Source organism: Glycine soja, chromosome 18, assembly GCF_004193775.1.
Source record: "Glycine soja cultivar W05 chromosome 18, ASM419377v2, whole genome shotgun sequence".
Lineage (NCBI taxonomy): Eukaryota > Viridiplantae > Streptophyta > Magnoliopsida > Fabales > Fabaceae > Glycine > Glycine soja.
In genome coordinates, this window is record NC_041019.1 from 41076649 (window position 1) to 41148737 (window position 72089).

Sequence of the window (72089 nt, forward strand, 5' to 3'; positions counted from 1 at the left end):
CCCCATCAATAGAGGGTTGTACTCCAGGCCACACAACTTGCTGGATGAAGGCCTCTGGGGTCGTAAGTGGTGGGTTCATCTTCATGTGAATGGAAAGTCAATAAAGATACTGAACGATGATCTGTTGGTCCTGATAGATGGACTGGAGCATCTATCTGTGTAGATCCAGCTAAGCTGAAGTGGATGGGTGTTGGTGACATGCAACCTATGGTGGTGGTTGTGTGAGTAGCGGGGCGTCTGGTGCGCCAGCTCTAGTGCGAGTATGACGGGGCCCGAGGAATGTGATGGATGGATCTGCGGGGTTCCAGCAATTCTTCTTTATGTAGGCTAAGTTAATCACATGACTTAGTGACTCAAAAGTCATGGTGTCAGAAACGACCCCCTGAGCGTCACATAGTGTTGTGATCAACGCTGGGAACCCTAATCTGGAGGTGCTGCACTGGGCGATCTGTGTGATTTGACCTGAGATGAAACTGCCCAAGTCCATGTCCATCTTTATTACGAGACCCTAAATCAGTCTTGTCCTGTGAACATTCATTTCAGAAGTGTGAGAAGTAAGAACAAGACTAAAGTAAGAAAGTACGCTCCATGTTTGTGCGAGCGTAGTCAGATCCTTCCTCAACAGCTTCCATGGGGCACCATCAGCGTTCAGAACAAAACCTCCACCAGGTGTGCCTAGGTCTGTCACAATAGCCTGATGGTTCGAATATGTATGTAGATACTAGGAATATGCTAGATATTCCTCTCCATCAACAAGGTTAACTGCAGTGTCAAGGAAGTCATCGATTTCTGTGTTGAAACGGATGACCTGTCCTCGCACCCTGCAATATTTTGGAGCTCCATCCTCTGGGTCATAAATGATTGAGTAGAATTCCTTGACCAAAGCAACGTCAATTTGCTTCTCCGGGAGTTTCGTGATTACCCGATGCCACTGCCTCCTCTGGAGCTCCCCATAAAATTCATCAAACAAACCCAGGGCTAGCTCCACGTTCCTCTCTGGTAGAATGTTCCAAAGGTGAACATTGTCTTGGTACCGATGCCAAGCAGTTTCAAAAGTAAAGCGAGAGGAATTCTGGTGCAGCGCAAGTGAAAGCAGAAAAGAGAATAAAGTAATGACAGATGGAATTTAAAAGGGAAGAGGGGAAGTTGGGGTGTTGGGCAATTTTTAAAAACTGCCCAGCAGTTATGACATGCACGCTTAACGAGCAGTGGCTGCTAAGTGCACTAAGGGAGACGTCCCTTGGAATTCCCCCCAAAATTTCAAATTTCAAATTTAAATTTCCCTAGGCACTCAACGGGGGAGTCTAACTGAGCGTGTGTGTCGGTAGTGTGGCGCTAGGAGCGTAGCTACGCTTAGCGCGAGACTCTTGTCAGCCAAAGCATCTTTTGCTTCCTACACCCCTAAAATCAATATATACAGCTATTGGGCTTTTTCTTTTACAAAAATGCTAGAAATTTTGAAAAAAATGTTGGGTTGCCTCCTAGTCAGCGCTTAGTTTATCGTCTTTAGCTAGACATTGTGTTTCCTTAGGGGTCATTCAAATAGACAATGCTTGTCAGCCTTTCTAATTGTCCGCCATTTTAAATTTTCAGATGTTGTACATTGACGATCCATATCTTTTCAAGGTTTCCTGTTGTAGGGTCCATCATCTCCACTACTCCATGGGGTCTCACTTCTTTAATCATGAATGGCCCTAGCCACTTTAATTTTAGTTTTCTAGGAAATAACCTGAGCCTGGAGTTAAAGAGTAAAACCTGTTATCCTAGCTGGAAGTCCTATCTCTGTATTTTCTTGTCATGATATGCCTTCATCTTCTGCTTATAAATTCTGGAGGATTTGTAGGCGTTCATCCTCATTTTTTCTAACTCCAGCAATTGTAACTTCCTCTCTTCTCTATATGTAGCTTAATCAAAGTTGAGTATTTACGAGCCATATAGGCTTTGTTCTCCAATTCCACCGGTAGGTGGCATGCCTTTCCATATACCAACTGAAACGGGGACAGGCCAATGGGGGTCTTGAAAGCCCAGAGAGCATCATCTCAGTTCAAAGCCCAATCCTTTCTTGATGATGCAACAATCTTCTCAAGGATTCGCTTTAGCTCTCTATTTGAGACTTCTGCTTGACCATTTGTCTGTGGATGATAAGGTGTGGCCACCTTGTGTTTGACATTGTAATGCTCCAGAACCTTTTTTAGTTGTGTGTTGTAGAAGTGTGTTCCTCCGTCACTGATTAGGGCCCTATGTACCCCAAAATGGGAAAATATGTCTTTCTTTAAAAAAAATTATCACCACCTTGGCATCATTCTTTGGAGTGGCTATGGCTTCCACCCACTTGGACACATAATCTATGGCTACCAAGATATAGATATTCATGTATAAAGATGGAAGAGGTCCCACAAAATCAATGCCCCAGCAATAAAAAAATTATACCTCCATTATGTTTTGTAGAGGCATCTCGTTTCTTGTGGAAATCCCCCCTGTTCTCTGGCATTTGTCACAGTGACGCACAAAGTCAAGAACGTCTTTAAAGATTGAGGGCCAAAAGAAACCTGATTGTAGTACTTTTGTTGTCGTCCTGTCTCCATTGTGGTGACCGCCATAAGGAGAACTATGGCAGTGCCAAAGGATGCTCTATGCTTCCTCCATTGTAACACACCTCCTTAGCAAATTATCTGCTCCCAGCTTGAACAAATGTGGGTCATCCCATACATAGAAGTAGGTGTCGTGTAGAAACTTCTTTCGCTGAATTTAGTTGAGTTCTTCAGGAATGATCCCTGTGGCTTTGTAGTTGGTCATGTCAACAAACCAAGGTCTTGTGGTTAGTTGTAAGAGGAATTCATCTAGAAATTCTCCCCTTACTTCTGATTCTTCTTTAGTTACTTCTTCATTCTTCAACCGGGAAAGGTGATCAGCGACCACATTCTCGAATCCCTTCTTGTCTTTGATAACTATATCGAACTCTTGTATAAGCAGGACCCATCTAATTAACCTTGGTTTGGAATCTGCTTTGGTGAGATGGTGCTTGATGGCGGCATGATTGGTGAAAATCACTACTTTTGACCCCACCAAGTATGACCTAAATTTTTCCAAAGGCAAAGACAATAGCTAGCATCTCATTCTGCGTAGTGGCATAATTCATGTGTTCATCATTAAGAACCTTGCTAGCATAGTAAATGGCATGGAATGTATTGTGTCGCCTTTGTCCTAGGACTACGCCCACTGCATAGTCACTGACATCACACATCAATTCAAATTCTTTGCTCCAATTAGGTGCGATCATTACTGGTGCAGTTGTGAGCTTGTTTTTCAGGGTTTGGAATGCTGCTGAACATTCTTCATCAAATTTAAAAACAACATCTTTGTTTAGCAGATTACTAAGTGGCCTTGCAATCTTGGAGAAGTCTTTGATGGAATGAAGATATTTCCATCTTCCCTTCAGCAGTCTCTGACTCTAGGAAGTATTTCTTTAGGAACTTTTGTACGACTTCTTCACAAGTCTGCAAGCTATTACCTTTAAAGGAGTGTAGATACCTTTTTGCTTCCCCAGCTAAAGAAAAACAAAAGAGATTAAGGCGTATAGCAGTTTCAGGGACACCAACTATTTTTACCGTGTTACAAATTTCTATGTAGGTGGCTAGATAAGCATAAGGATTGTCATTTGATAGACCGTGGAAGAGGTTTCCTTGTATTAGTTGTATATGAGAGAATGAGGATAAGAAATGTTGGCTGCTTGAACCTCCGACCTTGCAATGCTTATGAAGAATTGTGGAGTTGTTGTACTAGGGTAGTCCTCTAGCGTCATTCTTCGTGCATGTTCCTCTTCCATTTGAATGTAGCTTTGTGGAGAGGGAGGAGGTGAGGTTTGATTGCTTTCTTATGCTTCTTGTTCCCTTCTTTTTCTTGCAGCGTTGTTACGCCTGTAAGTGGCTTCAATTTCCAAGTTGACAGGAGCTAAATCTCCAGCTGCAGTTCTACCTCGCATACACAAAAACAAGCACTATTGTGCAAATTATGGAAGAAAAGGATGGAGAAGAAAAATTGAAAAAATAAAGAATAAAAGAATTATTGATTACGAATTAAAAATGTATGACAACCTAATACGAATACAAAATCCCCGACAACGGCGCCAAAAACATGTTAATGGTTTGGCAAGTGCACCAACTGTCCAAGTATTAAAATTCAGAAGTTCGAGTGTCGAATTTCATAGGGATTTTTTTTTGTACTTTTATTGTGTAATTTTCAATTTGTAAGGGAAGAAATAAAGAGTGGTGTAAAATAAGTACAATAATACTAATAGATAACCTCTAATGGTAGAGAAAATAATAGAAAGCAAAATAATTAATTAGAGAATTCAGTAGAATGAGAACATTAGGACCTAGCATGCCTTGTTTTCCTAGGATGTATGGTTTTTGGATTTTTCTTTATCAATTAGGTGAATTTATCCTATCCACATCTATTTGATTACTTGTCCCTGATGCCTCAAGATGACAAGCCTATTTTACCTACCTATCTCCCAAATGCCTTTGAAAAGATTCAATAGATAAAATGCATGAAGCTTGGATTCTAGATATGTGCTTTAATGCATGGGCATAATGTTGTCATCCTATGTCTAGCAATGATTTCCTTGTGATATCTTTTCTTTTGGTTCTAATATAAGATATCCTCTGTCGAGCGCCTAACCCCAAAAACTGATGCATGCATATTTTCTTTATATTTTTTTTAAGAGTTACCCTCTGTCGAGCATCTAACTCCTAACATAATGTAAAGATGAGAAATGCATGAAATATAAATAAGAAAAGACAATAGGATATAAAACACCTATTGCATTGATAAATATGGAGTACATCATACATCTCTTAGGCTTTTAGGCCTGCCAGACCATAACTAGGGGTTTAGCTTCTCATGGCCATTGAGGGTCTTACACTGAAATGGGGGTATAAGAATTGGTGGAGGAGAAGGGATGGAAGAAGGGAATAGAAAAAATGATGAGAGAGAGAGAGAAGAGAATTCCATAAGGAAGAGTTCTTAGGCTTTAGGTAGGTGTGAGAGTGCTCTGAGACTCGGTGTGTCCTTTCTCCTTGGTTTGACTCTCTTTTTATAATTGTTGAAGTGAATTTGGGTTTTCGTACTCACGCTTTGCTCATTCACCGCAGGTGGTTCTTTTCTTGCTCATCGCATTTTTTGCACTGAGCGCGCCTTGGGTTGGGCCTGATGCTAAATCCTTAATTTTTCTTCATTATTTCTGTAGCTTTGTGCTTTTAATCCCTCCAGTTTTTATATTTGCAACTATAATTTTGGAAAAAAAAATATCAATTCTTAACAATTTAGCACAAATAACTGTTAAATAATTATTTTTGAAGACAATTTCACTTTATTTCTCATTATCAAAAACACATTTATTTAGCAGTGATCAGTATGACCCAAAATTGCTAACAATAAACCATTAATAATACCAAGAGATCAATAATGTAGTAGTCATCAACGACAAAATTAACAATTATATTGCTTCAGTTAAATCCTATAGAACATTTATACTTCAACCATATATATTTCTTTGGTTGCTACATGCACACACACACAAGATCTTTATACTAAAAAGAATATCAAGAGATCCAAATGCTTTGGGTTGAATTCGTCTTCTCTTCATCTTTCATATCTCATGGAACAAACATAAAATTTAAATATTTATAAGAGGCTCAAAACATATTTTAGTGTAAAAAAAATGTTAAACAAATAAATGTTAAATATTTATAAGGAATGTAAAAAAAGTTATACAAATAGATTCAAATATTCAAATCTTCCTCGAGACAAAAAAAAAAGTATTTTAATTTTATAAGAACAAAAAAATATACTAAAATTTTTAAAAGAACCAAGATAAATTTCAAAAATCTCTAATATTATGAGGGTGAAAAACATATTTTAATTTTTTTTATATAGTACAACTGTGTGAGATACTGAGAGATTGCAAGTGGTTGAGATATATATTTAAAATTATTTACTGAATAATAAAATTTTCTTAATAAATATGTTATTGCAATTAAAAATTAAAAAACTCAAGTACAAATTCAAGAAAATGAAAGATACAATCTAAACTATATGTAATTTTAGAAGAAAAAAAAAGTCAGGAGATGCAAACACAATTTGTTCAAATAAACAATTTCAAAACAAGTTAACAGGTAATAAACATAATTTAAATTAAACAAAAATATGTGAGAATTTTTTTATGAGAAAATTGGTGCAAAACTCAAATCAAAAAATTAATGGAGGATTTTAAAAAATGGTATTTTATGTCTGAGTTGAAATTTGAAGAGTAGATTTTACATAAATAAACTTTGTGTTAGTCATAAAAATCTCCATCTATTAACTATTAAAAACAACTTTTAATAATTTTATTCAATTAAAATAAATTAATATATAAATTCTAAGTAAGCAACCCGAGTCAGACTCACTTTATATATTTACATGAATACATATATCAGAATTACACAATATCTGTTATGTCAAATAGCATGCAGCATGTTTATACATTTTTTACTTATTTAAGAAAAGTGTAATATATATACAAAATAAAATCTATTAAAGTTGTCATTATTAGATTATAACCGTTAAAGATTGCCCGCTCTTTTATCTTGTAGTGGTCATTATTATTATTATTATTATTATTATTATAAAGGCCAGACTGCTGCGTATTATTTTAACTACTTTTTATCCTATAAATATCCCACTCACATCTTTGTTTTACCCACCCGCCATATTTCCTCTGTCTCGCGCGCACAACCTTGAGTTCAGCTTTCGTTCCATTGGGGGTTCATTCATCTCAGTTTTTTCATATTTCACATCAATTATAGTAGGCCACCAAACCAATGGCAAAAGCAGAACATCCTCGGAGAAAACTCGTTATAAAGATCTTCCCTCCAGGTTCTAAAGTTTCTTATTCTTGTGGTGCCAACACTCCAAAAGATTCAATAGTGTCCAAAGTGTGTGAGCTGAAGAATAAGAAGGGTTATTATGCGATGACAATGTGGGTTAACACCGAAAACCCATCAGAATCTTGTGTCACTGATTCAAGAATTTCAAGAACCGAAATGGCAACACGGGTTAACACTAAAAACCAGTCCAAAGTATGTGAGTCGAAGAAAAAGAAGGAGGATAGTGTGCGTGTGGAGTGCAAGAACAGAGAGAAGAAGAAGCAAAAGGTGGAGCACGTAATGATGATGGACCGTTGCAAGAAGATGCAATGCTGGGCGATGTTGAAGCGCTTGATGGTAGGAAGAGATGCGTGGGCTTTACAGAAGGATGTTCTTCATCCTAAGATTTTTTACGTTCTTGATAAGTCTGAAGCCATGAAAAAGCCAAAGGGTTTGGAGGATATTGAGTCAAAGTTGAAGAATTCGGATTACTCAGAAGCTTATGAGTTTGTGGATGATGTGAGGCTTGTGTTGTCTTATGCATTGCAATACCCTCCAAGGAGTGAGGTTCACAGAACTGCAACAAGGATCACCGAGGGTTTTGAGGTCAATTGGAAAACTATGAAGGAGAAGTGGATGCGTGAGGCCGAAGAGACGAACAAGATTTGCAAGAGGGAATTACATGTGTGTCCAAATGAAAGAAGTCAAGTGAGTAATCATCTCACAAAAAGGAGCAATATTTTTATGTGCTGATTCAAAATAGCTTCTCACCACAAGTCAAGAAAGCTATGCCAATAAGGGTCATTATGAGCAGCATGGACATTACCCCTCTTCAAGAGTTTCATTTAATTACCTGGTTTATTCATTTTTATGTATAAAGTATCTATTCAGTTTCACCTAAGAAGTTTCTACTGTTTCTATTTTGAGTTGTAAGATTACTCCTCAATAACAAGAATAACAAGAAAGTTCTGCTATATTATGTTTTATTTTTTTGTGTTCCGTATCTCCTTGATGTTCTTGACATGACTTTGAAAAACATTTTATTATTACGTAATAAAGCAGCACGGATTACAATTTATCAAGTAATTATCCCCAAATTGATTGATTATGGAAAGGACTTCATTAATACACTACTGTTGGTTCTCGATCAGTATCATCAAGTTGATTCGGAATCGGAAGTATTTTTTTGAAAGGTTAAATAAGTTTAGTCAGTAAATTTGACCTAAAAGCATCACTGACTATGGTTGGTTGAAAAACCCTGGACTATATGACCTACTTTACTACCTAAGTTGACTAAGATTGGCACCCAACTATGTAGCATCGACAAATCCAAGATTCATCTCATCTTGAAGCAGATTTTTCATGCTCACGACACTCAAGTTAAGATTGAATTTGGGAGCAGGCCAAGGTTCTTCATGCCAATAGCATTCAATATCTTTATGGGTTTCCCCTACATCACAAAGGTCAATTGCTCAAGTGCATTTGGATTTAATCCTACACTCATCCCTCTATTTATGAGAAGTAACATTAAACCTATGAGTAGATAGAGATATAAATATGTATGTTATTAATACATAACATGGTGTTGAGAAGAAAAGTGCACTGAATACTTACCAACCGTTCTTGCTCAGAAGACCTCCCTGCAAAGCAGCTCTTCTTAATTCTCTTTATAGCAACATCTGTTCCCCGCCATTTTCCATGATAAACAGTTCCATAAGTACCAGATCCTAACTCCGTAAGGTCTTCAAGATCAGCATTTCTTATTATCTGCATTACATAGAAAAGGAAGAAAAAACTGTTAAACTTAAATTGAATCGTTGACCACCATTGAAAGAGTATATTAAATTATTTCATTCATGGCAATTATCTAATCAACTAAGACTTGGGTATCAACAATTCTTAATAGCCACATTTATGTGATATTGAAAGTTGAAGAAAAAACCAGAACTGAAACATTTCAGTGATGATCAACCTGTAAACCATAAAGCTAGCTTCCATTTCTGCTATCATTGCATCAGAAAGGAATTCATTTTTGTCTGTTTGATCGTCAACAAAATCCTGTAAATAAAAACAAAATATTCAGGAAGCCATAAAGAAAATATCATAAAACATCTTATTTCAGTTTTTCGTACCTCAGGTTCAGACTCAGGGACGATGCTCTCAGCTTCTGTATGAGATAAGGATACAACAACACTTACAACAACCTCTGGGATATATGGACAAACAACACCATTCATGTCTTCTACTACAACAAACGGCTCCACTCGATTTGCATCATTACACTTTCTTGATTGTTCTGAAATTTTATCTTCAACTTTTGACATTCCAGAGGCAGAGTATTCGGGGATAATCTGACTCACCATTTGACCAGTGCTGATAATAAAGTCATCAAGATAAGATGGTGCAATTTTAAAAGACATAATATTGCTTGAACATTCCTGGTCATTCAATGGCATGTTTAGATTTGCGAATGCAGCAGGATACAAACTTGCAGAGCTTACAGTAGGGTTTTCTTGAAAACCTGCAACCCTCTGATTCTTACAAGGATGAATTTGTTCGGCTTTAAGAGAATCTGGGTGAATGGACAGCTCGAACATATGATCTCCTTGAGAAAATTTGTCACAAGAACCTACTTCACAATTTAAAATTGGAGCATTTAAATCAAAGTTTCTGGTCAATGAAAGATCAATCCCTTGTTCACGATTCAGACCTTCAGCCAAAGCACATTTTTTGTGATCACTAGTCCTTTGGCTCATGTCAGGATCAGATCGGGCCCTTCCCACTAGATTATTTAGAGAGAGGCCCATCATGCCTGATGAAACAGGAACTATACCCTCAGAAGGTAGCTCCCAATTCTTTTGCATATTAATCTTAGCATTGAAGTTATTAGCAGGGAAGGACTCCAAAAGATGCAATTCAGGCACATGTCCCATATCAATGACAGTTGATTTCACCTCATGAACCTTGCTATCCATAAAAATTGGATTCTTTTCTTCAATTAACTTAATCCTTTCTAATTTTATGGAATTTTCCTGAATATCCTCAGCAACATAGCTGGGTCCACTCAAGTCAGTTTGAGCATTAAGGTTCTTTTTTTCAGTTATAATGTTATCCATCATATGAACAGGATCATTCATTCCCAATGAATCATAGTATGGAGAAGATGCCAAATCTTGCCTTTTGTGTGGCTCAGATGACTCAACTTTTGGTGTCTTACTTTGCATTTGAGGATGATGGACAATGGACTCATGCTGATTCTCCATAAGGTTCACCCGTGAGACTTTATGGGGTAACATTGAAGATAATTGACACTTTTCAAGGTTAATGCAGAAAGATTGACAAAATCCATTTTGCGAGATGTAACCAGACCTTGCTCCACTCTCATTCAACTGTGGATCAGATAAGGCATGGGGCATCCCATGAGGGGAGTCTGTAATTCCATAAGATTCACCCTGTTGATAGATTAGATCATCCAAGCGTGAAAGAGGATTTTCAGAAAAGACTCTTATTTCCTTTTGCATGGACCTTCCACCAAAAATTTCATCAGTGTAACCATCACTTGGATTAACATATAAGGGAGTCACTAATTCATTGCCAGGATTGTAGTCCAAATGCCTATTGAGCTTTTTGGGCCGACCAACATCCCCATGCTGATAAGGATGGGTGTCGCTTGACAAAGTAGCAGCCACTTGTTAAGGGTATTTGCAATCCGCGGTTCTTATATTGGAGTACTCAGGATGTAGCTGAGCAGTAGAAAATGTTGCATTGCTCTCAATACTTCCCTGGCATGAGTTGTTACCCAGCAATTGTATATAACCTGTGCTAGAACCTGTTACCTGGATTGCAGTGGGAGGAATTGGCAAGGGCCTTTGGAAATTCAGGGAATCATTCAAAATTCCATCTTGATTTAAAGCATTAATACCATCCCTGATCTCCAACAGAGAAGAAGCATTTAGAATTTTTGAAAAAATTGGAGCCAAATTCAATTCTGACCCAAATGGACTAGCTTCATTTTTAAAACTTTTCCCACCAATGTTTGTCCTAGTAGGGTCTCACATGCCATTCACGGCATCAACATATTGGTAATAACGATCACTCTGCCGAACAGCACTTACCTCTGTCGATGATGCCTCTTCCAATTCAACGAAAGGAACTAAAAATATTCTGAGTTTTTGAGATCCTTCATGCCTTTCAAGCCCATGGTCTCCTCCTTCATATTTTAAAGATCTTCATAAGAGAAAACATATATTAAAACATTTCTATGTAGGTGGCGAAATGAGCATAAGGATCCTCATTTGGTAGACCGTGGAAGAGGATTCCTTATATTAGTTGTATGAGAGAATGAGGATAAGAAATGTTGGCAGCTTGAACCTCCAGCCTTGCAATGCTTGTCTAGAATTGTGAAGTTGCTGTACTAGAGTAATCCTCTAGTGTCATTCGTCGTGCATGTTCATCTTCCATTTGAATGTAGCTTTGTGGAGAGGGAAGGTGAGGTTTGACTTCTTCCTTGTGCTTCTTGTTCCCTTCTTTTTCTTGCAGCGTTGTTATATCTCATGGTCGCTTTAATTTCCAAGTTGATAGAAGCTAAAACTCCAGCTGCAGTTCTACCATGCTTACACAAAAACAAGGGCTGCCGTGCATATTATGGAAGAAAATAATGCATAAGAAAAATTGTAAAAAGTAAGAATAAAAGAATTATTGCTTACAAATTGAAAATGTATGGCAACCTAGTACAGAGACAAAATCCCTTGCAACGGCACCAAAAACTTCTTAACGGTTGGGCAAGTGCACCAAATGTCCAAGTAGTAAAACTCGGAAGTCCGAGTGTCGAATTCCATAGGGATTTTTTTTTTGTACTTTTATGGTATAATTTTCAATTCGTAAGGAAAGAAATAAAGAGTGGTGTAAAATAAGTAAAAGAATAGTAATAGATAACAACTACTGGTAGAGAAAATAATAGAAATCAAAATAATTAATTAGAAAATTCAATAGAATGAGAATGTTAGGTCCTAGTATGCCTTGTTTGCCTACGATGTATGATTTTTAGATTTTTCTTTATCAATTAGGTGAATTTATCCTACCTACATCTATTCGATTACTTGCCCCTGATGCCTCACGATGACAACCCTATTTTACCTACCTATCTCCCAAATGCCTTTGTAAAGATTCAATAGATAAAATGCATGAACCTTTGATTCTAGATGTGTGCTTTAATGCATGGGCATAATGTTGTCATCCTATGTCTAGCAATAATTTCCTTATGATATCTTTTCTTTTTGTTCTAATATAAGTTATCCTTTGTCGAGCGTCTAACCCCAAAAACTGATGCATGCATACTTTCTTTATATTTTTATTAAGATTTACCCTCTGTCGAGCATCTAACTCCTATCATAATGTAAAGATGAGTAATGCATGAAATATAAATAAGAAAATACCATAGGATAGAAAACACCTGTTGCATTGATAAATATGAAGTGCATCATACATCTCTTTAGCTTTTTAGGCCTGCCAAGCCCTAGCTAGAGGTTTATCCTCTCATGGCGATTGAGGGCCTTACACTGAAATGGGGTATAAGAATTGGTGGAGGAGAAGGGATGAAAGAAGGGAATAGAAAAAATGATGAGAAAGAGAAGAGAATTCCCCAAGGAAGAGTTCTCATGCATTAGGTAGGTTTAAGAGTCCTCAGAGACTCGGTGTGTTCTTTCTTATTGGCTTGAATCTCTTTTTATAGTTGCTGAAGTGGATTTAGGCCTTCGTACTCGCGCTTAGCGATTTGCTCACTCAGCGTAGGTGCGTGTTTTCGCACTCAGCGGGTGCTATGCGCTTAGTGCAAGTGCGTGTTTTCTCGTGCAGTGCATTGAGCACTCCTTGGGCTGGGCTGATGCTAAATTCTTAATTTTTCTTGGTAATTTCAATAGCTTTTTGCTTTTAATCCCTCTTGGTTTTATATCTGCAGCCATAATTTGGAAAAGAAAATCAATTCTTAACGATTAAGCACCAATAACTGCTAAATAATTATTTTTAAAGACAATTTCACTTTATTTCTCATTATCAAAAACACATTTAATTTGCAGTTATCAAAATCTCTCAATTAAAAACTTTGCTTGTTCTCAAGTAAAACAAAATAAGAGCAGGCTTTGAATGCTCCAACACTTTCAATAGCTGCAAATTCCCTCAACTGCAACTTTTTGCAATTGCCATGATCTTGCAATGGAAGCATAAACAAACGTTTTAGACAGAATTGGTTACTAGTACAAATCAATTAGGTCGGCCTGCCTCACTTTTCCTCACAAGGTTTTAGTGTTTCTCTCTGTGCACAAGTGTCTTGGGTGAGTGTTTAAAATTCTACGACCTGCAATTAATGTTCCCAATTTTGCATTTCACCCCAGTTAAAGTTATCCTGCTTACACTTGGTGGATCACTAAGGACTTTTATTGGCTTGTAATCGGGCCTGACTAATCAAAGAAAATATGGTTTTTTTGGATTTAAAAAATTAGGGTTATAAGAGAGCATTTTATCCTAGAAAACTTATACTTAGCCTAGGCTTTATTTGTTTTTCAACCTCAGCACTTATGGCACCTATTTTTCTGCCCCCAAATTTCTTTTTATTTTTTATTTTTTTTTGATAGAAAACTTTTGGGCCTAACAGATTTTTGAGGCTGCCTTATTAGGTGTTGTTTTTACCTTCCCAAGACCATCTTTATCCTAGCCCTCCACCAAATTAGGGGTCTATTGTGACTAAAACCCTTATGCTCTCTTAGAACCCCAAAACAAGGTCAGAGATATCAGAAATTAGGCTCAGGGGTTTTATTTAGAAAAGTAATTATTAATTTTTGGCTCAACAAGGGTGCAAGGGATAAATTTTCATCAAAGGTTGGCTTTTTGGCTAAGTGGCTAAAATAAAAAGAAACATGGCCTTAATCATTTCCACCTTATGTAATTAATCTAATAGTCTAAGAATGATGAAGAATTGGAAAATTAAAAACATACGTTCTCTCACAAATACGTTCATAAAGCTTACCAGAACAAGATAAAGTTGTTGGCTTACCGTATCATGATTTCTTTCACCCAAGCTAAACATTTCTCTCTTTGTTGTGATTCATACTCCACTGCTTGAACTGACGCTTGCCTCTAGGGAACCAACATTTTCACAAAATTGGCATGCAACATTTCAAGTGTTGAGTCCTTTCATAAAAACTTTTAATAGTGACCTTATAATTATCATGCAATTATTCAATAGAGTATAACATAACTGAATTTAAATAGCATTATTTACAGACCAAGTTAAAAAAACCATAAAGTTCAAATAAAACATCAAAAGCATAAATAAAACATAGAATTAAAATCGTGTTTCTCTTCAACCCAAGTCTGGCCATGGGCCCCAATCAGCAGTTGTCAGGTCCACAATGATGTAATCTTCAGCTCCGGCCATAGACTCTCAGACCTCAGATAGCTCACCCCCCCTCCCCCATCAATAGAGGGTTGGACTTCTGGCCACACAACTTGTTGGATGAAGGCCTCTGGGGTCGTAAGTGGTGGGTTCATCTTCATGTGAATGGAAAGTCAATGAAGATATTGGACGATGATCTGTTGGCCCTGATAGATGGACTGGAGCATCTCTCTATGTAGATCCAGCTAAGCTGAAGTGGATGGGTGTTGGTGACATGCGGCCTATGGTGGTGGTTGTGTGAGTAGCGAGGCGTCTGGTGTGCCAGCTCTAGTGCGAGTATGACGGGGCTCGAGGAATGTGATGGATGGATCTACGGGGTTCTAGCAATTCTTCATTATGTAGGCTAAGTTAATCACATGACTTAGTGACTCAAAAGTCATGGTGTCAGAAACGACCCCCTGAGCATCACATAGTGTTGTGATCAACGCTAAGAACCCTAATCTGGAGGTGCAGGACTGGGCGATCTGTGTGATTTGATCTGAGATGAAACTGCCCAAGTCCATGTCCATCTTTATTACAAGACCGTAAATCAGTCTTGTCCTGTCAACATTCATTTTAGAAGTGTGAGAAGTAAGAACAAGACTAAAGTAAGAAAGTACGCTCCATGTTTGTGCGAGCGTAGTCAGATCCTTCCTCAACAGCTTCCATGGGGCACCATCAGCGTTCAGAACAAAACCTCTACCAGGTGTGCCTAGGTCTGTCACAATAGCCTGATGGTCCGAGTATGTATGTAGATACTAGGAATATGCTAGATATTCCTCTCCATCAGCAAGGTTGACTGCAGTGTCAAGGAAGTCATTGATTTCTGTGTTGAACCGGATGACCTGTCCTCGCACCCTACAATATTTTGGAGCTCCGTCCTCTGGGTCATAAATGTTTGAGTAGAATTCCTTGACCAAAGCAACGTCAATTTGCTTCTCCGGGAGTTTGGTGAGTACCCGATGCCACTGCCTTCTCTGGAGCTCCCCATAAAATTCATCAAACATACCCAGGGCTAGCTCCACGTTCCTCTCTGGTATAATGTTCCGAAGGTGAACATTGTCTTGGTACCGATGCCAAGCAGTTTCAAAAGTAAAGCGAGAGGAATCCCAAGTCGAATCCCCTCCTTGTGCGGGCACTACTCGGCGTTTCCATGAGGCCATTTTAAAAAAATAGGTAAGACTAGATTTGGTAAAAATAGGGTTGCAAACAGAAGGCATAAATAAAATAAAAAGTTAAAATGATTGGCACTAAGTCGCCACTACGCGCTTAGCACCTGGTTTTCCAGTCAGCATGGTAGGCTCGCTTAGCACGTAGTGTGCCCGCTGAGCTCGTTCTTCAGTTCATAATGGTGCGCTTGGCGAGAGTTTGTTCGCTAAGTGCGCTCACCATGTTCATATATGGAGCATGAGCTCGCTTAGTGCTCCTCCACGTGCTTAGCGAGTTCTGAACAATTTATGAGTGCATCCTACTAGATTGTCATCCTTTGCTAAGCCTAGTGTGGGGCTTAACGAATTGATACCTGCAGCAAAAAGTAAAATCCAAGCATAATCATATACCTTTTCGTTAATGAACTTTGAGAGAATGAAGGTAGTGAGTGGGAATAGAGAGGAATTCTAGTGCAGTGCAAGTTGAAATTCTGATACTGGGGACAGATGTCGTACAGGATGTCACGACATTGCGCTTCAGAACATACAGATTGTATATGACCGTATGAACAGATTAAACAAGTAAATAACACAAGAGAATTGTTAACCCAGTTCGGTGCAACGTCACCTACATCTGGGGGCTACCAAGCCAGGGAGGAAATCCACTAAAATAGTGTTAGTTCGAAGATCTAACAGCCACTGTTTACAACCTTCTCACCTAACCACTACCCGTGCAACCTCTACCTAAGAGCCACTCTTAGATATGAGAACCCCTCTCACTCCCTCTCAATCACTCTCCCGTGTTTACAAATAAATCAAAGACACACCAGAGATTGCTCTCTGAACAATAGAGATCAACTCTACACACTCAGGTCCAACACTTGATGTTAGGGTGACATCAAGGTGGCTCACAAAACACTCAAGTCCCAAAACTCACAAAATAACTCTTCAATCCCGGACTTGGTAGAAAACTCGTGCAGCCTTCATGTTTATATAGCAGTGTGCGTATCTGGGCTGCAACAACTTGCGCTGGATGAGATCTATCATTTTCCTGAAAATCTGCACTTAAAGATCTAAAAGATAAAGCTTGATCTTTTAGTTTTTTTTATCTTTAATCTTTAATCCCTAAACGAACTATTCAAGTTTGTAATTCGAACTTTAATTATCTTTTAATTCGTTCCTAAAGATAGATCGCCAAATCTGTTGCTAACTGCACATTAATCTGTTAAAGATATAACAGATTTATGTGTCCAGTATTTTCGGGCAAGATGTCCTGGACATCGTATCCGACATCGTGGATCCTGCAGCTTCAATTCTTCATTTGACATTTTATCTTGCCTTGTGCATTGTGCAGCCATAACGTTGGACATCATGTGCAGCAACTCCAGCTTTCCTTCAATGTCTAAGTGCTTATGTTTTAACAAAATTTTAGCCAATCTTTTAAAGCTCAGTAAAGCTAAGCACTAACAATCTCCCCCTTTGGCAAATTTTGTCTAAAACATACTTAGACACTTCCTGAGCAGGTACGAGCAGTTATGCAAGTGGGATCAGCAACTTTCATTATCAGAGTAATCAAGCACAGCGGTATCTGTAGTGGCGACAGCAAAATTCTGCAAGTTGCAAGTCGTTTCCAGGATGTCAAGACATCTCACGTGACATCAGCTTTCTGCTCCCCCTGTCTCCATGCTCTTACTGCAGCATCTTCTATCAGCTACTAGTCTTTTCCAGGATGTCAAGACATCTCATGTGACATCAGCTTTCTGCTCCCCTTGTCTCCATGCTCTTACTGCAGCATCTTCTATCAGCTACTAGTAGTTACAGTAGCTTACATCAGTCATCATCAGCAGCAGCAGTCTCCCCCTCAAAATCATATACATACAACTCCCCCTCAACAAAATCATATACATACAACTCCCCCTCAACATCATGAATCATGCATAATACTACTATTTCATACATAGTATCTTACTATTCAAAATCATAAATCATGCATAATACTATTACTCCCCCTTTTTAGACAGAATTTGACAAAAGTAGAATGCATGCAAATATTACAGACCAATAGCAATCAATTGTTCAAAGGGACATGCCCCTATTGCTAGTAAAAAGCAAAAATAAAGGTCTGATGGTCATGGGGTGGCATCAGAATCATCATCATCTGATTCTGTATCCTCTGCTGCATCTTCTTCTTCCTCAGCGGCTTCTTCTTCTTCCTCAGCTGCTTCTTCTTCTTCCTCAGCTGCTTCACCATTATCAATGCCACTGTCTGAGAGTCTTTTGATCAGGCGTTCCAGCTCCAGTTTCTTCTCTGTGGTGGCTTTGATGGTTGCTTCCAGCACCTTGCATGTGTCCTTGAGTTCAGCAATCAAAGCATCCTTGGACACAGCACCTGAAGCAGCAGCTTTCCCTGATGTCGAGACAATGTCTGGGACATGTGTCCCCTCAAACAGTTTGTAATGCAGGGACAGAGCCGATTCTCTCTTCATCACAGAGTCAATGTTGTTTAAAATATTGGGATGTTGACTCAACATAATGCCACACAATACAGTTGGGAAGGCAATGGGTAATTTGACAGCAAAAGATTCTGAATGCTTAACAGTTTGGTCAAAAATATAGTTTCCAAAATTAAATTTGGACTTGGTTCCAACAGCATACAGAAATTTACCCAAACCTGTGGCAACAGTGGAAGTATGATTGGTGGGTACCCAGTTTGCAGCGCCAATCCTATGCAGGATTGCATACTTCACACTTAGCTTCCCTGCAGAAAGCTTCCCTTTCTTTGGCCAATGCTGGACTTGTTTGGCAGTGATTTCCTTGGCAATTTGATGCTCAGAAACAGCAATATCCACCACTCCTTCAGTTGGTCTGCCCAGGTATTTGTTGATTACAGCAGGGGAGAATCTAACACATTTTCCTCTGACAAACACTTTCTGATAATCATCACTCTTTCTGTTTGTTATGTCAGAGGGAATGTTGACAATGAATTCCCTGACTAGACTTTCATAGCAATCTCCCAACTTGGTGACAGTTTTCAGCAGTCCAGCAGCCTTGATGAGGTCCATGATCTCCTTGCAATCCAAGGCATCTCTTCCCAGTTCTCTTTCAACAGCAAGTCTGCGTTGATATACAAATTTCCACCTTTCAACATTGCCAATGGAGTGGAATGAAATGTTGTCCAATGGTGCATCAGGGACATTTCCAGGCACCTTTTTCCCTGATTTCTTGGCCCTCTTGATGTCGAGAACATCTAGTTCGACATCATCATCAGAATCAGATGAGGAAATTTCTTTCCTCTTCTTGGAAGGAATTGCAACTTTGCTCCATCTGGATGTGGTAGGAGTGATTGGTGTGCTCTTCTTCTGTGCCATAGTTTTGATTCGTCCAGACCTAGTAATGGGGGTTTTCCCCTTTCTGCTTTGTAATCTTTCTGCAATGCCAGGTGCCAACTTGTTGGCAATGGGTTCCTCATCAGATTCTACTTCTTCTAGGTCAATGAGGTCACCTGGAGCAGGTTCTGGTGCCCTTGGTGCAGGGGTCTCCTCTGTGGCTTGATCCTCTTCCTCTGTTGATTCCTCTTTACTGGATGAAGAGAGGACTTCAGCATTTGGGGTGGAAGATGTTGGAACATCTTTATCAGCATCAGGGACAGAAACATTTGGGGTGGAAGATGTTGGAACATCTTCATCAGCATCAGGGACAGAAGCATTTTTCAGAATGCTACTCACAATACTGCGGATCTTCTTATCCATCTCCGGGTCTACTTCCCTAGGACTAGGGTTTTCAGAAATCTTCACTCCCTGTTGTCTTTTGGGAACCAGTTTCTCAGGAACAGGGGCTTGACCAGGAATCATTTGTATGGGTTGGATATGGAATTCAGGTTGTTCCTGGTTTGATGGTGCTTTGGTGGATGATGGAGATGAAGGTACAGAGGGTGAACCAGGAGATGAAGTATCTTTTGGTGAGGTAGCCATGGAGAAGCAGAGCTTTTGAAATGGTTTCGTGAAAATCTGAGAGGTGTTGGGGAATGCTGATGAAAACGAGAATGCCACGAAAATGTAAATTTGAATGAGGAATGTAGAGGGACGTGTGAAGCAACGGTCGAATCTGTTTTGGCCCAGTAGTGAATGTGCTATTAACGTTTGAGCACATCTAGATAGAAGTAATTGCTATAAGTCTTCTAGCAGACAAATGCCCAGCTTGCCCCTCAGTTTTTCAAACTGATTTGCATCCAATGCCTTTGTGAAAATATCTGCTATTTGTTCCTCAGTGTCAACGTGCTTCAGTGTGATCACTTTATCATCAACAAGATCTCTAATATAGTGATGTCTAATGTCAATGTGCTTGGTTCTGCTGTGTTGAACAGGGTTTTTAGAAATATTAATAGCACTCAAGCTGTCACAGTACAATGTCATGACATCTTGTTCGACATTGTACTCCTTGAGCATCTGCTTCATCCAAACTAGTTGTGAACAGCTGCTTCCTGCTGCAATATACTCTGCTTCTGCAGTAGATAGGGACACACAGTTCTGCTTCTTGCTGAACCATGAAATAAGATTGTTGCCCAGATAGAAGCATCCACCAGAAGTGCTTTTTCTGTCATCTGCACTTCCAGCCCAATCAGCATCACAATACCCAACCAGCATTGGATCTGAACAATGACAGTACATAATCCCATAGTCACTGGTGCCATTTACATATTTCAGAATTCTCTTTACTTGATTCAAGTGACTTATCTTAGGGTTGGCTTGATATCTTGCACAAACACCTACTGCAAAGGTGATGTCAGGTCTGCTTGCTGTTAAATATAGTAAGCTCCCAATCATGCTTCTGTACAGACTTTGATCAACACTGGTGCCAGCTTCATCCTTTGACAGCTTCAAGTGAGTAGGTGCAGGTGTTCTTTTATGGCTGGCATTTTCCATCCCAAACTTGTTGACAATGTTCTTTGCATACTTGCTTTGTGAGAGGAATATGGAGTCTTCCATCTGCTTCACTTGGAGTCCCAGAAAATAAGTCAGCTCTCCAACAAGACTCATCTCAAATTCAGATTGCATCTGTTGGACAAAATGTCGAAGCATCTCATTCGACATCCCTCCAAACACAATGTCATCAACATATATCTGTGCTATCATCAAGTTTTCAGCATCTTGTTTGACAAAGAGAGTCTTGTCAATTCCTCCCTTCCTATACCCTTGCTGAGTAAGGAACTCTGTTAGCCTTTCATACCAAGCTCTTGGAGCTTGCTTCAATCCATAGAGAGCCTTCTTGAGCCTGTATACATGATCTGGATGAGTTGGATCTACAAATCCCTTTGGCTGCTCCACATAGACTTCTTCATTCAGGTATCCATTCAGAAACGCGCTCTTCACATCCATCTGGTACAGCTTGAATTTGAGGATGCAAGCTACACCAAGTAACAATCTGATGGACTCAAGTCTAGCAACAGGGGCGAAAGTTTCATCAAAGTCTACACCTTCAATCTAAGTGTAGCCTTGAGCAACAAGTCTGGCCTTGTTTCTGGTTATAACACCTTTTTCATTGGTTTTGTTCTTGAAGATCCACTTGGTGCCAATCACATTAGTTCCCTCGGGTCTAGGAACTAGCTCCCAAACTTCATTCCTTTTGAATTGCCCCAATTCTTCTTGCATAGCATTGATCCAGAACTCATCAGTCAGTGCCTCTTTCACATTCTTTGGCTCAGTTTTGGAGACAAAGCATGAATTGGAGACAATCTCAATCTCCCTTGATCTTGTAGTGACTCCTCTGTTTGGATCTCCTATAATCAGCTCCTTGGGGTGCATCTTCTGGATTCTAATGGAGGGTCTCTTGTCAGGTTGATTGATGTTTGGTTCGTCTGTAGCAGAATCAGAGTTTTCTGCATTTTCTGCATTTTCTGCACTTTTAGCTGTGTCTGCATTATCTCCCGATGTTCTGACATCTTCTTCGACATCCTTCTTTCTTGCTGGAGTTAGATCATCAACAACCACATTGATGGATTCCATCACAGTTCTGGTTCTGGAATTGAATACTCTATATGCTCTGCTGTTTGTGGAGTATCCCAAGAATATTCCTGCATCACTTTTTGGATCCATCTTTCTCCTTTGCTCTCTATCTGCCAAAATGTAACATGGACTTCCAAAGATGTGGAAGTGCTTGACAGTTGGCTTCCTCCCTTTCCAGATTTCATACAGTGTGGTTGGAGTCCCTCTTCTAAGTGTGACTCTGTTGTGGATATAGCATGCTGTGTTCATGGCTTCAGCCCAGAGATTATAGGGAAGTTCTTTGGCATGAAGCATGACCCTAGCAGCTTCTTGCAAAGTCCTGTTTTTCCTTTCAACTATGCCATTTTGTTGTGGTGTGATGGCTGCAGAGAACTCATGAGTGATGCCTTCAGATGTGCAGAATTCAGTAAACTTGCCATTTTCAAACTCTCTGCCATGGTCACTCCTAATTCTCTTGATGACACAGTCTTTTTCTCTTTGAAGTCTTAGACTCAACTCTTTGAATACTTCAAAGGTGTCTGATTTCTCTCTGATAAAGTTGACCCAGGTAAATCTGGAGAAATCATCCACAACAACATAGGCATACCTCTTTCCTCCAAGGCTTTCAACTTGCATAGGCCCCATCAAGTCCATGTGAAGTAGTTCCAGCACCCTGGAAGTGGTCTGATGTTGAAGCTTCTGGTGGGACATCTTGACTTGCTTTCCAATCTGACATTCACCACAGATTCTGCCTTCTTCTATTTTCAGATTGGGAATGCCTCTAACAGCACCTTTGTCAATGATTTTCTTCATGCCTCTTAAGTGCAGATGTCCAAATCTTTGATGCCATATTTTGACTTCATCTTCTTTGGAGAATAGACATGTGGAGGAGTAACTGGTTTCTTGAGGTGTCCATAGGTAACAGTTGTCCTTTGATCTGCTGCCCTTCATTAGGACTTCACTCTTCTCGTTTGTCACCAAGCATTCTGACTTTGTGAAGTTTACATTGAATCCTTCATCACACAACTGACTGATGCTGATCAAGTTCGCAGTCAGTCCCTTCACCAGCAGTACTTTGTTCAGACTAGGAAGTCCATCATGGACTAGCTTTCCCATTCCAGTGATCTTTCCTTTAGAGCCATCTCCAAATGTCACATAGCTAGTGGAGCAAGGTTCAATGTTCACCAGGAATTCTTTAACTCCTGTCATGTGTCTGGAACAGCCGCTATCTAGGTACCAATCTTCCTTAGCTGATGCTCTAAGTGAAGTATGAACAACAAGACTAACAGTCTTGTGTTTTGGAACCCACATCATCTTCCTTCTGCTGCTGCTACCTTGAGTTCCATGATGTGGATGGCCATGTAAATGATAGCAAAAGGGCTTTATGTGACCATACTTGCCACAGTAGTGACACCTCCACTTCATTCTTTTGCTCTTTTTCTGCTGCGTTCCATGATGTCGAGACCGATGTTGTGACATCGTGGCTCCAGTGCTGTTTTTGGCAGGAACAAATTCTGTCATGGTCGTTCTGCCAGCAGATTTATGATTAAATCCAAGTCCTCTCTGGTTTCCAACATTCTTCCCAAGCTGTAGCACCTCATCAAGCAAATCTGAGCCTTTATTCAGCATCTTTATTGATTTTGTCATGTTTTCCAGTGTAGAGTTCAGAAAACCAATTTCTCCTTTAAGTTCAGAGATTTCCTCTTCATGTGCCTCCTTCTCAGCCTCCAGATTTGCAATGACCTTCTTTAGTTGTGCTTCTTGCTGAAGAATCTTCTCACTTTTAATGCATAGTTCTCTATAGGATATAGCAAGCTCATCAAAAGTGATTTCACTATCTGTATCACTTGAATCTTCAGCAGATTCAAATCTCCCAGTGAGTGCATTCACATCTCTGTCAGAATCACTTTCTTGTTCACTCTCTGTATCATCAGACCGACATACAGAAAGTCCTTTCCTCTGCTTCTTGAGATGAGTGGGACATTCAGCTTTGATGTGTCCATAGCCTTCACACCCATGGCATTGAATTCCTTTGCTGTGACTGGGCTTTTCATCTGACCTTCTCTGGTATTCACTACCTTTCCTGATGTCGAAAGGGATGTTCCGGACATGTGGTTTCTGCCTCCTGTCCATTCTGTTCAGCACTTTGTTGAACTGTTTTCCAAGGAGCACAACTGCATTAGTCAGACCTTCATCAGTATCCAGGTCATACTCATCTTCTTCTCCTTCATCATTGGACACGAACGCCAGATTCTTGCTCTTCTGTTCAGTCCTATCCGAGAGTCCTAGCTCAAAGGTTTGAAGGGAACCAATGAGTTCATCTACTCTCATGTTGCAAATGTCTTGGGCCTCCTCTATTGCAGTGACTTTCATGTCAAATCTCTTAGGCAAAGATCTGAGGATCTTTCTCACCAGCTTTTCATCTGTCATCCTTTCTCCCAAGGCAGTGCAAGCATTGGCAATTTCAAGAATGTTCATGTGGAAGTCATGAATACACTCTTCCTCCTTCATCTTCAGATTTTCGAATTTTGTAGCCAATAGTTGCAATCTGGACATCTTCACTTTGGAGGTTCCTTCATGAGTGGTTTTCAGGATCTCCCATGCATCCTTGGCCACAGTGCATGTGTTGATCAGTCTGAAGATATTCTTGTCAACTCCATTGAATAGAGCATTCAAGGCTTTGGAGTTTCCAAGTGCCAATTCGTCCTCTTCTTTTGTCCAGTCTTCTTCTGGCTTCAATCCATCAGTGGGCTTCCCTTCTGTGTCCAGCATCTTGGGATGTTCCCAGCCTTGGATGACAGCTTTCCAGGTTCTGCTATCCAGTGATTTGAGGAAGGCCACCATCCTTGCTTTCCAGTATTCATAGTTGGTTCCATCCAGAATTGGTGGTCTGTTCACTGGTCCTCCTTCTTTCTCCATGTTCATCAGAATTTATCTCCCTAGATCTCACTCAGTGATTTCGAGTGCCTGCTCTGATACCAATTGAAATTCTGATACTGGGGACAGATGTCGTACAGGATGTCACGACATTGCGCTTCAGAACATACAAATTGTATATGACCGTATGAACAGATTAAACAAGTAAATAACACAAGAGAATTGTTAACCCAGTTCGGTGCAACGTCACCTACATCTGGGGGCTACCAAGCCAGGGAGGAAATCCACTAAAATAGTGTTAGTTCGAAGATCTAACAGCCACTGTTTACAACCTTCTCACCTAACCACTACCCGTGCAACCTCTACCTAAGAGCCACTCTTAGATATGAGAACCCCTCTCACTCCCTCTCAATCACTCTCCCGTGTTTACAAATAAATCAAAGACACACCAGAGATTGCTCTCTGAACAATAGAGATCAACTCTACACACTCAGGTCCAACACTTGATGTTAGGGTGACATCAAGGTGGCTCACAAAACACTCAAGTCCCAAAACTCACAAAATAACTCTTCAATCCCGGACTTGGTAGAAAACTCGTGCAGCCTTCATGTTTATATAGCAGTGTGCGTATCTGGGCTGCAACAACTTGCGCTGGATGAGATCTATCATTTTCCTGAAAATCTGCACTTAAAGATCTAAAAGATAAAGCTTGATCTTTTAGTTTTTTTTATCTTTAATCTTTAATCCCTGAACGAACTATTCAAGTTTGTAATTCGAACTTTAATTATCTTTTAATTCGTTCCTAAAGATAGATCGCCAAATCTGTTGCTAACTGCACATTAATCTGTTAAAGATATAACAGATTTATGTGTCCAGTATTTTCGGGCAAGATGTCCTGGACATCGTATCCGACATCGTGGATCCTGCAGCTTCAATTCTTCATTTGACATTTTATCTTGCCTTGTGCATTGTGCAGCCATAACGTTGGACATCATGTGCAGCAACTCCAGCTTTCCTTCAATGTCTAAGTGCTTATGTTTTAACAAAATTTTAGCCAATCTTTTAAAGCTCAGTAAAGCTAAGCACTAACACAAGTGAAAGCAGAAAAGAGAATAAAGTAATGAAGGATGGAATTTTAAAAGGGAAGAGGGGAAGTTGGGGTGATGGGCAATTTTTTAAAACTGCCTAGCAGTTATGACATGCACGCTTAACGAGCAGTGGCTGCTAAGCACACTAAGGGCGACGTCCCTTGGAATTCCCCCCAAAATTTCAAATTTCAAATTTAAATTTACCTAGGCACTCAACGGGGGAGTCTAACTGAGCGTGTGTGTCGGTAGTGTGGCGCTAGGAGCGTAGCTATGCTTAGCACGAGACTCTTGTCAGCCAAAACATCTTTTGCTTCCTACACCCCTGAAATCAATATATACAGCTATTGGGCTTTTTCTTTTACAAAAATGCTAGAAATTTTGAAAAAAATGTTGGGTTGCCTCCCAGTCAGCGCTTAGTTTATCGTCTTTACCTAGACATTGTGTTTCCTTAGGGGTCATTCAAATAGACAATGCTTGTCAGCCTTTCTAATTGTTCGCCATTGTAAATTTTCAGATGTTGTACATTGACGATCCATATCTTTTCAAGGTTGCCTGTTGTAGGGTCCATCATCTCCACTTCTCCATGGGGTCTCACTTCTTTATTCATGAATGGCCCTAGCCACTTTAATTTTAGTTTTCAAGGAAATAACCTGAGCCTGGAGTTAAAGAGTAAAACCTGTTATCGTAGCTGGAAGTCTTATCTCTGTATTTTCTTGTCATGATATGCCTTCATCTTCTGCTTATAAATTCTAGAGGATTTGTAGGCGTTCATCCTCATTTTTTCTAACTCCAGCAATTGTAACTTCCTCTCTTCTCCATATGTAGCTTAATCAAAGTTAAGTATTTACGAGCCCTATAGGCTTTGTTCTCCAATTCCACCGGTAGGTGGCATGCCTTTCCATATACCAACTGAAACGGGGACAGGCCAATGGGGGTCTTGAAAGCCCAGAGAGCATCATCTCAGTTCAAAGCCCAATCCTTTCTTGATGATGCAACAGTCCTCTCAAGGATCCGCTTTAGCTCTCTATTTGAGACTTCTGCTTGACCATTTGTCTGTGGATGATAAGGTGTGGCCACCTTGTGTTTGACATTGTAATGCTCCAGAACCTTTTTTAGTTGTGTGTTGTAGAAGTGTGTTCCTCCGTCACTGATCTATGGCCTCCCTATGTACCCCAAAATGGGAAAAGATGTCTTTCTTTAAAAAAAATTATCACCACCATGGCATCATTCTTTGGAGTGGCTATGGATTCCACCCACTTGGACACATAATCTATGGCTACCAAGATATAGATATTCATGTATAAAGATGGAAGAGGTCCCACAAAATCAATGCCCCAACAGTAAAAAATTTATACCTCCATTATGTTTTGTAGAGGCATCTCGTTTCTTGTGGAAATCCCCCATGTTCTCTGGCATTTGTCACACTGACGCACGTAGTCAAGAACGCCTTTAAAGATTGAGGGCCAAAAGAAACCTGATTGTAGTACTTTTGTTGTCGTCCTGTCTCCATTCTGGTGACCGTCATAAGGAGAACTATGGCAGTGCCAAAGGATGCTCTGTGCTTCCTCCATTGTAACACACCTCCTTAGCAAATTATCTGCTCCCAGCTTGAACAAATGTGGGTCATCCCATACATAGAAGTGGGCGTCGTGTAGAAACTTCTTTCGCTGAATTTAGTTGAGTTCTTCAGGAATGATCCCTGTGGCTTTGTAGTTGGCCATGTCAACAAACCAAGGTCTTGTGGTCACTTGTAAGAGGAATTCATCTAGAAATTCTCCCCTTACTTCTGATTCTTCTTTAGTTACTTCTTCATTCTTCAACCGGGAGAGGTGATCAGCCACCACATTCTCAAATCCATTCTTGTCTTTGATAACTATATCGAACTCTTGTATAAGCAGGACCCATCTAATCAACCTTGGTTTGGAATCTACTTTGGTGAGAAGGTGCTTGATGGCGGCATGATCGGTGAAAATCACTACTTTTGACCCCACCAAGTATGACCTAAATTTTTCCAAAGGCAAAGACAATAGCTAGCATCTCATTCTCCGTAGAGGCAAAATTCATGTGTTCATCATTAAGAACCTTGCTAGCATAGTAAATGGCGTGGAATGTCTTGTGTTGCCTTTGTCCTAGGACTACGCCCACTGCATAGTCACTAGCATCACACATCAATTCAAATTCTTTGCGCCAATCAGGTGCGATCATTACTGGTGCAGTTGTGAGCTTGTTTTTCAGGGTTTGGAATGCTGCTGAACATTCTTCATCAAATTTGAAAACAACATCTTTGTTTAGCATATTACTAAGTGGCCTTGCAATCTTGGAGAAGTCTTTGATGGAATGAAGATATTTCCATCTTCCCTTCAGCAGTCTCTGACTCTAGGAAGTATTTGTTTAGGAACTTTTGTACGACTTCTTCCCAAGTCTGCAAGCTATTACCTTTAAAGGAGTGTAGCTACCTTTTTGCTTCCCCTGCTAAAGAAAAACAAAAGAGATTAAGGCGTATAGCAGTTTAAGGGACACCAACTATTTTTACCATGTTACAAATTTCTATGTAGGTGGCTAGATAAGCATAAGGATTGTCATTTGATAGCCCGTGGAAGAGGTTTCCTTGTATTAGTTGTATATGAGAGAATGAGGATAAGAAATGTTGGCTGCTTGAACCTCCGACCTTGCAATGCTTATGAAGAATTGGGGAGTTGTTGTACTAGGGTAGTCCTCTAGCGTCATTCTTCGTGCATGTTCCTCTTCCATTTGAATGTAGCTTTGTGGAGAAGGAAGAGGTGAGGTTTGATTGCTTTCTTATGCTTCTTGTTTCCTTCTTTTTCTTGCAGGGTTGTTACGCCTGCAAGTGGCTTCAATTTCCAAGTTGACAGGAGCTAAATCTCCAGCTGCAGTTCTACCTCGCATACACAAAAAAGCACTATCGTGCAAATTATGGAAGAAAAGGATGGAGAAGAAAAATTGAAAAAATGAAGAATAAAAGAATTATTGTTTGCGAATTAAAAATGTATGACAACCTAGTACGAATACAAAATCCTCGGCAACGGCGCCAAAAACATGTTAATGGTTTGGCAAGTGCACCAAATGTCCAAGTATTAAAATTCAGAAGTCCGAGTGTCGAATTCCACAAGGATTTTGTTTTGTACTTCTATTGTATATTTTTCAATTCGTAAGGGAAGAAATAAAGAGTGGTGTAAAATAAGTACAAGAATACTAATAGATAACCTCTAATGGTAGAGAAAATAATAGAAAGCAAAATAATTAATTAGAGAATTCAGTAGAATGAGAACATTAGGACCTAGCATGCCTTGTCGAGCGCCTAACCCCAAAAACTGATGCATGCATATTTTCTTTATATTTTTATTAAGACTTACCCTCTGTCAAGCATCTAAATCCTAACATAATGTAAAGATGAGCAATGCATGAAATATATATAAGAAAAGACAATAGGATAGAAAACACCTGTTGCATTGATAAATATGGAGTACATCATACATCTCTTTGGCTTTTTGGCCTGCCAGACCATAACTAGGGGTTTAGCCTCTCATGGCCATTGAGGGTCTTACACTGAAATGGGGGTATAACAATTGGTGGAGGAGAAGGGATGGAAGAAGGGAATAGAAAAAATGATGAGAGAGAGAGAGAAGAGAATTCCATAAGGAAGAGTTCTCAGGCTTTAGGTAGGTGTGAGAGTGCTCTGAGACTCGGTGTGTCCTTTCTCCTTGGCTTGACTCTCTTTTTATAATTGTTGAAGTGAATTTGGGTTTTCGTACTCGGGCTTTGCTCGTTCACCGCAAGTGCTTCTTTTCCTGCTCATCGCATGTTTTTCGCTGAGCGCGCCTTGGGTTGGGCCTGATGCTAAATCCTTAATTTTTCTTCATTATTTCTGTAGCTTTGTGCTTTTAATGCCTCCAGTTTTTATATTTGGAAAAAAAATATCAATTCTTAACAATTTAGCATAAATAACTGTTAAATAATTATTTTTGAAGACAATTTCACTTTATTTCTCATTATCAAAAATACATTTATTTAGCAGTGATCAGAATGACCCAAAATTGCTAACAATAAACCATTAATAATACCAAGAGATCAATAATGTAGTAGTCATCAACGACAAAATTCACAATTATATTGCTTCAGTTAAATCCTATAGAACATTTATATTTCAACCATATATATTTCTTTGGTTGCTACATGCACACACACAAGATCTTTAGACGAAAAAGAATATCAAGAGATCCAAATGCATTGGGTTGAATTCGTCTTCTCTTCATCTTTCATATCTCATGGAACAAACATAAAATTTAAATATTTATAAGAGGCTCGAAACATATTTTAGTGTAAAAAAAATGTTAAACATATTTTCAATCCCCGTGATCAATTATCCAACCTCTATATTACATACATATCCTCAAATAGTTTCTCCCCTTATTTCAAGCTTCCTTGCAGCCAAAGGTAAAAGAGAATTTTCTATTAAAGAACCATGTAAGTGACAAAATAACTTATGTAAATGTAACATATTTTACATTGATTATGTATATAAGGAATGTAAAAAAAGTTATACAAATAGATTCAAATATTCAAATCTTCCTCGAGACAAAAAAAATATTTTAATTTTATAAGAACAAAAAAATATAATAAAATTTTTAAAAGAACCAAGATAAATTTCAAAAATCTCTAATTTTATGAGGGTGAAAAACATATTTTAATTTTTTTTATATAGTACAACTGTGTGAGATACTGAGAGATTGCAAGTGGTTGAGATATATATTTAAAATTATTTACTGAATAATATAATTTTCTTAATAAATATGTTATTGCAATTAAAAATTAAAAAACTCAAGTACAAATTCAAGAAAATGAAAGATACAATCTAAACTATATGTAATTTTAGAAGAAAAAAAAGTCCGGAGATGCAAACACAATTTGTTCAAATAAACAATTTCAAAACAAGTTAACAGGTAATAAACATAATTTAAATTAAACAAAAATATGTGAGAATTTTTTTATGAGAAAATTGGTGAAAAACTCAAATCAAAAAATTAATGGAGGATTTTAGAAAATGGTATTTTATGTCTGAGTTGAAATTTGAAGAGTAGATTTTACATAAATAAACTTTGTGTTAGCCATAAAAATCTCCATCTATTAATTTCAAGAACCGAAATGGCAACACGGTTAACACTAAAAACCAGTCCAAAGTATGTGAGTCGAAGAAAAAGAAGGAGGATAGTGTGGATTAACATGTAAGGGAGTCACTAATTTCATTGCCAGGATTTTAGTCCAAATGCCTATGGAGCTTTTTGGGCCGACCAACATCCCCATGCTGATAAGGATGGGAGTCGCTTGACAATGTAGCAGCCACTTATTGAGGGTTTATGCAATCCGCAGTTCTTATATTGGAGTACTCAGGATGTAGCTGAGCAGTAGCAAATGATGCATTGCTCTCAATACTTCCCTGGCATCAGTTGTTACCGAGCAATTGTATATACCCTGTTGCATTAATACCATCCCTGATCTCGAACAGAGAAGAAGCATTTGGAATTTTCGAAAAAACTGGAGCCAAATTCATTTCTGTCCCAAATGGACTGGTTTCATTTGTCAAACTTTGCCCACCAATGTTTGTCCTAGTAGGATCTCCCATGCCGTTCACGGCAACAACATATTGGTAATCGGGATCACTCTGCCGAACAGCACTTACCTCTAACGATGATGTCTCTTCAGATTCACCCAAAGGAACTAAAAATATTCTGAGTTTTTGAGAACCTTCATGCCTTTCAGGCCCATGGTATTCCTCCTTCATATTTTGAAGATCTTCATAAGAGAAAACAGATATTAGAACATTTCTATGTAGGTGGCTAGATGAGCATAGGGATCCTTGTTTGGTAGACCGTGGAAGAGTTATGAGAGAATGATGATAAGAAATGTAGGCCGCTTGAACCTCCGACCTTGCAATGCTTGTGAAGAATTGTGGAGTTGTTGTACTAGAGTAGTCCTTTAGCGTCATTCGTCGGGCATGTTCCTCTTCCATTTGAATATAGCTTTGTGGAGAGGGAGGAGGTAAGGTTTGACTTCTTCCTTGTGCTTCTTGTTCCCTTCTTTTTCTTGCAGCGTTGTTACGCCTGCAAGTGGCTTCAATTTCCATGTGGATAGGAGCTCAATCTCTAGCTGCAGTTCTACCTCGCATACACAAAAACAAGCACTGCCGTGCAAATTATGGAAGAAAAGAATGGAGAAGAAAAATTGTAAAAATAAAGAATAAAAGAATTATTGCTTACAAATTGAAAATTTATGGCACCCTAGTACGAAGACAAAATCCCTGGCAACGATGCCAAAAACTTGTTAACGGTTTGGTAAGTACACCAAATGTCCAAGTAGCAAAACTGGGAAGTACGAGCGTCGAATTCCACAGGGATTTTTTTTGTCCTTTTATTATTATTATTATTATTATTATTATTATTATTATAAAGGCTAGATTGCTGCGTATTATTTTAACTACTTTTTATCCTATAAATATCCCACTCACATCTTTGTTTTACCCACCCGCCATATATTTCCTTTGTTTCACGCACAACCTTAAGCTAGCTTTCCTTCCATTGGGGATTCATTCATCTCAGTTTTTCATATTTTCACATCAATTATAGGTCACCAAACCAATGGAAAAAGCAGAACATCCTAGGAGAAAACTCGTTATAAAGATCTTCTCTCCAGGTTCTAAAGTTTCTTATTCTTGTGGTACCAAGACTCCAAAAGATTCAATAGTGTCCAAAGTGTGTGAGCTCAAGAATAAGAAGGGTTATTATGCCATAACAATGTGGGTTAATACCAAAAACCCATCAGAATCTTGTGTCTCTGATTCAAGAATTTCAAGAACCGAAATGGCAACATGGGTTAACACTAAAAACCCGTCGAAAGTATGTGAGTCGAAGAAAAAGAAGGAGGATATTGTGCGTGTGGAGTGCAAGAACAGAGAGAAGAAGAAGCGAAAGGTGGAGCACGTAATGATGATGGACCATTGCAAGAAGATGCAATGCTGGGCCATGTTGAACTTTGCCCACCAACGTGTGTCCTAGTAGGGTCTCAAATACAATTCAAGGCATCAACATATTGGTAATCACGATCACTCTGCCGAACAGCACTTACCTTTGAGATTCACCCAAAGGAACTAAAAATATTCAAAGTTTTTTAGAACCTTCATGCCTTTCAAGCCCATGGTTTCCTCCTTCATATTTTGAAGATCATCATTAGAGAAAAAAGATATTAAAACATTTCTATGTAGGTGGCTAGATGAGCATAAGGATCCTCATTTGGTAGACCGTGGAAGAGGATTCCTTGTATTAGTTATATGAGAGAATGATGATAAGAAATGTTGGCCGCTTGAACCTCCGACCTTGTAATGCTTGTGAAGAATTGTGGACTTGTTGTACTAGAGTAGTCCTCTAGCGTCATTCGTCGGGCATGTTCCTCTTCCATTTGAATGTAGCTTTGTGGAGAGGGAGGAGGTGAGGTTTGACTTCTTTCTTGTGCTTCCTGTTCCCTTCTTATTCTTGCAGCATTGTTACGCCTGCAAGTGGCTTCAATTTCCATGTGGATAGGAGCTCAATCTCTAGCTGCAGTTCTACCTCGCATACACAAAAACAAGCATTACCGTGCCAATTATGCAAGAAAAGAATGGAGAAGAAAAATAGTAAAAATAAAGAATAAAAGAATTATTGCTTACATATTGAAAATGTATGGCAACCTAGTACGAAGACAAAATCCATGGCAACCGCACCACAAACTTGTTAACGATTTGGCAAGTGCACCAAATGTCCAAGTAGTAAAACTCGGAAGTTCGAGTGTCAAATTTTAGAGGGGTTTTGTTTTGTACTTTTATTGTATAATTTTTAATTCGTAAGGGAAGAAATAAAGAGCGGTGTAAAATGAGTACAAGAATAGTAATAGATAACAGCTAATGGTAGAGAAAATAATAGGAAGAAAAATAATTATTTAGAAAAAAATAATTAATACAAACCTAGCATGCCTTGTTTGGCTAAGATGTATGACTTTTGGATTTTTCTTTATCAATTAGGTGAATTTATTCCACCCACATCTATTTGATTACTTGCCCCTGATGCCTCATGATGACAAGCCTATTTTACCTACCTATCTCCTAAATGCCTTTGTAAAGATTCAATAGATAAAATGCATGAAGCTTTGATTCTAGATGTGTGCTTTAATGCATGAGCATAATGTTGTCATCCTATGTCTAGCAATGATTTCCTTATGGTATCTTTTCTTTTTGTTCTATTAGAAGTTATCCTCTATCGAGCGCTTAACCCCTAAAACTGATGCATGCATTTTTTAAATATTTTTATTAAGAGTTACCCTCTGTCAAGCATCTAACCCCTATTGTAAAGATGAGTAATGCATGAAATATAAATAAGAAAAGACAATAGGATAGAAAACACCTGTTGCATTGATAAATATGGAGTCCATCATACATCTCTTTGGCATTTTAGGCCTGCCAGGCCTTAACTAGAGGTTTAGCCTCTCATGGCCATTGAGTGTGTTACACTGAAATGGCGGTATAACAATTGGTGGAGGAGAAGGGATGGAAGAAGGGAATAGAGAAAATGATGAGAGATAAGAGAATTCCCTAAGGAAGAGTTCTTAGGCTTTAGGTAGGTATGAGAGTTCTTTGAGACTCGGTGTGTCCTTTCTCCTTGGCTTGACTCTCTTTTTATAGTTGTTGAAGTGGATTTGGGCCTTCGTACTCGCACTTAGCGCGCTCTGCTCGCTCAACCCAAGTGCGTGTTTTCATACTCAGTGTGTGTTGTGCGATTAGCGCAAGTGCTTGCTGGTGCGTGTAGTGCAGGCAGCGCCCTAAGCGCGCCTTGGGCTGGGCCTGATGCTAAATCCTTAATTTTTCTTCCTAATTTCTGTAGCTTTTGGCTAGTAATCCCTCCAGTTTTTATATCTGCAACCATAATTTGAAAAAAAAAACATCAATTCTTAACAATTAAGCACAAATAACTGCTAAATAATTATTTTTAAAGACAAATTCACTTTATTTCTCATTATCAAAAACGCATTTAATTAGTAGCTATCAAAATCCCCCAATTAAAGATTTTGCTTGTCCTCAAGAAAAACAAAATAAGAGTAGGCTCTGAATGCTCCAACACTTTCAATAGCTGGAATTTTTCAAATACCCTCAATTAGATTGAATTGGTTAATTGTAGAAATCAATCAAGTCGGCTTGCCTCACTTTTCCTCACAAGGTTTCAGTGTTTCTCTCTTCGCACAAGTGTCTTAGGTGAGTGTTTAAAATTCTACGACCTGCAATTAATGTTCCCAATTTTGCACTTCATCTCAGTTAAAGTTATCATGCTTGCACTTGGTGGATCACTAAGGACTTTTATTGGATTGTAATGGGGCCTGGCTAATCAAAGAAATTATGGTTTTTCTGGAATTTCAAAAATTAAGGTTATAAGAAAGCATTTTATCCTACAAAAATTATACTTAGCGTACGCTTTATTTGTTTTTCAGCCTCAACATTTATGGCACCTATTTTTCGGCCCCAAATTTTTATTTTTTATTTTTTTTTGGATATAAAACTTTTGGGCCTAACAAATTTTTTAGGGTGCCTTATTAGGTGTTGTTTTTACCTTCCTAAGACCATCTTTATCCTAGCCCTCCCCCAAATTAAGGTCTATTACGACTAAAACCCTTATGCTCTCTTAGAATAAAAAAATAGGCTAAGGGGTTTTATTTAGAAAAATAATTATTAATTTTTTACTCAACAAGGGTGCAAGGGATCAATTTTCATCAGCTACGACCATAGTCTCTTTGACCTCAAAGGGCTCACCCCCCATCAATTGAGGGCTGGACTCCTGGCCACGGTTGGATGAAGGCCTCTGGGGTCGTAAGTGGTGAGTCGATCTTCATGTGAATGGAAAGTCGGTGAAGATCCTAGACGATGATCTATTGGCCTCAATAGATGGACTGGAGCATCTAACTGTGTAGATCCGGCTAGGCTAAAGTGGATGGGTGCTGGTGACGTGTGACCTGTGGTGGTGGTTGTGCGGGAGGCAGGGCGTTTGGTGTGGCAGCTCTAGTGCGGGTACAACAGGGCCCGGAGAATATGATGGATGGATCTGCAAGGTTCCAACAATTCTTCTTTGTGTAGGCTAAGTTAATCACAGGACTTAGTGACTCAAAAGTCAGGGTGTCAGAAACAACCCCCTGAGCGTCACATAGTGTTGTGATCAACACCGAGAACCCTAATCTGGAGGTGCTGGATTGGGCGATCTGTGTGATTTGACCTGAGATGAAACTCCCCAAGTCCATGTTCATCTTCATTACTACACCGTGGATCAGTCTTGCCTTGTCCACATTCAAATTAGAAGTGTGAGAGGTAGGAGCAAGATTAAAGTAAGAAAGTACGCTCCATGTCTGTGCGAGCGTAGTCAGATCCTTCCTCAATAGCTTCCATGGAGCACCATTAGTGTTTAGAACAAAACCTCCAGTAGGTGTGTATAGGGTTATCGCAATGGCCTGATGGTCCGGGTACGTATGCAGATATTGGGAATATGCCGAATATTCCTCTCCATCAACAAGGATGATTGGGGTGTTAAGGAAGTCATTGATTGTCTCTGCGGAAAACCAGATGACTTGTCCCTGCTGATGAGAATCCTGAAATTGGCCAAATACAGGCTAAAGGCCCAAGTGGAGAAGGATGAAGGCCTAGAGGCAGAGACACTGTCAAGACTATTTATTGTTGCTGAAGGCCCAAACTAATTTAAAGGCCCAAGTTAAATATGTTTTTAGTTATAATTTTTATTTATTATAATTTTGGCCCAAACTGTTTAGAAGGCTCATGTCTATTTTTATCTTTTTGTTCAGATACACTATAAGTATTGGTTTTTATTTTCAATAAAAAAAGACTTTTGGCATTTTCATAAAATTGGGTGAGAGTTTCTCTCTGGGTTTCTTGTTGAACCAATTATCAAACTTATCAAGGTAATCCTTGTGGCGTCTACCCTGACTTATCTTCCTTCACCGGAAGTGGCGTCATCCAAATCTCTGTAACCTGTATCAAACGATCCGCCCCGTAAGGTTCCCATCATCTGGTATCAGAGCTTCGACTCTTGATATAGGTTCTATCCTATCCTATTATTTTTCTTTGTAATTTGTCCAGGTTCGTGTTTTTTCCTTGTTCTGTTATTTGCGTTTTTGTTTACATCTTGTTTTGTTCTTGTTTGCGTCTTGTGTTCTGTTATTTGTGTTCTTGTTCTTGTTCTTGTCACGTTCTTGTTCTAGTTTCTTGTGTCTTTCACACTTTGTGTCAAAAAAAAGTTGCAGAAATTTTGAAAAAAAAAATTGGGTGTTTGATCTTTGAACACGAAATTGAGGCATTTAGAAGTGTTTTTTTGGAAAGAAAATCTTGGATCAAATCCCCTTATCTAGATTCTCCTCTGAATTCTGAGCGTTTTGATATATAGTGGGCCTCAAATGGACAACCGTAGCAAAAGTTATGAGCATTTGAAGTTTACTTGTCATATCTGTTATCTTATCTGTTTATCTTATTTGTTATCATATCTATTATCCAAATTAAATGTAATTTGTTATCCAAATCTGATATGTTATCCAAATCAAATCAAAATTTTTTATCCAAATCAAATCAAATCTAATTTGTTATTCAAATCAAATCCAATCTGCTATCCAAATCAAGTCTAATTTGTTATCCAAATCAAATCCAATCTGTTATATATCCAAATCAAGTCTAATTTGTTATCCAAATCAAATCTAAATCCAAATCAAGTTTAATCTGTTAACCAAAATCAAATATGATTTGTTATCTAAATTAAATCTGCTACACAGTCCATGATAATTAAACTACCTTTGCTGTTATATACCTTGTGTGTCTAATTTGATTCATCCAGGAACTTAAGAGGGAGTGAGTGGTAAAAGGCAAGAGTGAAAACATCACACAAAAGCCTATATTGAGAGCATCAAACACGAGTGAACTACCATCAAAGAGAGAAACACGTGAGTAGAGTGTGGTGAGGTCCTGATTTTTTTTTAATTTACTGCAAAATTCTTTGTTCCTTAATCATGGCAAGAGCTGGTGACAAAAGTGGTGTATATCATCAACTGGACGGATCTCAGCGCTTATTTCTGGACATGATGACTACACAAATGCAACGTTTGTTGAACCGTAACAAAGAAGAGCTCTACAGACGAATAGTCAAATCTTCCTTGTTTACTCTTAAACCTCTATCCCCTAGAGAAGTGTGTGATGACCAAATCAGAATGAGAGAAAAGAGAGAACAAGAGAAAGAAAATAGTGAGGCACCACAAAGGAATATGAAAAAGAAGAGTGATACACCCAAGGAAAAGAGTGATACACATAAGAGAGAGAGTGATACACATGAGAGAAAATTTAATTATTTTGCAGAGGCGAGTGAAATGAGGAAAGTGTTAGCTGCTCATGAACCACTCAATCTGCAGTATTGCAAAGACAGTAAAATTTCTACTGATAATTCTAATGAGTTTACTATTTCTATTTCTCCTAGTGTTCAACCCTTATTGCAGGAATTTAAAAATGTCTTTCCTAAGGAGATTCCAAATGGACTGCCACCTTCAAGAGGCATAGAGCATCAAGTTGATCTCCTCCCCGGAGCTTCATTACCTAACAGGCCAACTTACAAAAGCAATCCCTAAGAGACTCAACGTAAGGATGCACATGCCAAAGTTGTGTATGTGAAAAGATTGTATGACCAAGTGAATGTGCAAATTGCAAAGAAGAATGAAAGTTATACCAAACAAGCCAACAAGAAAAGGAAGGAAGTGGTACTTGAACCCGGTGATGATCTTGGACATTTGAGGGAAAATGTTTTCCAAGAAGGAGGGAATGATGAGAATCCTGAAACTGGCCAAATACAGGCTAAAGGCCCAAGTGGATAAGGATAAAGGCCCAGAGGCAGAGACACTATCAAGACTATTAATTGTTGCTGAAGGCCCAAGTTAAATATGCTTTTAGTTATAATTTTTATTTATTGTAATTTTGGCCCAAACTGTTTAGAAGGCACATGTCTATTTTTATCTTTTTGTTCAGATACACTATTAGTATTGGTTTTTATTTTCAATAAAAAAAAACTTTGGCATTTTGATAAAATTTGGTGAGAGTTTCTCTCTGGGTTCCTTGTTGAACCAATCTCAGACTTATCAAGGTAATCCTTGTGGCGTCTACCCTGACTTATCTTCCTTCACCGGAAGTGGCGTCTACCCTAACTTATCTTCCTTCATCGGAAGTGGTGTCATTCAAAATCTCCGTAGCCTGTATCAAGCGATCCGCTCCTAGTCAGGTTCACATCACCTGCACCCTGCAATATTTTAGAGCTCCGTCCTCTGGGTCATAGATGTTTGAGTAGAATTCCTTGACTGGAGAAATGTCAATTTGCTTCTCCGGGAGTTTGGTGAGTACCCAGTCCCACTGCCTCCTCTGGTGCTACCCATAAAATTCATCAAACATACCCGAGGCAAGCTCCATGTTCCTCTCTGGTAGAATGTTCTGGAGGTAAACATTGTCTTGGTACCGATGCCAAGCAGTTTCAGAAGTAAAGCGAGAGGAATCCCAAGTCGAATCCCCTCCTTGTGCGGGCTCAGCTCAGCGTTTTTGTGAGGCCATCTGGAAAAAATAGGTAAGACTAGTTTTAGTAAAAACAGGGGTTCAAACAGAAGGCATAAAAAATAAGAATAAGAATTAAAATGATTGGCGCTAAGCCGCCACTGTGTGCTTAGTGTCAGGTCATCCAGTCAGCATGGTAGGCTCGCTTAGCGTGTGTTGTGCCCATTGAGCGTGTTCTTCAGTTCATAATGGCCCGTTTAGCAAGAGTATATTCACTAAGCATGCTCGCCAGGTTCATATATGGAGCACAAGCTCGCTAAGCGCTCATCCTCGTGCTTAGCGAGTTCTAACCAATTTATCAGTGCTTCCACCATATTGTCATCCTTTGTTAAGCTTAGTGGCGGGTTTACCGAATTGATACTTGCAGCAAAAAGTAAAATCCAAGCATAATCATATACCTTTTCGTCAATGAAATCTGAGAGAATAAAGGTAGAGAGTGGGAAGAGAGAGGAATTCTGGTGCAGCGCAAGTGAAAGCGGAAAAGAGAATGCAATAATGACCGATGGAATTTTAAAAGGGAAGAGCAGAAGTTGGGGGGTTCGGTAGTTTTCGAAAACTGCCCAGCAGTTATGACACGTGCACTTAGCGAGCAGTGGCCGCTAAGTGCACCAAGGGCGATGTCCCTTGGAATTCCCCCCAAAATTTCAAATTTCAAATTTAAATTTACCTGGGTGTTCAGTGAGGGAGTCTCGCTAAGGGTGTGTGTGAGCAGTGTGGCGTTGGGCGCACAGCTGCACTTAGCGCGAGACTCTTGTCAGGGACACCGACTATTTTTACCGTGTTACAATTTTTATGTAGGTGGCTAGATGAGCATAAGGGTCCTCAATTGGTAGACCGTGGAAGAGGTTTCCTTGTATTAGTTGTATGAGAGAATAAGGATAAGAAATGTTGGCCGCTAGAACCTCTGGCCATGCAATGCTTGTGAAGACTTATGGAATTGTTGTACTAGAGTAGTTCTCTAGTGTCATTCATTGTGCATGTTCGTCTTCCATTTGAATGTAGCTTTGTGGAGAGGGAGGAGGTGAGGTTTGACTTCTTTCTTTCTTTTTCTTGCAATGTTGTTACGCCTGCAAGTGGCTTCAATTTCCAAGTTGATAGGAGCTAAATCTCCAGCTACAATTCTAGCTCACATACACAAAAACAAGCACTACCGTGCAAATTGTGGAAGAAAGGAATGGAAAAGAAAATTGTAAAAATAACGAATAAAAGAATTATTGATTACAAATTGAAAATGTATGGCAACCTAGTACAAAGACAAAATCCCCAACAACGGCGCCAAAAACTTGTTAACAGTTTGGCAAGTGTTTCAAATGTCCAAGTAGTAAAACTCGGAAATTCAAGTGTCGAATTCCACAAGGATTTTATTTTGTACTTTTATTGTATATTTTCAATTCGTAAGGGAAGAAATAAAGGGAAATAAAGGGTGGTGTAAAATAAGTACAAGAATAGTAATAGATAACCTCTAATGGTAGAGAAAATAATAGAAAGCAAAATAATTAATTAGAGAATTCAATAGAATAAGAATGTTGGGACCAAGCATGCCTTGTTTTCCAAGAATGTATGATTTTTGGATTTTTCTTTATCAGTTAGGTGAATTTATCCTACCCACATCTATTCGATTACTTTCCCCTCATGCCTCATGATGACAAGCCTATTTTTCCTACCTATCTCCCACATGCCTTTGTAAAGATTCAATAGATAAAATGCATGAAGCTTTGATTCTAGGCGTGTGCTTTAATGCATGGGCATAATGTTGTCATCCTATGTCTAGCAATGATTTCCTTATGATATCTTTTCTTTTTGTTCTATTAGAAGTTATCCTCTATCGAGCACCTAACCCCTAAAACTGATGCATACATATTTTCTTTATATTTTTATTAAGAGTTAACCCTCCGTCGAGTATCTAACCCTTATGATAAAGATGAGTAATGCATGAAATATAAATAGGAAAAGACAATAGGATAGAAAACACTTGTTGCATTGATAAGTATGAAGTACGTCATACATCTCTTTGGCTTTTTAGGCCTGTCAAACCCTAACTAGGGGCTTAGGCTATCATGGCCATTAAGGGTCTTACACTAAAATGAGGGTATAAGAATTGGTGGAGGAGAAGGAATGGAAGAAGGGAATAGAGAAAATGATGAGAGAGAGAATAGAATTCCCTAAGGAAGAGTTCTTAGGCATTAGGTAGGTGTGAGAGTGCTCTGAGACTCGGTGTGTCCATTCTCCTTGACTTGACTCTCTTTTTATAGTTGCTAAAGGGGATTTGGGTCTTCGTACTCGCGCATAGCTCGCTCTGCTCGCTCAACGCGTGTTGTGCGCTATGCGCAAGTGCTTGCTGGTGCGCTTAGCGCAGGTAGCGCGCTGAGTGCGCCTTGGGCTGGGCCTGATGCTAAATACTTAATTTTTCATCGTAATTTCTCTAGCTTTTTGCTTTTAATCCCTCAAGTTTTTATATCTGTAGCCATAATTTGGAAAAAAATGAATTCTTAAAGATTAAGTACAAATAACTACTAAATAATTAATTTTAAAGACAATTTCACTTTATTTCTCATTATGAAAAACATTTATATTTCAACCATATATATTTCCTTGGTTGCTACATGCACACACCCAGGATCCTTAAACTAAAAGGAATATCAAGAGATCCAAATGCTTTTGGTTAAATTTGTCTTCTCTTCATCGTTCATATCTTATATGGAACAAACATAAAATTTCAATATTTCTTAGAGGCTGAAAACATATTTTAGTGTAAAAAAAAATGTTAAACAAATTTGCATTGTTTTGTCCTTTCTTTATTTGACCCCTTGCGGTCTTTTTATCAATGTATTAAAAAAGTCAATTTGTGTTAATCTATGTCTCCTTTTCAGCATATAAAATTGTTGTTGTCTTGTGTTTGTGTTTGCATGATTCAAATAATCTACTCTGTCACGACTGTTTGATGTGCTTTTGATGGGAATAGATTATTTTCTCTACTATTTTCAATGTTTTCAACTTTTTCAATTTTTATATTCTCAAAAGGTGATTTGATCTTTTTGTTGTGTAATTGCTAAGCATGACTGAAAATGCATGCTCCCATTAGTTGACCCAGAGAGTCAAGGAAGACATAAAAGTATTTTCAATCCTCCTGATCAATGATCCAACCTCTATATTACATACATATCCTCAAATAGTTTCTCCCCTTATTTCAAGCTTCCTTGCAGCCAAAGGTAAAAGAGAACTTTCTATAAAAGAACCATGTAAATGACAAAAGAACTTATGTAAAAGTAACATTTTTTACCTTGATTATGTATATAAGGAATGTAAAAAAAGTTATACAAATAGATTCAAATATTCAAATCTTGCCCGAGACAAAAAATATTTTAATTTTATAAGAACAAAAAAATATACTAAAATTTTAACAAGAACAAAGATAAAACTCAAAAATCTCTAATTTTATAAGGGTGAAAAACATATTTTAACTTTTTTATGTAGTACAACCATGTGAGACAGTGAGAGATTGCAAGTGGTTGAGATATATATTAAAAAGTATTTAATGAATAATATAATTTTTTAATAAATATATTGTTGCAATTAAGAATTAAAAAACTCAAGTACAAATTCAAAAAAATGGAAGATGCAGTCTAAATTTAAAGAATAAAATTATAAATATTTTAAATTATTAAAATTTATTTAATTACTATATTATTTACTCAATTCAGTAATGTTTTTTGTTCCATGTAATGAAAGTTATAAAGCAATTAATATTTTTAAGCTTTAAACATAATTATATAACCATCCTAGAAGTTTGGTGCAATTACACAAACATCTTTGTTTTTCCCATTATAGTTAGTTTCCCATCAAGAGGATGTTAATGTAACATATAAGAAGGTGTTCATGTAATATTTTCAAACTCATAAGTAACTACTTCGGAGAGATAGAGGGATTAGTGCACTGATAGAAAAAGAAGGTGGTATTATATGTAATTTTAGAAAGAAAAAAAAAATCGGGAGATACAAACGTAATTTGTTCAAATAAACAATTTCAAAACAAGTTAACAGGTAATAAACATAATTTAAATTAAACAAAAATATGTGAGAATTTTTTTATGAGAAAATTCGTGAAACAATAAAATCAAAAAATTAATGGAGGATTTTAAAAAAAATAGTATTTTATGTCTGAGTTGAAATTTGAAGAGTATATTTTACATAAATAAACTTTGTGTTGGCCATAAAAATCTCCATCCATTAACTATTAAAAGCAACCTTTAATAATTTTATTCAATTAAAATAAATTAATATATAAATTCTAAGGAAGCAACCCGAGTCAGACTCACTTTATATATTTACATGAATACACATATCAGAATTACACAATATCTATTATGTCAAATAGCATGCAGCATGTTTATACATTTTTTACTTATTTAAGAAAAGTGTAATATATATACAAAATAAAATCTATTAAAGTTGTCAATTGTCATTATTAGATTATAACCGTTAAAGATTGCCCGCTCTTTTATCTTGTAGTGGTCATTATTATTATTATTATTATTATTATTATTATTATTATTAATAAGGCTAGACTGCTGCTTATTATTTTAACTACTTTTTATCCTATAAATATCCCACTCACATCTTTGTTTTACCACCCGCCATATTTCCTCTGTCTCGCGCGCACAACCTTGAGTTCAGCTTTAATTCCATTGGGGGTTCATTCATCTCAGTTTTTCATATTTCACAACAATTATAGTAGGCCACCAAACAATGGCAAAAGCAGAACATCCTCGGAGAAAACTCGTTATAAAGATCTTCCCTCCAGGTTCTAAAGTTTCTTATTTTTGTGGTACCAACACTCCAAAAGATTCAATAGTTTCCAAAGTGTGTGAGCTGAAGAATAAGAAGGGTTATTATGCGATGACAATGTGGGTTAACACCGAAAACCCATCAGAATCTTGTGTCACTGATTCAAGAATTTCAAGAACCGAAATGGCAACATGGGTTAACACTAAAAACCCGTCCGAAGTATGTGAGTCGAAGAAAAAGAAGCAGGATACTGTGCGTGTGGAGTGCAAGAACAGAGAGAAGAAGAAGCGAAAGGTGGAGCACGTAATGACGATGGACCGTTGGAAGAAGATGCAATGCTGGGCGATGTTGAAGCGTTTGATGGTAGGAAGAGATGCATGGGCTTTACAGAAGGATGTTCTTCATCCTAAGATTTTTTACGTTCTTGATAAGTCTGAAGCCATGAAAAAGCCAAAGGGTTTGGAGGATATTGAGGCAAAGTTGAAGAATTCGGATTACTCAGAAGCTTATGAGTTTGTTGATGATGTGAGGCTTGTGTTGTCTTATGCATTGCAATACCCTCCAAGGAGTGAGGTTCACAGAACTGCAACAAGGATCACCGAGGGTTTTGAGGTCAATTGGAAAACTATGAAGGAGAAGTGGATGCGTGAGGCAGAAGAGAAGAACAAGATTTGCAAGAGGGAATTACATGTGTGTCCAAATGAAAGAAGTCAAGTGAGTAATTATCTCACAAAAAGGAGCAATATTTTTATGTGCTGATTCAAAATAGCTTCTCACCACAAGTCAAGAAAGCTACGCCAATAAAGGTCATTATGAGCAGCATGGACATTACCCCTCTTCAAGAGTTTCATTTAATTACCTGGTTTATTCATTTTTATGTATAAAGTATCTATTCATTTTCACCTAAGAAGTTTCTACTGTTTCTATTTTGAGTTGTAAGATTACTCCTCAATAACAAGAAAGTTCTGTTATGTTATGTTTGTTGTGTTCCGTATCTCCTTGATGTTCTTGACATGACTTTGAAAAACATTTTATTATTACGTAATAAAGCAGCACGGATTGCAATTTATCAAGTAATTAACCCCAAATTGGTTGATTATGGAAAGGACATCATCAATACACTACTGTTGGTTCTCGGTCAGTATCATCAAGTTGATTCCGAAGTATTTTTTTTAAGCGTTAAATAAGTTTTTAGTCAGTAAATTTGACCTAAAAGCATCACTGACTATGGTTGGTTGGAAAACCCTGGACTATATGACCTACCTCACTACCTAAGCTGACTTTGTCTTTCTTGCCATGCACTCTAGGTCGACTAAGATTGGCACCCAACTATGTAGCATCGACAAATCCAAGATTCATCTCATCTTGAAGCAGATTTTTCATGCTCACGACACTAAAGTTGAGACTGAATTTGGGAGCAGGCCAAGGTTCTTCATGCCAATAGCATTCAATATCTATGGGTTTCCCCTACATCACAAGTGTCAATGTGTCATTGCCCCTCAAAAGTTTGAAAGCCCCGTGTTTGCTTATTTGGAGAAATTTGATGGGTTCCCTATGATTTCAAAGAATATTTTCCCCTATATAGACATCGGCCTAGGAATTTGAGTAGCATAGCACTTTCATGTTGTTGGCTCTCTTTAGTTTACCTTTGGAATATTCTACCAAGATCAAATTTTGGAGTCACCCACTGTCCCCAAGTTGAACAGCCTATGTTTGATATGCCTCCACCTGTTGATCCTGTGCACTTTTATCCTAGAGTGTCGCTCATGATGATATGTGCAATCACTACAACAAGTTGGACCATACCATTGATAAGTGATGGGCTTTCTGCTGCCACCCTCCTCACACTGTCGATAATGCAGAGGCTACTCCATAAAAGACCCTGAGTCATTGGATCATTTGACACCATCTTTGGCTACCGATTCTGACTTTTGAAATGGTTTGTGGAACATAAGGGCTTGGGTTTCGTTGCCTTTGCTGTGCATCCTGATAAATCCTATGTTTGTCTTTCCTAGTAATCACCCCTAGGTCACCCTGTTGATAGATTAGATCACCCAAGCTTGAATGAGGATTTTCAGAGTAGGCTCTTCTTTCCTTTTGCATGGACCTTCCACCAAAAATTTCACCACTGTAACCATCACTTGGATTAACATGTAAGGGAGTCACTAATTCATTGCCAGGATTTTAGTCCAAATGCCTATGGAGCTTTTCGGGCCGACCGACATCCCCATGCTGATAAGGATGGGAGTCGCTTGACAATGTAGCAGCCACTTATTGAGGGTTTATGCAATCCGCAGTTCTTATATTGGAGTACTCAGGATGTAGCTGAGCAGTAGCAAATGATGCATTGCTCTCAATACTTCCCTAGCATCAGTTGTTACCGAGCAATTGTATATAACCTGTTGCATTAATACCATCCCTGATCTCGAACAGAGAAGAAGCATTTGGAATTTACGAAAAAACTGGAGCCAAATTCATTTCTGTCCCAAATGGACTGGTTTCATTTGTCAAACTTTGCCCACCAATGTTTGTCCTAGTAGGATCTCCCATGCCGTTCACGGCAACAACATATTGGTAATCGGGATCACTCTGCCGAACAGCACTTACCTCTAACGATGATGTCTCTTCAGATTCACCCAAAGGAACTAAAAATATTCTGAGTTTTTGAGAACCTTCATGCCTTTCAAGCCCATGGTATTCCTCCTTCATATTTTGAAGATCTTCATAAGAGAAAACAGATATTAGAACATTTCTATGTAGGTGGCTAGATGAGCATAGGGATCCTTGTTTGGTAGACCGTGGAAGAGTTATGAGAGAATGATGATAAGAAATGTTGGCCGCTTGAACCTCCGACCTTGCAATGCTTGTGAAGAATTGTGGAGTTGTTGTACTAGAGTAGTCCTCTAGCGTCATTCGTCGGGCATGTTCCTCTTCCATTTGAATATAGCTTTGTGGAGAGGGAGGAGGTGAGGTTTGACTTCTTCCTTGTGCTTCTTGTTCCCTTCTTATTCTTGCAGCGTTGTTATGCCTGCAAGTGGCTTCAATTTCCATGTGGATAGGAGCTCAATCTCTAGCTGCAGTTCTACCTCGCATACACAAAAACAAGCACTGCCGTGCAAATTATGGAAGAAAAGAATGGAGAAGAAAAATTGTAAAAATAAAGAATAAAAGAATTATTGCTTACAAATTGAAAATTTATGGCACCCTCGTACGAAGACAAAATCCCTAGCAACGATGCCAAAAACTTGTTAACGGTTTGACAAGTACACCAAATGTCCAAGTAGTAAAACTCAGAAGTACGAGCGTCGAATTCCACAGGGATTTTGTTTTGTCCTTTTATTATTATTATTATTATTATTATTATTATTATTATTATTATTATTATTATAAAGGCTAGACTGCTGCGTATTATTTTAACTTCTTTTTATCCTATAAATATCCCACTCACATCATTGTTTTACCCACCCGCCATATATTTCCTTTGTTTCACGCACAACCTTAAGCTAGCTTTCCTTCCATTGGGGATTCATTTGTCTCAGTTTTTCATATTTTCACATCAATTATAGGTCACCAAACCAATGGCAAAAGCAGAACATCCTAGGAGAAAACTCATTATAAAGATCTTCTCTCCAGATTCTAAAGTTTCTTATTCTTGTGGTACCAAGACTCCAAAAGATTCAATAGTGTCCAAAGTGTGTGAGCTCAAGAATAAGAAGGGTTATTATGCCATAAAAATGTGGGTTAACACCGAAAACCCATCAGAATCTTGTGTCTCTGATTCAAGAATTTCAAGAACCGAAATGGCAACATGGGTTAACACTAAAAACCCGTCGGAAGTATGTGACTCGAAGAAAAAGAAGGATACTGTGCGTGTGGAGTGCAAGAACAGAGAGAAGAAGAAGCGAAAGGTGGAGCACGTAATGATGATGGACCATTGCAAGAAGATGCAATGCTGGGCCATGTTGAACTTTGCCCACCAATGTGTGTCCTAGGTAGGGTCTCAAATACAATTCAAGGCATCAACATATTGGTAATCACGATCACTCTGCCGAATAGCACTTACCTCTGAGATTCACCCAAAGGAACTAAAAATATTCAAAGTTTTTTAGAACCTTCATGCCTTTCAAGCCCATGGTTTCCTCCTTCATATTTTGAAGATCTTCATTAGAGAAAAAAGACATTAAAACATTTCTATGTAGGTGGCTAGATGAGCATAAGGATCCTCATTTGGTAGACCGTGGAAGAGGATTCCTTGTATTAGTTATATGAGAGAATGAGGATAAGAAATGTTGGCCGCTTGAACCTCTGGCCTTGCAATGCTTGTGAAGAATTGTGGAGTTGTTGTACTAGAGTAGTCATCTAGCGTCATTCATCATCCATGTTCCTCTTCCATTTGAATGTAGCTTTGTGGAGAGGGAGGAAGTGAGGTTTGACTTCTTCCTTGTGCTTCTTGTTCCCTTCTTTTTCTTGCAGCGTTGTTACACCTACAAGTTGCTTCAATTTCCAAGTTGATAGGATCTAAATCTCCAGCTGCAGTTCTACCTCGCATACACAAAAAAAAGCATTACCGTGCCAATTATGGAAGAAAAGAATAGAGAAGAAAAATAGTAAAAATAAAGAATAAATGAATTATTGCTTACATATTGAAAATGTATGGCAACCTAGTACGAAGAAAAAATCCATGGCAACCGCACCACAAACTTGTTAACGATTTGGCAAGTGCACCAAATGTCCAAGTAGTAAAACTCGGAAGTTCGAGTGTCAAATTTTAGAGGGGTTTTGTTTTGTACTTTTATTGTATAATTTTTAATTTGTAAGGGAAGAAATAAGGAGCGGTGTAAAATTAGTACAAGAATAGTAATAGATAACAGCTAATGGTAGAGAAAATAATAGAAAGCAAAATAATTATTTAGAAAAAAATAATTAATACATACCTAGCATGCCTTGTTTGGCTAAGATGTATGACTTTTGGATTTTTCTTTATCAATTAGGTGAATTTATTCCACCCACATCTATTTGATTACTTGCCCCTGATGCCTCATGATGACAAGCCTATTTTACCTACCTATCTCCTAAATGCCTTTGTAAAGATTCAATAGATAAAATGCATGAAGCTTTGATTCTAGATGTGTGCTTTAATGCATGAGCATAATGTTGTCATCCTATGTCTAGCAATGATTTCCTAATGATATCTTTTCTTTTTGTTCTATTAGAAGTTATCCTCTGTCAAGCGCTTAACCCCTAAAACTGATGCATGCATATTTTTTTTTTATATTTTTATTAAGAGTTTCCCTCTGTCGAGCATCTAACCCCTATTGTAAAGATGAGTAATGCATGAAATATAAATAACAAAAGACAATAGGATAGAAAACACCTGTTGCATTGATAAATATGGAGTCCATCATACATCTCTTTGGCTTTTTAGGCCTGTCAGGCCTTAACTAGAGGTTTAGCCTCTCATGGCCATTGAGTGTGTTACACTGAAATGGCGGCATAACAATTGGTGGAGGAGAAGGGATGGAAGAAGGGAATAGAGAAAATGATGAGAGCTAAAAGAATTCCCTTAGGAAGAGTTCTTAGGCTTTAGGTAGGTATGAGAGTGCTCTGAGACTCGGTGTGTCCTTTCTCCTTGGTTTGACTCTCTTTTTATAGTTGTTGAAGTGGATTTGGGCCTTCCTACTCACACTTAGCGCGCTCTGCTCGCTCAACCCAGGTGCATGTTTTCACACTCAGTGTGTGTTGTGCGATTAGCGCAAGTGCTTGCTGGTGCGCGTAGTGCAGGCAGCGCCCTAAGCGCGCCTTGGGCTGGGCCTGATGCTGAATCCTTAATTTTTCTTCGTAATTTCTGTAGCTTTTTGCTTGTAATCCCTCCAGTTTTTATATCTGCAACCATAATTTGAAAAAAAAAACATCAATTCTTAACAATTAAGCACAAATAACTGCTAAATAATTATTTTTAAAGACAAATTCACTTTATTTCTCATTATCAAAAACACATTTAATTAGTAGTTATCAAAATCCCTCAATTAAAGACTTTGCTTGTTCTCAAGAAAAACAAAATAAGAGTAGGCTCTGAATGCTCCAACACTTTCAATAGCTGGAATTTTTCAAATTCCCTCAATTATATAGAATTGGTTAATTGTAGAAATCAATCAAGTCGGCGTGCCTCACTTTTCCTCACAAGTGTCTTAGGTGAGTGTTTAAAATTCTACGACCTGCAATTAATGTTCCCAATTTTGCACTTCATCTCAGTTAAAGTTATCATGCTTACACTTGGTGGATCACTAAGGACTTTTATTGGATTGTAATGGGGCCTGGCTAATCAAAGAAATTATGGTTTTTTTGGAATTTCAAAAATTAAGGTTATAAGAGAGCATTTTATCCTAGAAAAATTATACTTAGCCTACGCTTTATTTGTTTTTCAGTCTCAACATTTATGGCACCTATTTTCCGGCCCCAAATTTTTATTTTTTATTTTTGTTGGATATAAAACTTTTGGGCCTAACAAATTTTTGAGGGTGCCTCATTAGGTGTTGTTTTTACCTTCCTAAGACCATCTTTATCCTAGCCCTCCCCCAAATTAAGGTCTATTATGACTAAAACCTTTATGCTCTCTTAGAATCTTAAAACAAGGTCAGAGATTTCAAAAAATAGGCTCAGGGGTTTTATTTAGAAAAATAATTATTAATTTTTTACTCAACAAGGGTGCAAGGGATCAATTTTCATCAGCTACGACCATAGTCTCTTTGACCTCAGCGGGCTCACCCCCCATCAATAGAGGGCTGGACTCCTGGCCACGCAACCTGTTGGATGAAGGCCTCTGGGGTCGTAAGTGGTGGGTCCATCTTCATGTGAATGGAAAGTCGGTGAAGATCCTAGACGATGATCTATTGGCCTTAATAGATGGACTGGAGCATCCGACTGTGTTGATTCGGAAGTATTTTTTTTTTAAGGGTTAAATAAGTTTAGTCAGTAAATTTGACCTAAAAGCGACACTGACTATGATTGGTTGAAAAACCCTGGACTATATGACCTACCTTACTACCTAAGCTGACTTTGTCTTTCTTGCCATGCACTCTAGGTCGACTAAGATTGGCACCCAACTCTGTAGCATCGACAAATCCAAGATTCATCTCATCTTGAAGCAGATTTTTCATGCTCACGACACTCAAGTTAAGACTGAATTTGGGAGCAGGCCAAGGTTCTTCATGCCAATAGCATTCAATATCTTTATGGGTTTCCCCTACATCACAAAGGTCAATTGCTGAAGTGCATTTGGATTTAATCCTACACTCATCCCTCTATTTATGAGAAGTAGCATTAAACCTATGAGTAGATAGAGATATAAATATGTATGTTATTAATTCATAACATGGTGTTCAGAAGAAAAGTGCACTGAATGCTTACCAACCGTTCTTGCTCAGAAGACCTCCCTGCAAAGCAGCTCTTCTTAATTCTCTTTATAGCAACATCTGTTCCCCGCCATTTTCCATGATAAACAGTTTCATAAGTACCAGATCCTAACTCCGTAAGGTCTTCAAGATCAGCATTTCTTATTATCTGCATTACATAGAAAAGGAAGAAAAAACTGTTAAACTTAAATTGAATCGTTGACCACCATTGAAAGAGTATATTAAATTATTTCATTCATGGCAATTATCTAATCAACTAAGACTTGGGTATCAACAATTCTTAATAGCCACATTTATGTGATATTGAAAGTTGAAGCAAACACCAGAACTGAAACATTTCAGTGATGATCAACCTGTAAACCATAAAGCTAGCTTCCATTTCTGCTATCATTGCATCAGAAAGGAATTCATTTTTGTCTGTTTGATCTTCATTAAAATCCTGTAAATAAAAACAAAATATTCAGGAAGCCATAAAGAAAATATCATAAAACATCTTATTTCAGTTTTTCGTACCTCAGGTTCAGACTCAGGGACGATGCTCTAAGCTTCTGTATTGTTGGAGCAAAAAATAGGAGAAACAAGAAATACAGAAATCAATCTAAACACATGAACTCGTGAGAGAGAAAGATTGGAGGGAAATTTCTGTTATTCTATTGTGTATATGTTACACGTAACCATATGTCTATATATAGACTAACTCAACTAACTAACCACCATCAACTACTAACAAATTAGTAACTGTTTTTTGAATTATCCCTAACACCCCCCCTTTGATTCAAAAACAGTGAATCAACAACAAGAACATTACAGCAACATTTATTGAACAAAAATTCTTAATCCTCCAAACTTTGAACTCCTATTTTCCTTCTCAGCTCATTGAATCTGCCAGCCTTCAAAGCCTTAGTCTTTATGTCAGCTAGCTGAACCTCAATTCTACAATGCACTAGCTTAACCTTTCCTTTAGCCACTTGATCTCTCAGAAAATGAAATTTAGTCTCAATGTGCTTAATTCGGTCATGAGAGACTGGATTCCTTGCTAGATCAATAGCAGAGCCATGAAGCTTGACAAGTAGTTGAACATGCTGCAATATACTCAGCTTCACAGGTTGAAAGAGCTACAACACTTTACTTCTTTGAGCTCCAGGATATAGGTGCACCAGCAATCATGAATATATATCCCATGGTACTTCTTCTGTCCAAAACAACTCCACACCAATCAGAGTCTGAATAAGCCACTAGATGTGGTCTAACCTTCTCATCTTGATGTGGGAATAAAATGCCCATATTCAGTGTACCTCTAAGATATCTCAAAATTCTTTTCGCTGCAACCATGTGAGAGTGCCTAGGATCACTCATGAATTTGCTAATCATCCCAACACAGAATGCGAACTCAGGTCTTGTATGACAAATATATCTCAGACTTCCCACAATTTGTCTGAATACAGTTCCATCCACCGCAGCCTCATTCTCACACTTATCCAACTTCAAATTCACCTCAACTTCAAATTCACCTTCATGCCTTTCAAGCCCATGGTCTCCTCCTTCATATTTTAAAGATCTTCATAAGAGAAAACATATATTAAAACATTTCTATGTAGGTGGCGAAATGAGCATAAGGATCCTCATTTGGTAGACCATGGAAGAGGATTCCTTATATTAGTTGTATGAGAGAATGAGGATAAGAAATGTTGGCAGCTTGAACCTCCAGCCTTGCAATGCTTATCAAGAATTTTGAAGGTACTGTACTAGAGTAGTCCTCTAGTGTCATTCGTCGTGCATGTTCATCTTCCATTTGAATGTAGCTTTGTGGAGAGGGAGGAGGTGAGGTTTGACTTCATCCTTGTGCTTCTTGTTCCCTTCTTTTTCTTGCAGCATTGTTACATCTCCAAGTGGCTTTAATTTCCAAATTGATAGAAGCTAAAACTCAAGTTGCAGTTCTACCACACATACACAAAAACAAGCACTGCCGTGCAAATTATGGAAGAAAAGAATGCATAAGAAAAATTGTAAAAAGTAAGAATAAAAGAATTATTGCTTGCAAATTGAAAATGTATGGCAACCTAGTACAAAGACAAACTCCCTTGCAACGACGCCAAAAACTTCTTAACGGTTGGGCAAGTAAACCAAATGTCCAAGTAGTAAAACTCGGAAGTCCGAGTGTCGAATTCCATAGGGATTTTGTTTTGTACTTTTATGGTATAATTTTCCATTCGTAAGGAAAGAAATAAAGAGTAGTGTAAAATAAGTACAAGAATAGTAATAGATAACAACTAATGGTAGAGAAAATAATAGAAATCAAAATAATTAATTAGAGAATTCAATAGAATATTAATGAGAATGTTAGGTCCTAGCATGCCTTGTTTGCCTAGGATGTATGATTTTTGGATTTTTCTTTATCAATTAGGTGAATTTATCCTACCTACATCTATTCAATTACTTGCCTCTAATGCCTCACGATGACAAGCCTATTTTACCTACCTATCTCCCAAATGCCTTTGTAAAGATTCAATTGATAAAATACATGAAGCTTTGATTCTAGATGTGTGCTTTAATGCATGGGCATAATGTTGTCATCCTATGTCTAACAATGATTTCCTTATGATATCTTTTCTTTTTGTTCTAATATAAGTTATCCTTTGTCGAGCGTCTAACCCCAAAAACTGAAGCATGCATATTTTCTTTATATTTTTATTAAGATTTACCCTCTATTGAGCGTCTAACTCCTATCATGATGTAAAGATGAGTAATGCATGAAATATAAATAAGAAAAGAAAATAGGATAGAAAACACCTGTTGCATTGACAAATATGGAGTGCATCATACATCTATTTGGCTTTTTAGGCATGTCAGGCCCTAACTAGGGGTTTAGCCTCTCACGACAATTGAGGGTTTTACACTGAAATGGGGTATAAGAATTGGTGGAGGAGAAGTGATGGAAGAAGGGAATAGAAAACATGATGAGAGAGAAAAGAGAATTCCCTAAGGAAGAGTTCTCAGGCTTTAGGTAGGTTTGAGAGTACTCAGAGACTTGGTGTGTTCTTTCTTCTTGGCTTGATTCTCTTTTTATAGTTGCTGAAGTGGATTTAGACCTTCGTACTCGCGCTTAGCGCTTTTCTCGCGCAACGTAGGTGCGTGTTTTCACACTCAGCGAGTGTTGTGCGCTTAGCACAAGTGCATGTTTTCCCGCGCAGCGTGTTGAGCGGTCCTTGGGCTGGGCTGATGCTAAATCCTTAATTTTTCTTCGTAATTTCTATTGCTTTTTGCTTTTAATCCCTCTAGTTTTTATATCTGCAGCCATCATTTGGAGAAAAAAAATCAATTCTTAACGATTAAGCACAAATAACTGCTAAATAATTATTTTTAAAGACAATTTCACTTTATTTCTCATTATCAAAAACACATTTAATTGCAGTCATCAAAATCTCCCAATTAAAAACTTTGCTTGTCTTCAAGTAAAACGAAATAAGAGCAGGCTTTGAATGCTCCAACACTTTCAATAGCTGCAAATTCCCTCAACTGCACCTTTTTGCAATTGCCATGATCTTGCAATGGAAGCATAAACAAACGTTTAGACAGAATTGGTTACTAGTACAAATCAATTAGGTCGGCTTGCCTCACTTTTCCTCACAAGGTTTTAGTGTTTCTCTCTGCGCTCAAGTGTCTTGGGTGAGTGTTTAAAATTCTACGACCTGCAATTAAAGTTCCCAATTTTGCATTTCACCTCAGTTAAAGTTATCCTACTTGCACTTGGTGGATCACTAAGGACTTTTATTGGCTTGTAACCAGGCCTGACTAATCAAAGAAAATATGGTTTTTCTGGATTTCAAAAATTAGGGTTATTAGAGAGCATTTTATCCTAGAAAACTTATACTTAGCCTAGGCTTTATATGTTTGTCAAGCTCAACACTTATGGCACCTATTTTTTTGCCCCCAAATTTCTTTTTATTTTTTATTTTTTTTGGATAGAAAACTTTTGGGCCTAACAGATTTTTGAGGGTGCCTTATTAGGTGTTGTTTTTACCTTTCTAAGACCATCTTTATCCTAGCCCTCCCCCAAATTAGGGGTCTATTATGACTAAAACCCTTATGCTCTCTTAGAACCCTAAAACAAGGTCAGAGATGTGAGAAGTAAGAGCAAGACTAAAGTAAGAAAGTACGCTCCATGTCTGTGCGAGCGTAGTTAGATCCTTCCTCAACAGCTTCCATGGGGCACCATCAACGTTCAGAACAAAACCTCCACCAGGTGTGCCTAGGGCTGTCGCAATGTCCTGATGGTCCGAGTACATATGTAGATACTAGGAATATGCTAGATATTCCTCTACATCAGCAAGGTTGACTAGGGTGTCAAGGAAGTCATTGATTTCTGTGTCAAACCGGATGACCTGTCCTCGCACCCTACAATATTTTGGAGCTCTATCCTCTGGGTCATAGATGTTTGAGTAGAGTTCCTTGACCAAAGCAACATCAATTTGCTTCTTCGGGAGTTTGGTGAGTACTCGGTGCCACTACCTCCTCTGGAGCTCCCCATAAAATTCATCAAACATACCCAGGGCAAGCTCCATGTTCCTCTTTGGTAGAATGTTCTGAAGGTGAACGTTGTCTTGGTACCGGTGCCAAGTAGTTTCAAAAGTAAAGCAAGAAGAATCCCAAGTCGAATCCCCTCCTTGTGCGGGCACTACTCGGCGTTTCCATGAGGGCATCTGAAAAAAATAGGTAAGACTAGATTTAGTAAAAATAGGGGTGCAAATAGAAGGCATAAATAAAAGAAAAAGTTAAAATGATTGGCACTAAGTCGACACTACGCGCTTAGCACCTGGCTTAGCGAATTGATACCTGCATCAAAAAGTAAAATCCAGGCATAATCATATACCTTTTCGTTAATGAACTTTGAGAGAATGAAGGTAGTGAGTGGGAACAGAGAGGAATTCTGGTGCAGCGCAAGTGAAAGCAGAAAAGAGAATAAAGTAATGACGGATGGAATTTTAAAAGGGAAGAGGGGAAGTTGGGGTGTTGGGCAATTTTTGAAAATGGACCAGCAGTTATAACATGCATGCTTAGCGAGCAGTGGCAGCTAAGAGCACTAAGGGCGACGTCTCTTGGAATTCCCCCAGAAATTTCAAATTTCAAATTTAAATTTACATGAGCACTCAGCGGGGGAGTCTCGCTGAGCGTGTGTGTCAGTAGTGTGGCGCTAAGCGTGTAGCTACGCTTAGCGCGAGACTCTTGTCAGCCAAACCATCTTTTGCTTCCTACACCCCTGAAATCAATATATACAGCTATAGGGCTTTTTCTTTTTCAAAAATGCTAGAAATTTTGAAAAAAAAAATGTTGGGTTGCCTCCTAGTTAGAGCTTAGTTTATCTTCTTTAACTAGACGTTGTGTTTCCTTAGGGGTCATTCAAATAGACAATGCTTGTCAGCCTTTCTAATTGTCCGCCACTGTAAATTTTCAGATGTTGTCCATTGACGATCCATATCTTTTCAAGGTTGCCTGTTGTAGGGTCCATCATCTCCACTGCTCCATGGGGTCTCACTTCTTTAATCATGAATGGCCCTAGCCACTTTAATTTTAGTTTTCTTGGGAATAACCTGAGCCTGGAGTTAAAGAGTAAAACCTGTTATCCTAACTGGAAGTCTTATCTCTGTATTTTCTAATCATGATACGCCTTCATCTTCTGCTTATAAATTCTGAAGGATTTGTAGGCGTTCATCCACATTTCTTCTAACTCCAGCAATTGTAACTTCCTTTTTTCTCCAGATGTAGCTTAATCAAAGTTGAGTAGTTTAAGAGCCCAATAGGGTTTGTGCTCCAATTCCACCGGTAGGTGGCATGCCTTCCCATATACCAGCTGAAATGGGGACAGGCCAACTGAGGCCTTGAATGTTGTCCTGAAAGCCCAGAGAGCATCATCTAACTTCAAAGCCCAATCCTTTCTTGATGATGCAACAGTCTTCTCAAAGATTCGCTTTAGCTCTCTATTTGAGACTTCTGCTTGACCATTTGTCTGTGGATGATAAGGTGTGGCCACCTTGTGTTTGACATTGTAATGCTCTAGAACCTTTTTCAATTGCATGTTGCAGAAGTGTGTTCCTCCATCACTGATTAGGGCCCTATGTACCCTAAAACAGGAAAATATGTCTTTCTTTAAAAAAAATATCACCACCCTAGCATCATTCTTTGGAGTGGCTATGGCTTCCACCCACTTGGACACATAATCTACGGCTACCAAGATATAGATATTCATGTATGAAGATGGAAAAGGTCCCACAAAATCAATGCCCCAGCAGTAAAAAATTTCTACCTCCATTATGTTTTGTAGAGGCATCTCATTTCTTGTGGAAATCCCCCCTGTTCTCTGGCATTTGTCACAGTGACACACGTAGTCAAGAACATCTTTAAAGATTGAGAGCCAAAAGAAACCTGATTGTAGTACTTTTGCAGTCGTCCTATCTCCGTTGTGGTGACCTCCATAAGGAGAACTATGGCAGTGCCAAAGGATGCATTGTGCTTCCTCCATTGTAACACACCTCCTTAGCAAATTATCTGCTCCCAACTTGAACAAATGTGGGTCATCCCATAAATAGAAGTGGGCATCGTGTAGAAACTTCTTTCACTGACTCTAGTTGAGTTCTTCAGGAATGATCCCTGTGGCTTTCTAATTGGCCATGTCAACAAACCAAGGTCTTGTGGTTACTTGTCAGAGGAATTCATCTGGAAATTCTCCCCTTACTTTTGATTCTTCTTTAGTTACTTCTTCATTCTTCAATAGGGAGAGGTGATCAGCCACCACGTTCTCGAATCTCTTCTTGTCTTTGATAACTATATCGAACTCTTGTATGAGCAGGACCCATCTAATCAACCTTGGATTGGAATCTGCTTTGGTGAGAAGGTGCTTGATGGCGGAATGATCAGTGAAAATCACTACCTTTGACCCCACCAAGTATGACCTAAATTTTTCCAAGGCAAAGACAATAGCTAGCATCTCATTCTCCGTAGTGGCATAATTCATGTGTTCAACATTAAGAACCTTGCTAGCATAGTAAATGGCATGGAATGTCTTGTCTCGCCTTTGTCCTAGGACTACACCCACTGCATAGTCACTGACATCACACATCAATTCAAATTCTTTGCTCCAATCAGGTGCGATCATTACTGCTGCAGTTGTGAGCTTGTTTTTCAGGGTTTGGAATGTTGCTGAACATTCTTCATCAAATTTAAAAACAACATCTTTGTTTAGCATATTACTAAGTGGCCTTGCAATCTTGGAGAAGTCTTTGATGGAATGAAGATATTTCCATCTTCCCTTCAGCAGTCTTTGACTCTAGGAAGTATTTCTTTAGGAACTTTTGTACGAATTCTTCCCAAGTCTGCAAGCTATTACCTTTAAAGGAGTGTAGCTACCTTTTTGCTTCCCCTGCTAAAGAAAAATAAAAGAGATTAAGGCGTATAACAGTTTCAGGGACACCGACTATTTTTACCGTGTTACAAATTTCTATGTAGGTGGCTAGATAAGCATAAGGATTGTCATTTGATAGACCGTGGAAGAAGTTTGCTTGTATTAGTTGTATATGAGAGAATGAGGATAAGAAATGTTGGCTGCTTGAACCTCCGGCCTTGCAATGCTTATGAAGAATTGTGGAGTTGTTGTACTAGAGTAGTTCTCTAGTGTCATTCTTCATGCATGTTCCTCTTCCATTTGAATGTATCTTTGTGGAGAGGGAGGAGGTGAGGTTTGACTGCTTTCTTATGCTTCTTGCTCCCTTCTTTTTCTTGCAGCGTTGTTACGCCTGCAAGTGGCTTAAATTTCCAAGTTGACAGGAGCTAAATCTCCAACTGCAGTTCTACCTCGCATACACAAAAACAAGCACTACTATGCAAATTATGGAAGAAAAGGATGGAGAAGAAAAATTGAAAAATAAAGAATAAAAGAATTATTTCTTACAAATTAAAAATGTATAGAAACCTAGTACGAATACAAAATCCCCGACAACAGCGCCAAAAACTTGTTAACGGTTTGGCAAGTGCACCAAATGTCCAAGTATTAAAATTCAGAAGTCCGAGTGTCGAAATGTTGTCATCCTATGTCTAACAATGATTTCCTTATGATATCTTTTCTTTTGGTTCTAATATAAGTTATCCTCTGTCGAGCGCCTAACCCCAAAAACTGATGCATGCATATTTTCTTTATATTTTTATTAAGAGTTACCCTCTGTCGAGCATCTAACCCCTAACATAATGTAAAGATGAGTAATGCATGAAATATAAATAAGAAAAGACAATATGATAGAAAACACCTGTTGCATTGATAAATATGGAGTACATCATACATCTCTTTGGCTTTTTAGGTCTTCCAGGCCATAACTAGGGGTCTAGCCTCTCATGGCCATTGAGGGTCTTACACTGAAATGGGGGTATAAGAATTGGTGGAGGAGAAGGTGAAATTCTGATACCGATGACAGATGTCGTACCGGATGTCACGACATCACGCTTCAGAACATGCAGATTATATTTGGGAGTATGAACAGATTAAACAAGTAAATAACACAAGAGAATTGTTAACCCAGTTCGGTGCAACCTCACCTACATCTGGGGGCTACCAAGCCAGGGAGGAAATCCACTAAAATAGTGTTAGTTCAAGGTCTAACAGCCACTGTTTACAACCTTCTCACCTAACCACTACCCGTGCGACCTCTACCTAAGAGCCACTCTTAGATATGAGAACCCCTCTCACTCCCTCTCAATCACACTCCCGTGTTTACAATCAAATCAAAAACACACCAGAGATTGCTCTCTGAACAAAAGAGATCAACTCTACACACTAGAGATCAACTCTACACACAAGAGATCAACTCTACACACAAGAGATCAACTCTACACACTCAGGTCCAACACTTGATGTTAGGGTACCATCAAGGTGGCTCACAAAACACTCAAGTCCCAAAACTCACAAAATAACTCTTCAATCCCGGACTTGGTACAAAACTCGTGCAGCCTCCATGTTTATATAGCAGTGTGCGTATCTGGGCTGCAACACCTTGTGCTGGATGAGATCTATCATTTTCCTGAAAATCTGCACTTAAAGATCTAAAAGATACAGTTTGATCTTTTAGTTTTTATCTTTAATCTTTAATCTTTAATCCCTGAACGAACTCTTCTAGTTTGTAATTCGAACTTTAATTATCTTTTAATTCGTTCCTAAAGATAGATCATCTAATCTCTTGCTAACTGCACAATAATCTGTTAAAGATATAACAGATTTATATGTCCAGTATTTTCGGGCCAGATGTCCTGGACATCGTATCCGACATCGTGGATCCTGCAGCTTCAATTCTTCATTTGACATTTCATCTTGCCTTGTGCATTGTGCAGCCCGATCTTATTCTTTGACATAACGTTGGACATCATGTGCAGCAACTCCAGCTTTCCTTCATTGTCTAAGTGCTTATGTTTTAACAAAATCTTAGCCAATCTTTTAAAACTCAGTAGAGCTAAGCACTAACAGAAGGGATGGAAGAAGGGAATAGAAAAAATGATGAGAGAGAGAGAGAAGAGAATTCCGTAAGGAAGAGTTCTCAGACTTTAGGTAGTGTGAGAGTGCTCTGAGACTCGGTGTGTCCTTTCTCCTTGGCTTGACTCTCTTTTTATAATTGTTGAAGTGGATTTGGGTTTTCGTAGTCGCGCTTTGCTTGTTCAGCGCAGGTGCTTATTTTCGTGCTCACCGTGTGTTTTGCACTAAGCGCACCTTGGGTTGGGCCTGATGCTAAATCCTTAATTTTTCTTCATTATTTCTGTAGCTTTGTGCTTTTAATCCCTCCAGTTTTTATATTTGCAACTATAATTTGGAAAAATATCAATTCTTAACAATTCAGCACTAATAATTGTTAAATAATTATTTTTAAATACAATTTCACTTTATTTCTCATTATCAAAAACACATTTATTTAGCCGTTATTAATATGACCCAAAATTGATAACAATAAACCATTAATAATACCAAGAGATCAATAATGTAGTAGTCAACAACAACAAAATTCACAATTATATTGCTTCGGTTAAATCCTATAGAACATTTATATTTCAACCATATATATTTCTTTGGTTGCTACATGCACACATACAAGATCCTTATACTAAAAAGAATATCAAGGGATCCGAATGCTTTGGGTTGAATTTACTTTCTCTTCATCTTTTATATCTCATGGAACAAACATAAAATTCAAATATTTATAAGAGGCTCAAAACATATTTTAATGTAAAAAAAATGTTAAACATATTTGCATTGTTTTCTCCTTTGTTTATTTGACCCCTTGCAGTCTTTTTATCAATGTATTAAAAAGTCAATTTGTGCTAATCTCTCTTTCCTTTTCAGCATATAAAATTGTTGTTGTCTTGTGTTTGTGTTTTCATAATTTAAATAGTCTACTCTGTCCGGACTGTTTGATGTGTTTGTTGATGGGAATAGAATATTTTCTCTTCTATTTTCAATATTTTCAACTTTTTCAATTCTCATATTCTCAAAAGGTGATTTGATCTTTTTGTTATGTAATTGCTAAGCATGACTGAAAATGCATGCTCCCATTAGTTAGCCCAGAGCCAAGGAAGACATAAAAGTATTTTCAATCCCCATGATCAATGATCCAACCTCTATATTACATACATATCCTCAAATAGTTTCTCCCCTTATTTCTAGCTTCCTTGCAGCCAAAGATAAAAGAGAATTTTCTATAAAAGAACCATGTACGTGACAAAATAACTTATGTAAATGTAACATTTTTTACATTGATTATGTATATAAGGAATGTAAAAAAAGTTATACAAATAGATTCAAATATTCAAATCTTCCTCGAGACAAAAAAAATATTGTAATTTTATAAGAACCAAAAAATATATTAAAATTTTTAAAAGAACAAAGATAAATTTCAAAAATCTCTAATTTTATGATGGTGAAAAACATATTTTAACTTTTTTATATAGTACAACTGTGTGAGATACTGAGAGATTGCAAGTGGTTGAGATATATATTTAAAATTATTTAATGAATAATATAATTTTTTTAATAAATATATTATTGCAATTAAAAATTAAAAAACTCAAGTACAAATTCAAAAAAATGAAAGATGCAATCTAAACTAAAACTAAATTTAAAGAATAAAATTATAAATATTTTAAATTATTAAAACTTTATTTAATTATTATATTATTTACTCAATTCAGTAATGTTTTTTGTTCCATGTAATGAATGTTATAAAATAATTAATATTTTTAAGCTTTAAACATATTTATATAATCATCCTAGAAGTTTCATGCAATTACGCAAACATCTTTTTTTTTTCCATTAGTTACTTTGTCTTCAAGAAGATGTTAGTGTAACATACAAAAATGTGTTCATGTAATATTTTCAAACTTATAAGTAATTATTTCAAAGATATAGAGGGATTAGTGCACTGATATAAAAAAAAAAAAAAAAAAGTGGTGCTATATGTAATTTGAGAAAAATTCAAGAGATACAAATGTAATTTGCTCAAATAAACAATTTCAAAATAAATTAAGAGGTAATAAACATAATTTATATTAAATAAAAATATGTGAGAATTCTTTTATGTAAAAGTTGGTGAAACACTCAAATCGAAAAATTAAATTTTACATAAATAAACTGTGTTAGCCCTAAAAATCTCCATCTATTAACTATTAAAAACAACCTTTATTAATTTTATTAAATTAAAATAAATTAATATATAAATTCTAAGGAAGCAACCCGAGTCAGACTCACTTTATATATTTACACAAATACACATATCGAAATTACAGAATATCTATTATGTCAAATAGCATGCAGCATGTTTATCCATTTTTTATTTATTTAAGAAAAGTGTAATATATATAGAAAATAAAATCTATTAAAGTTGTCATAATTAGATTATAACCGTTAAAGATAACCTGCTCTATTATCTTGTAGTGGTCATTATTATTATTATTATTATTATTATTATTATTATTATTATTATTATTATTATTATTTTAAAGGCTAGACTGCTGGGTATTATTTTACCTACTTTTTATCCTATAAATATCCCACTGACATCTTTGTTTTACCCACCCGCCATATTTCCTCTGTTTCCCGGCACAACCTTAAGTTCATCTTTCGTTCCATTGGGGATTCATTCATCTCAGTTTTTCATATTTCACATCAATTATAGTAGGCCACCAAACCAATGGCAAAAGCAGAACATCCTCGGAGAAAACTCGTTATAAAGATTTTCCCTCCAGGTTCTAAAGTTTCTTATTCTTGTGGTACCAACACTCCAAAAGATTCAATAGTGTCCAAAGTGTGTGAGCTGAAGAATAAGAAGGGTTATTATGCGATGACAATGTGGGTTAACACCGAAAACCCATCAGAATCTTGTGTCACTGATTCAAGAATTTCAAGAACCGAAATGGCAACATGGGTTAACACTAAAAACCCGTCCGAAGTATGTGAGTCGAAGAAAAAGAAGGAGGATAGTGTGCGTGTGGAGTGCAAGAACAGAGAGAAGAAGAAGCGAAAGGTGGAGCACGTAATGACGATGGACCGTTGCAAGAAGATGCAATGCTGGGCGATGTTGAAGCGTTTGATGGTAGGAAGAGATGCATGGGCTTTACAGAAGGATGTTCTTCATCCTAAGATTTTTTACGTTCTTGATAAGTCTGAAGCCATGAAAAAGCCAAAGGGTTTGGAGGATATTGAGTCAAAGTTGAAGAATTCGGATTACTCAGAAGCTTATGAGTTTGTTGATGATGTGAGGCTTGTGTTGTCTTATGCATTGCAATACCCTCCAAGGAGTGAGGTTCATAGAACTGCAACAAGGATCACCGAGGGTTTTGAGGTCAATTGGAAAACTATGAAGGAGAAGTGGATGCGTGAGGAAGAAGAGACGAACAAGATTTGCAAGAGGGAATTACATGTGTGTCCAAATGAAGGAAGTCAAGTGAGTAATTATCTCACCAAAAGGAGCAATATTTCTATATGCTGATTCAAAATAGCTTCTCACCACATGTCAAGAAAGCTATGCCAATAAGGGTCATTATGAGCAGCATGGACATTACCCCTCTTCAACAGTTTCATTTAATTACCTGGTTTATTCATTTTTATGTATAAAGTATCTATTGAGTTTCACGTAAGAAGTTTCTACTGTTTCTATTTTGAGTTGTAAGATTACTCCTCAATAACAAGAAAGTTCTGTTATGTTATGTTTGTTGTGTTCCGTATCTCCTTGATGTTCTTGACATGACTTTGAAAAACATTTTATTATTACGTAATAAAGCAGCACGGATTACAATTTATCAAGTAACCCCAAATTGATTGATTATGGAAAGGACTTCATTAATACACTACTGTTGGTTCTCGATCAGTATCATCAAATTGATTCGGAAGTACTTTTTTTAAGGGTTTAATAAGTTTTTAGTCCGTAAATTTTTTTGAAATTTGACGTTTTAATCCTTAAACTCTTGTTTGATTAGTCAAGATCATTTAACTTTTTTTCATTAAGGTTTTTAGTTCATAAATTTTTGTTTGACCGGTCAAGGTCTTTCAACTTGTATTATCTTATGCATTGCAATACCCTTCAAGGAGTGAGGCATACAGAACTGCAACAAGGATCACCGAGGGTTTTGAGGTCAATTGGAAAACTATGAAGGAGAAGTGGATGCATGACGAAAGAGAGATTAAAAAGATTTTCAAGAGGGAATTGCATGTGTGTCCAAATGATGATGATGGTGAAGTTCATGGGAAGTGAGGAGTTATCTCACAAAAAGGAGCAATCTTTTGATTTGCTGATTCAAAATATGATATATAGGAAGCAGAAAGTTGACCTGTTTGAAGATCGTTCTGGAGTTTGGACATCCATCTTCAACAGTTTCAATTTAATTACCTGGTTTATTCATATTTTTATGTAAAAAGTCTCTATTCAATTTCCTATAAGTTTCTACTTTTATTTTGAGTAGTAAGGTTACTCCTCAAATTAAAGAAGAAAGTTCGGTATTTTACCATTTTTTATGTAAGTTTGTTGTGTTCCTCATCTCCCTAATTGTTGTTCTTGACATGACTTTAATTACTATTGGTAATAAAGCAACATCGATTACAATTTATCAGTACACCTAGTTAATTGATTATCGAAAGAGCTTTATTAATATGTCTAAAATCATCCCAATTAATGACCATGATTTGAGTTTCTGTGATAATTAAAGAACAAATTATTGAATTTAGCTCAACTCATTTTAGAAAATAATGTAAGTAATTGTAGTTTTTGACGAGAAAACCAGCCTTTGATATTATGTTTACATAAACATCAAATCATCCAAGTGTTGAAATATTAGTTATTGATTTTCTTGTATGACAACGGTTAAATTACATATATTAATCTTGCTTCCATTAAAGGAATCCAATCCCAAATTATTCATAGATATATAAACGAAAAGTTTTAAGGTTTTATCTCTTTTAAATAGAGTAAGTCTTAATCATTAGAAATTGATTTATTATTAGTTAAAATTAGTATAAGGCCTAGTAGTTAATAAGGTAAGCCTTAATCTTATTTAGGATATACTTGAGAGTGGTGTTTAGGAAGGGAAGGGATGGTAGGAATTAAGAAACCAAAAAAATCAATTTTAAATTAATGAAATTGTATCATTTCTATAAAAATAAACATAGTTATATATAATATTTTAAAAAAATATATACCAATCTATCATTCGATCTCTTTACTTGAATATCATATCAACTAAAGAATATTTATTAAACATAAAATTTTTTCCTTTTCTTCCCTCCAAAAAGCTCAACTTCCAAACATATTCCTAATCTTTTTTACATAAATTTTAATAAAGTTAAAAATAGCTTGTCTCTGTAAATAAATGAATGATTTTTAGTTTTGGCTGGTAGTAGAGGCAGGCATATTTTGGGAGGAAATTGAGAAGGGATGGTTGTAGATAGCCCCTTTGTTACTATTCCATTTCAGTTTTATTTCCTAATTCCTATTATACATTACTGTTTTGTTGTATATTGAGAGGACAAGGTCTTTGATCTTGGAGTTAGTTTCCCTACTCAACACATATTTCTCGGTCCCTACCATAGGGTTTACATTATAATCTTCAAAAAAATAAAAGGAAAGAGGATACTCACATCAATCAAAACAAATATTACACGCACTAGTGTTTGTATACATACACTAAAGACACCTTTTCTTTCCTATTTTTTTATATATCTTCTGGCAAAATGTTCTACCATGCCCCAAGTACAAAATTTTATAGATCTGAGCAATCCTACTAGACCATGATCTCAACCCTGGATTTTACAAAAAAAAAAAAAAAAGAATAAACAAATGAAGATATCATAGCTAAAAGAAATCACAAGAAACAAATAGGTAAGTGTTGTCGTAACCCTGAAAGCATGTTAATTCCAATCTTGACTGCTTCTTTAAAGACACTACTGTACAATGAAAATCCTGCACCATCAAACATGCATAAAATGTGGCTGTTTCAGGAAGCTCCAGCAGGTCTTAACTGATATGCCTGATGACTCCCTTTTGCTTGAAGGGCCATAGACATAGATCTTAACCTGCTAGTTATCTCTGTGAAGGATGGCCGGCTTTCAGGGTCAGGTGACCAACACTCTTCCATAAGCTTCCTCCATTCAGAATCACACCGTTCAGGCACAGGAGGTCTAAGAGTGTTCTTTACAATACCCCCTACATGAACATGTCACAAAAAGGGAGGCAAGTCAGTAATGGAAGTCAGAAAGCAATCAATATTCTTCCGGTGGCATTAACTAGTAGATTAGGAAGACATGCAACAAGAAACCATATCTTTGGCAAAGATTGGTATACAATAGGAGCAATTAACAAGTGCAATAGGTAGAGTAGTGCGTGCTAGTCTTTTTAAATTATAGAAGATATATGAATAACACATTCCCAACTTCTATAACATAAATTTAAGAACACTTAAATTGTCATGGATACTTATATGTCCAGCTAGTCGAGAATTTGATATATTTTTTAATCCCCTTCATCAAGGTAAGTCCTTAATAGTGGTAATAATAGTGTGTTCATACTCAATGGCCTTGTCTGGTCAATTTCAAACAGCTACTTGCTAAGTATATTTGCAGAACAATGAACAACATAGAAGTCAGAAGAGTTTCTAACGGGGATTTCTAGCTAACAGTTTCAGCCATCATTTGAGTTGGAATTTTGGAAAATACCAGCAATGGTTGAAAATTAAAAAAAAAATTTATTTTATGCCCTACATATCCTCCAATACACCTGGCCAGTTTTGTAAGTTTTTTTTTTATTTTTATAATTGGATATTTGGATTCAATCTCTGCATTCTAATACTACCAGTATACTAAACTAAGTAAAAAATTAATGAAATGCAAGTTGGCCAAAGCAAACAGCCAACAAAAAGTGGAGGCACTTAATCATTAACATAAATACCATCTGGTCCGGCATTAGACATACCAGGAGATCAATAAATGAGGTAGTCAACAAAGAAAGATTCACAACTACACTGCTTCAGGTTAATCCTATAAAACATTTCAACCATATTTTGTTACTTGAGCACATGCACAATCTTATGCTAAAAACTAAAAAGTATCACATTAGCATCCCTTACATATATCAATCATAGTAAGACCAAATAGAACAGAAAATAATGCAACATCCTACAATAATAACATTTCAATTTTCTCTATGATACTCCACTCCTTCCTCAAAATTTCTTTTGTTTGATAAAAGAATGTAACTTTCCTTTACCCTGCAATTGGATGGGGGAATTAAATGGGGTAATTCATTTTTTTGAAGAATTTAAAATACTCACCCGTAAAATAAGCTGTTTGGATAAAAAGTTTAAGGAGCAATTAAAATTCTGGTATTTGTATAAGGAATTTTAATTAGTTCAAATAGGAGAATTTCAAATTCTCTTTAAAAACTAAGAATTTGAATTTCCTCTCCCCCACGGACTCTCGCTCTCAGGCTCTTGCGACTCATGCCTCCCTAATCTCACAACTCTAACTTGACGCTCCACTCACGACTCTCACAAGCTTCACTCTGCTTTCTCTCATGGTGGTTCTAAGCTTGCTTTCTCTCTCGTGTAGTGTTTTTGCAAATTTCAATCACAGTACAATCCCTTCCACAGCAGCGCCTCTTTCTCCAATGGCGACGGAGAACCGTCTTTATGTTTGACAAAATCCTTTATCAGCAGACAAACACCAGTGCTGCCGTCGTAATCCAGTTGTTGAACACGGCAGCGGTGGAGATCGACGGTTCATCAAAGTTCACAAGCACAAAGCCAACCTCTTCTTGTTTCTTCTCATCTACCTCATCTTTGTTATGCTTCTCTTTGTTTTCGTTTTCAATGTTTGGCCATGAAATCTTGTGTGCTGTGTTTGCTTTGGAGGTGTGTTCTTGCAGTAACGAAATTGAAATGATGATACTGTTTTTTAATTGTTTAATATTATCTAATATTAAATTAAAATTATTTTTAAATTATTAGATAATTAAATATTGGTTAATGTTTGTTTTAGTAATGTTAAAGTTAAAATTTAATTTGTAAAATACATATTTAAAACTAAAATTTTACATTAAGTGGAAATTGCATTATTCAATTCAAACAATGAAATTCAATTACAATCAATTAGGAATATTTTTCGGCCAATGTCGGCTAGAAATGCCAAAAAAATCACCGACTGACACCTATCGAAAAACCTGGATGGCACCAGCAAAAAAATAGTTCTAGTCAACGTTGGCTGAAAAATATTCGCTGGCAACATAAACCCTACTCGATGTCGGACACAAAATAGTATCGGTTGGTGTTGACCTAAAAGCATCACTGACTATGGTTGGTTGAAAAACCCTGGTCAAAATTATCAATATTTAAAAAAAAAACTAGCGTACCTCATTGCCCAGAGGCTCTTCGCTATGCGAAGGTATGAGGGAGGGATGTTGTACACAGCCTTACCCTTGCATATGCAAAGAGGCCGTTTCCGGATTCGAACCCATGACCAACAAGTCACCAAGGCACAGCTTTACCGCTGCACCAGGACTCGCCCTCAAAATTATCAATATTTATATTTTAAAATTATTTTTTAATTAAATATTTTAAAATTAGATAAGTGTTTATTTTCTATAAAATTTAATATTAAAATTTCGTCTATTTAAAATATAAAAATGAAATTTTGCATATTGAGAAAATTGAATTGCCCTATCCAAACAAAAAAAATTCAAAATTTAAGAAATTTGAATTGATTTATTCAAACAAAACATTTGAAAAATAAAGGAAATTAAAATCGAAGCAATTCAAATTCCAGGCATTTCAAATTCCCTAATATTTTGAAATTTCTTGTCCAAACACAAGGTTAAGGTATAATATTGTTGACAGATTCTTACCAATAATGGCACCACAATGCATATCTGCATAAGGTTCCTCTCCTGTTAATAGCTCCCACATTGAGATGCCAAATGAGAAAACATCAACCTGTCAGTCATTCCACAAGCTGAATGCCTGTCAAAAGACTCATTGATTCCTCTATATTACTGAATTTTATAAGAATAATGCCCAGTTACCTTTTCAGAAACCCGACTGCTATTCCCATTCAACAGCTCCGGTGCCATCCATGGAAGGGTTCCCCGCACACCACCAGATACAAGGGTATTACGTTTAATTCTTGATAATCCAAAATCTCCAACCTAGGAAAAAATAATCAGCCATGTTGCAAAACAAAAAGTATGTCATATTAAGTAAGACAATTAGATAAAACTTCACTAAATCAGACTAATATTTTTTCTTTGATGCACAGGTTCTAGTTTCTTTCTACCCTGGGCTTTTGCCTACTCCCATGGTACTTACATAAATAAAGAAAAAGAACCAAATAAGTGCAAAGAAAAAAAAATTCACTCCAAAAATTCTGTGCATGATGTAGCAAGTGGTGACAGAAGAGAATCATACAGGGTTGGAATTGAGTTGAATTACATGCTTGTGATTTCACCATCCATGTCAATGCCACTCCTCTGACAGGTTGGATGGAAACAAATGTGATACATGAGCTTTAGATATCAAATAGTGGATTACCAAGAAGGACTATATGACCTACCTCACTACCTAAGCTGACTTTGTCTTTCTTGTCATGCATTCTAGGTCGACTAAGATTGGCACCCAACTATGTAGCATCGACAAATCCAAGATTCATCTCATCTTGAAGCAGATTTTTCATGCTCATGACACTCAAGTTAAGACTGAATTTGGGAGTAGGCCAAGGTTCTTCATGCCAATAGCACTCAATATCTTTATGGGTTACCCCTACATCACAAGTGTCAATGTGTCATTGCCCCTCAAAAGTTTGAAAGCCCCGTGTTTGCTTATTTAGAGAAATTTGATGGGTTCTCTATGATTTCAAACAATATTTTCCCCTATAGAGACATCAGCCTAGGAATTTGAGCAGCATAGCACTTTCATGTTGTGGGCTGACTATAGTTTACCTTTGGAATATTCTACCCAGATCAAATTTTGGACTCACCCACTGTCCCCAAAATGAACAGCCTATGTTTGATATGCCTCCACCTGTTGATCCTGTGCACTTTTATCCTAGATTGTCGATCATGATGATGTGTGCAATCACTGCAACAAGTTGGACAACAACATTGATAAGTGATGGGCTTTCTGCTGCCACCCTCCTCACACTGTCGATAATGCAGAGGCTACTCCATAGAAGACCCTGAGTCATTGGATTATTTGACACCATCTTTGGCTACCTATTCTGACTTTTGAAATGGTTTGTGGAACATAAGGGCTTGGGTTCCGTTGCCTTTGCAGTGCATCCTGATAAATCCTATGTTTGTCTTTCCTAGTAATCACCCCTAGGTCTTGGATTCTAATGACATTGATCACATATTTGACAATAAATCTCAATTCTCCAAAATTTCTGCATTTGGTTATTCCTTTGTGGTCACCTTTGCTAATGGTTCCATAACACAATCTCAAGGGCTTGATACTACCCATTCTCTCCCTTTTTTTTGCCTATATGTTTTATATTTATGTTCAAGCTTCCTCATTTAATTTTCTTTCAATTAGTTGGTTTACTCATTCTCTTGATTGTATGATATCTTTGTTGGATACTCGAATGCTAATAGTAGGTTCCTTGCTAATAGGAGATCCATTTCTGGGTATTGTCTATTTATTAGGGATAACTAAATTAATATCCTGGAAAGGAATAATGTTGAAAGGTCAATTGCTGAGGCAGATATCGAAATTGAACCATGACATCAACTACTTACACAAACTCATTTGACTCAACAATTGTTTCAAAAGCTCAAATTTGGGAAGGTTAAGTAAAGGACACCCATTTATGCTAATAATCTACATGCCCTAAAACTATTTCACAAGACCAAACACATTGAGATAAGTTTCCGTTTCATTAGAGAGAAAAATCTTATCCAAAACCAAAAACATCACCACTTAGTTCATTAATTCAAATGACCAATTTCTGGATGCTTTCACTAAGTCCTGGATAGGTCCTAAGCTAAGTTATATACATGACAAACATGGTGCATTTGATCTATATGCTCCAGCTAGAGGGGTGTTGGAAATTATTTAAATGGTGTCAAGATTCATTGTATAGGATGATCAAATCATGTATTTATGGTAATTTGGATATTTGTTAAATTGTGATTAATAATTTTTGTCTGTATAACTCAATCTTTGCAATGTAGTTTAACATATGAATTTCATTAAATCTCTATTCTCATTCCTTAACATTAACCAAGCTGAAACTTGACA

The 72089-nt window shown here is 37.5% G+C and overlaps 5 protein-coding genes across 10 annotated transcripts in view; 2 read left to right on the forward strand and 3 right to left on the reverse strand.

Annotated features, from left to right (window-relative positions):
• The window catches only part of LOC114397246, a 57677-nt gene extending 57184 nt beyond the window's left edge, over positions 1-493 (reverse strand). The window contains exons 1-2 of the mRNA XM_028359338.1: positions 341-493; positions 1-79 (exon numbers count right to left, since the gene is read on the reverse strand). The exon at positions 1-79 is cut by the window's left edge and continues 7 nt beyond it. Coding sequence (XP_028215139.1) covers positions 1-79; positions 341-493 — 232 coding nt within the window. The remainder of the gene's footprint in view (positions 80-340) is intronic.
• A 6370-nt stretch (positions 494-6863) lies between these two features.
• LOC114397247 lies at positions 6864-7661 on the forward strand. Its single transcript, XM_028359339.1, has one exon. The coding sequence runs from the start codon at positions 6864-6866 to the stop codon at positions 7659-7661; it is 798 nt and encodes a 265-aa protein (XP_028215140.1).
• Positions 7662-8283: 622 nt separating this feature from the next.
• On the reverse strand, positions 8284-15006 carry LOC114397248. Its single transcript, XM_028359340.1, has 7 exons — positions 14958-15006; positions 10965-11118; positions 10745-10835; positions 9041-10558; positions 8889-8966; positions 8523-8675; positions 8284-8358 (listed from the first exon to the last, which is right to left on the reverse strand). The coding sequence occupies exons 1-7, from the start codon at positions 15004-15006 to the stop codon at positions 8284-8286; spliced, it is 2118 nt and encodes a 705-aa protein (XP_028215141.1).
• A 28839-nt stretch (positions 15007-43845) lies between these two features.
• Positions 43846-46148, forward strand: LOC114397249. The gene is made up of 2 exons (XM_028359341.1): positions 43846-44598; positions 46065-46148. Exons 1-2 carry the CDS (start codon positions 43846-43848, stop codon positions 46146-46148), a joined length of 837 nt encoding a protein of 278 aa, XP_028215142.1.
• A 20277-nt stretch (positions 46149-66425) lies between these two features.
• The window catches only part of LOC114396464, an 11185-nt gene continuing 5521 nt past the window's right edge, over positions 66426-72089 (reverse strand). The window contains exons 7-10 of one of the 6 annotated variants that reach the window (XR_003663303.1): positions 69881-70003; positions 69704-69791; positions 66706-67012; positions 66426-66609 (exon numbers count right to left, since the gene is read on the reverse strand). Coding sequence is in view for 3 of the 6 variants with exons in the window: in XM_028358445.1 (XP_028214246.1) it covers positions 66804-67012; positions 69704-69791; positions 69881-70003 (420 nt within the window). In the remaining 3 variants the exon portion in view is untranslated. Of the gene's footprint in view, positions 67013-67777; positions 67843-69703; positions 69811-69880; positions 70004-72089 lie in introns of those variants that run through there. The other 5 variants (XR_003663305.1, XR_003663304.1, XM_028358445.1 and 2 more) reach the window with 5 other exon arrangements.

Excerpts from the sequence above, each read along its gene's own strand:
- LOC114397247 (XM_028359339.1), top strand. The coding sequence starts at position 6,864 with ATGGCAAAAGCAGAACATCCTCGGAGAAAACTCGTTATAAAGATCTTC.
- LOC114397248 (XM_028359340.1), bottom strand. The coding sequence starts at position 15,006 with ATGGAAGCTGTTGAGGAAGGATCTGACTACGCTCGCACAAACATGGAG. Across the intron at positions 10,559-10,744 it reads TTCCTCCCACTGCAATCCAG|CATGGGGATGTTGGTCGGCC; the intron begins GTAACAGGTTCT and ends CATCCTTATCAG. Across the intron at positions 8,359-8,522 it reads CTTCTGAGCAAGAACGGTTG|GGGAAACCCATAAAGATATT; the intron begins GTAAGTATTCAG and ends TTTGTGATGTAG.
- LOC114397249 (XM_028359341.1), top strand. The coding sequence starts at position 43,846 with ATGGCAAAAGCAGAACATCCTCGGAGAAAACTCGTTATAAAGATCTTC. Across the intron at positions 44,599-46,064 it reads GTCCAAATGAAAGAAGTCAA|GATTTTAGTCCAAATGCCTA; the intron begins GTGAGTAATTAT and ends ATTCATTGCCAG.